General features: G+C 41.3%; 1 protein-coding gene across 1 annotated transcript; it reads left to right on the top strand.

Moving 5' to 3' along the window:
• The first annotated feature begins 29957 nt into the window (after positions 1 to 29957).
• On the top strand, positions 29958 to 70505 carry CPNE7 (copine 7). The gene is made up of 15 exons (XM_074286172.1): positions 29958 to 31014; positions 41930 to 42112; positions 43090 to 43164; positions 45657 to 45731; positions 46047 to 46130; positions 48968 to 49057; positions 49512 to 49610; positions 51188 to 51274; positions 52848 to 52907; positions 55857 to 55990; positions 56237 to 56291; positions 57350 to 57401; positions 57911 to 58044; positions 67050 to 67286; positions 67989 to 70505. The coding sequence occupies exons 1-15, from the start codon at positions 30841 to 30843 to the stop codon at positions 68124 to 68126; spliced, it is 1677 nt and encodes a 558-aa protein (XP_074142273.1). The 5' UTR covers positions 29958 to 30840; the 3' UTR covers positions 68127 to 70505.
• Positions 70506 to 72089: the final 1584 nt, after the last annotated feature.

Below are 72089 nucleotides of genomic sequence, written 5' to 3'. Positions count from 1 at the left end.
AAACATTTCCATATAAATCATGTTGCAAATGAAAACATAGATCTCCCTTTTCCCTTCCAAAAAAAAAACATTCAAGAAAAATAAAGTTAAAAAAAAGATGCTTCGATATGTATTCAGACACAGTCAGTTTTTTCTCTGAGTATGGATAGCATTTATCATAAGTTCTTCAGAGTAGTCTTGGATCATTGTATTGCAAAGTCATTCACAGTTGAGCATCCCATAGTAGTGCTATTTATAAAGTACATTTCATGGAGGACTTTCCAGATTTTTCTGAGAGCATCATATTCACCATTTCATGTAGAACAATAGAATTCCATCATAATCATATATCACAAGAAAGCAAGAAAAATAAAACCTCATACAAATACATATAGTTAAGCAAAACAAGTTTCTACATTGAGCATGTTCACAAATTATAACTTGATCTGCTCTCAGAGCCTATCAATCAACACTGTCAGGAGATAGAACCTTGTTTCATCATCAACTGTCTGGAATCATGTTTGGTCTTTGTGGTGATCAGCATTCCTAAGTCTTTTGAAATTTGTTTTGTTGTAGAAATTTTTTTCCTGACTTATAGGAACTGATGCTGAGTAAAATGAGCAGAATCAGGAGATCACTGTACATGGCAACAAGAAGATTATAAGATGATCAATTCTGATGGAAATGGCTCTGGTCAACAATGAGATGATTCAGACCAGTTCCAATGATCTTGTGATGAAAAGAGCCTCAACACCCAGAGGGAGGATTGTGGGAACTAAGTGTGGTTCACATCATAACATTCTCACTCTTTATGTTGTTTGCTCGCTTTTTGTTTTCTTTCTCAGTTTCTTTTTTCCTTCTTGATCCGATTTTTTCTTGTGCAGCAAGATAACTATATAAATATGTACACATATATTGGATTTAACATATTTAACATGTATTGGACTACATGACATCTAGGGCAGGTGGAGGGGGGAAGGAGGGGAAAATTTGGAACAGAAGGTTTTGCAATTGTCAATGCTGAAAAAATTACCTATGTATATGTTTTGTAAATAAAATAGCTTTAATAAAAAAAAAAAGGAGAGAAATTGTTCTCTTGACTCTACTCCCTTCTGTATCAGTTCATACAAGTCTTCCTAGGTTTCTCTGAAATTATCCCCTTTATCATACAGCACTGCAGTATTCCATCACAATCATATACCACAACTCTTTAGCCATTCTCCAATTGATGGAGATTCTCCAATTTCAGTTTCCAGTTCTTTGCCACCACAAAAAGAGCTGCTATAAATATTTTTTGTCCCTTTGGGTCCTTTTTCTCTTTCTTTGATCTATTTGGGATGTAGACCTAATAGCAGTTTTTCTGGGTTAAAGGGTATATGAGGTTTAATATTTTTTGGGGTATAATTCCAAATTGGCTCGCTTGAATTTGTAATTCCCAATTCTTAGCAGTGTCTAGCATATAATAAGCATTCAATTAATGTGTATAGCATTATTGTATATAGCACAGCTCCTGGCACATGGTAAATACTTAATAAATATTTATTGCCTGCCTGTCTGCCTGCCTAGCTGTTGTAAAGTACACAGAAGGGATTAAGGTGAGAAAGGTCGCATCTCCTCTCATCCTTGTTTGGGTTGCAAATTATGTCTAATATTAGTATCAGGTTAACAGATCATCCAAAGTATATTTGTGGCCCCAGACAGCATGTATTGGTAAATGGCATAGTCTCATTTTAATGATCTGCAAATGAATTAGGGTTGGGGAGGAGCAAATCACTGGTTAGGTCGAGGTTTGGCAGAGATGGGAGCAGTGGAAAGTGGCTGAGGAAAAGTACAAAGAATATAGGAAAAGCAAGGGGAGAAGGGGTAGGGAGGGAGGAAAGTGACAGCCTTGCAAACCCAAATCCATTAACCCAGGAAATTCATACAATCCCCAGAGCTACGTAAATGCTTGAAAGTGGATTTAATTCGTATGTGGTGGAGTGGGTTGCTCTGAAGTCCATCTCCTTTGTGATCCATCTTGTTGCCAGGCAACGTTAAAATTGCCAGCCTTGCTCTGGAACATGGCAGGGCTCCCTCAGCAGGACTTTAGATTTCCCTTGGTGGACTCACCCCGAAACAAGGGCGATTTCTTGGAGCAGCTATCTGCATTCAGGTCAGTCCCCTGTCCCCCGTGGTAGATGCCCCATGGAACAGCCAAGTGCCTCAGTTCTGCCCCTCCTTCCCTTCTAAAGGAAAAATGATCAGAGGCTCAGAGGGGAAAGGGATGTGAGGATGACAGGGTCAGCAAGCAGAAAGGGCTCAGGAAGGCTCACTACCAGCCCCCAAAGGGCCATTCTGAATGGGATATCCAAGGGGCACAAGGGCACAATGGAAAAGGATAAAGGGGGGATTCTAAGATTCAGGTACCCGCAGGATGCTTACAGCATCACCAAGGCAACGGGTTCCTGGAGTCAAGAACGCGCATCTGCCTGAGTTCAAATCCAGTCTCAGACACTAGCTGGGTGACTCTGGGCAAGTCACCGATCCTTATTTCCTTCTCTGTAAAATGAGCTGGAGACAAGAATTCTAAGGATGGGGGAGAGCCAGAGACAATGACAAGAGATGGAGAGTTATGTGAGAGGAGCAGGGAAGAAGCCCTGGCCTGGAGAGGACATGGGGAGGCTACAGTGGTGGGACAAGCTTAGGTTATAAAGGGCTTGGAAAGCCAAGCTGAGGATTGTTACCTGTGGCCCAGGAGGAAACAAAGACCATTAGAGATCAATGGGTTCAGGAGTTCTTCCTCTTTCTTTTGTGTCCTAGATGATTGCTTCCACAGTCTAATGGATCTCTTCTCAATTACATTTTTAAGTGCAGAAAGTAAAATACATAGGGCTATAAAGGAAGTAACATGATATTGAAATTATTAAGACATTAAAATATCAAGATCTTAAAAATTATTAAATACATGAAGATTATAAGATATTAAAATATTAAAGATGCTAAAATCATGATGATATTAAAGATTACAAGATACTAAAATCATTGAGATATTAAAGATATCAGATATTAAAGATTATAAGATATTAAAATATTAAAGATGCCAAAATCATGATGATATTAAAGATTACAAGATACTAAAATCATTGATATATTAAAGATATCAGATATTGAAGTTTATAAGATATTAAAATATTAAAGATGCTAAAAGCATGACATATTAAAGATTACAAGATATTAAAATCATTGTGATATTAAATATATTAGAAATTAAAGATTGTAAAGATGTAAGGATTATCAGATAATAAGGATTATTAAAATTAAGATATATTAAAAAACCCAAAAAACAGTTTACAGGTTAAGAACCCCCCATTTACAGATGAGAATGTTGAGGACCAGAAAGGGAAGACTTGTCCAAGACTGCAGATCTAGGAAGTGGCACAGCTGGAATTTGAAGGAAGGTCTGGGAGATTTCTGATCTAGTTTTTAAAATTAGCTTTTATTAAGAATCTGCTATTTGCAAGGAGAGCCACTAGGTGGCAGCGTAGTGCACACAGCACCTAGCCTGGAATTAGGACTCATTCTTTTACTGACTGTGGTGATCTTGAGCAAGTCACTTTACCCTGTCTGCCTCAGTTTTTTCATCTGTAAAATGGACTGGAAAAGGAAATAATGGCAAACCACTTCAATATCTTTGTAAAGATAGGGCCATAAAGGGTTGGATGTGACTGAAAAAGACTGGATGAGAGCAATAATTTGTAAGGTTTTTCCAGGACCCGGGGCTTAAGAGGTAAGGGAAAGGCAAAAAAGGGGCAAGGTCTTCTGGGAGAGGAGTCTGGGTCTGGTTCTGGTACAGATTTAAAAGTGAGGCTGATGATTTGGTTTAAAGTCTTGTGAATGATGGAGTGGGAATATTTGGAGTCAAGAAGACTCTAATCTGGGCCCTGTCATTAACATCAAAGAAAAAGTATTAATACTCTTGTCTGCAGCTTCTGGCTCATGTCTGACAGATGCGGTTTTGTTCGATTTAATAGGAATCTAATAATAGCTAACCCTTCTATAGCACGACACGATGTGCCACGCACCGTGCTGCACGCTTTACAATTACGATTATCTCTCTAGTCCTTACAACGACCATGGGAGGTGGGTGCTGTTACTGTCCCCATTTTACAGATGGGGAAACTAAGGCAGGCGGGTCAATGACTCGTGATCACACAGCTAGTAAGTGGCTGGATTTGAGTTCAGATTTTCCTGACTCCAGACCTGGTGCTCTATCCACTGTGCCAGCAATATCCACACATTTCTACCATGGTCTCCCGTGCCCTCTGACATGGCTCTTTACCCTAAGATGAACTGAGCATCCAAGCAATCTGGACTGGTTCAAGGAGTAAACAAATGTACCTTCTCCCTTTATCAGTATCTTTTTTTTTTTTTTTTTTTTTTTTTTTTGAGGCTGGGGTTAAGTGACTTGCCCAGGGTCACACAGCTAGGAGGTGTTAAGTGTCTGAGACCAGATTTGAATTCAGGTCCTCCTGACTTCAGGGCTGGTGCCCTATCCACTGCGCCACCTAGCTGCCCCCCTTTATCAGTATCTTAATTTTTTCTCTGTAGAAAGGGGGACCAATAAATCAATCGCTTCATAGGTGGGGAAGGCAAATGATGTAAATGAAATACTGGCAGCAGTATTTCTCCTCTTCTCTCTTCCGTGGCCCACAGACCGTGATGTCCAAAGCCCTTTGCTACATCCCCAAGTACTCCAAACATGTTCATCCCCACCCCAGTGTGAGAAAGTTCTGCCTCTAATCAATGTCATATAAGGGTGTATGGGGGTGTGTGTGTAGCAATCCATCCCTTCCATTTGTTTTGCTCCGGTTAAGTCCCATGGACTTCCTTTCTGGGCTTTCCCTCAAACATGCTAAATAAAAGGGCCTTCTGCTTTCACACAATCCTAGGTTTACATTTGGAAAGGCCCTTTAAAGGTGCTGAGTATAATCCTATTATTTTACTTTCACCCAGAATAGTAAAATGATTTGCCCAGACTCTTAGGGACAATAAGTGTCTGAGGAGGAATTGGAGCCGGGCCCCTCCAGGCCACAGATATCTAACTCACTGGTTTATCTAATTATCCTGAGAAGTCCCTCTAGTGCCAGCGAGAACCTTGACAGTAATCTCTGTGAAGTTTTCTATCTCTCTGACCCAGAGTTTCCTCTTTAGTAAAATGACTCTAGCTGATCAGTCCCCAAGAGTTTTTAACTCTCATCTTTATGCAGATGATTCCCGGATGTACACACCCAGCCCTAGTTTCTACCCTGAGCTGCGGTCCTTCCTCCGCCATTGCCTGTTGGACACCTCACATTCCACATGTACAAAACCTCTCCCCTCTTATGAGTTTCCCTGTTACTGTTCAGGACGCTCCCATTATCTCGGGCACCCAGGCTCATCATTGTGACCTGTCACATTTGGCTCCTCACTCACATCCTATCAGTTGCCACATTTTTTAATTTCTCTTCCTTTATTACAACTCTCACACACAAGATGACACAATGGAGGGAGCGCTAAATTTAGTGGAAGAAAGAGCGCAGTTCAAATCCTATCTCAGACACTCACTAGCTATTTGATCCTAGCTAAGTCACTCAGTCTAATTTTCCTCCTCTGTAAAATGGAGATAATAATAGCACCTGCCTCACAGAGTTGTTGTGAGAACCCCATAACATCCTAATATATGTAAAATACTTTGCAAAAGTATTTTTAGTTAATTATTATATCCCACTCTTAAGATAGATTTCTATTTAGTCTCTTTGCCTCAATCCTCCCCTGCTCCAGTCATCATCCTCCCCGTTATTGAAGTAATTGTTCCCAGTCAAAGGCCGAACACGTGACCTAATAATCAATAAACTCCAGAGGCTTACTATTTCTTTCAGAATAAAGTAGCACCTGCTCTTTGGGCATTTAAAGCTCTTTTTTAACCCCATCTTGTCTTATATTTTCAATCTTGTATTTTAATCTCTTCTAGGCCCGTTAAATGGCACAGTAGCTAGAGTGCCTGGTCTGGAATCAGGAAGTCCCAAGTTCAAAATCTGACCTCAGACATTTACTAGCTCTATGTCCTTGGTAAAATCAACTAACTCTTGTTGTTTGCTTACATTTTGCTTTTTTTTTTTTTTTTTTCTCATTTTTTTCCTTTTTGATCTGATTTTTCTTGTGCACCAAGATAATTGTATAAATATGTACACATATGTTGGATTTAACATATATTTTAACATGTTTAACATATATTGGATTACTTGCCATCTAAGAGAGTGGGTGGAGGGAAGGAGGGGAAAATTTGGAACACAAGGTCTTGCAAGGGTCAATGTCGAAAAATTAGCCATGCATAGGCTTTGAAAAGAAAAAACTTTAATAAAAAAGTGAATTAACTCTGTTTACCTCAGTTTCCTCATCTGTCAAATGAGCTGGAGAAGGAAATGGACAGTTGCTCCAGTATCTTTGTCCAGAAAACCCTTAATGGGGTCACAAGGAATCAATTAATTGGCTAATTAATAACACACATTGCACCTTCCAGCTTCATTGTCTAATTTGCTGTTTCTTGTAAAGGGCATCCATCTTCCCCGTCTAGATTTTTCCTGACTGTTCCCCATGCCCAGAATCCTTCACCTTTGCTTCCTGGTTTCTCTAGTTTCTTTCAGCCCAAATCCTACCTTCTACTGGGGGTTTTTCCCTTTCTTCCCCCATCTCTAGCTCCTAGCATCTTTCTTCTGAAAGAATTTATTCTCTACTCTGTATATTTCTTATATATATACTCTTTGTTTCCATGTTAAGTTCTCCATGAGAATAGGGGCTTTTTGAGGGCACAGGTTTTGTTTTTGCCTTTCTTTGCCCCTCCGGAGCTTAGCACAGTGCCTGAAACGTAGTATGTGTTTAATAAATGGGGTTTTGTTGATTGATCTAGGGCCACTTTCAGCTCTAGACCCTGATTCTATGATTCATCACACTAAGCCTCCTCCTAGCCCTGTACCCACACTCTATGGGGGATTCCGATGTCTCAGAAGCAGTACCTTACCCTTTAAGCTTGCCTTCTAGTCAGGTAGACAATCTGGACACCCATAACATCATTAGAGAACAGTAAGAGACAACATATGATTCAGCTTTTGATGGCTCTACTAAGATAATAAATACTGTAGGAGTTCTGAGAAGAGGATGAGAGGGAAAGTGGGTTGAGGGGGAGGAATCTGTGTGGGCTGGAGTTATCCTGAAAGACTTCAAGTAGCAGACAAGGCTGCTGGCTGAGAAATGGAGCCTGAGATGGCTTGGTTTTTGTCTGTAGTCAGGAAGACAGAGCATTTCATTCCCCTCAGGCTCCATCATTCTTTGAAAAATGGCTTCAGAGAAGATGAAGGGTGGGGTTTCAGGAGAGAAAGGGAAAAGGCTGAGGTATCGATCCATGTGGCCAAACAGTGTAGGAAAATATCAATGTTGCTTGTACCATCAATCACTAAAAAAAATCTGCACGGGCCCCAAGCCTTCCAGATAACATAACTAGGATGGGTTAATCAAGGAAGATATGGCAGCCGGGGCCCTGGAGCCCAAGTGCCCATTACAACTTATTTATCTGTCTGAAATGACTCACTCACCCTTCTTAACCTGGTTTTCCATCTGTTTCTGGTGCTGATACTAATATACCTCCTTCCGCATCCCCAAGATGCCCCCAATTCCCACCAACTCCAGGATGTTAAGATTCTCAGAGAATAGAGTTGGATTGGACTTTTTTTTTTTCAGTGCCCTAAATTTAACCAGCTAGAATTTTCTTTTAAGTAGGATAGCATCCTATTCAACCTTTTGAATTGAAGGATTTGCCCTTTAATGAAAAATGTGCATTTTGTCACAAGTAAGGAACAGAATATCCTCTACTTGGATGGCCTCCAGAAAAGCAAGGTTCCTTTTTGGTACTTTGTGCTTAGCATGAAGCTAAGGCAGAAACTGCAACATATAACAGATGGATGTGACCAGCTGGAGGCACCAAGAGACGGTCTTCAGCCTGTTGGGTAGATTTAAGGGAAAACATGGAGGACAAGTACATGCACTAGTGTTTTAGCACAGCTATCGGCACATAGAAGGTACTTAATAAATGCCTGTTGAGTGGACTCCATCAGTGGTGCAAATAGGGGATGAGGGGAAAGGGAATAAGCATTTATTAAGCACTTACTGGGTTCTAGGCACTTTGTAAGTGCTTTACAAACATCTCTTGATTTGACTCTTACAGTAATCTTATGTAGTGGATGCTGTTATGATCCCTATTTTACAGTTGAAGAAACTGAGGCAGATTTAGTCAGATTATTATGGCTAGGAAGTGTTTGAAGTCAGATTTGAGTCTTTCCATTGTGTCTCTTAGTTGCCATTGGTAGCCTCAAGGACAAAATCAAAGGCTCCTGTGACAGGTTAAACCATATAGTAGGAGAACCAGAGGAACTTGAATGTTGGAAACTATTCCTTTCTTTAATGAAATTTTAGTTTCTAGTTACTAAAAGTTAGAACAAAAAAGGCCAGAAAGCAGATAATTCTCGGGGTATTGTAAGGTGTTTAATGAAACTTATTCTGTGATGGAATACTACTGTGCTAGAAGAAATAATGAGCTAGTTGATTTTAGAAAAACATGCAAAGATTTGCATGAAGCAGTGAAAAGTAAAATGAACAGAACCAACAGAGCATCGTATTCAGCAATATTGTTGGAAGAACAACTGTGAAGGACCAAGTTATTCTGAGTATTATATATTCTGAGTACTCAACAAGACTACAAAAGACCTATGAAGGAAGATACTACTCACCTTCAGAGAAAGAACTGATTAACAGAAGTATTCATGTATGGTTTTACATATATATGCATATATGTATATATACACACATGTATTTGTATATATATATATTTGTGTCAAATATTGCCTTCTCTGGGGGGAGTGGGAAGGGAGGAAGGGAGACAGTTCGAACTTTAAATGTAGCCAAAAAAATTTAATTTAATTTAAAAATAGGAACAGATGGAAGGAAAATGATAATAATTTTTTTTTTTTGGACACAGAAGGCATGTTCTCTGGTACTTAATAATCGATTGACTCTGTGGGGAAAAGAAAACAAAAACTGAAAATGTATATTTAATGAATAACCATGTACCATTAAAAATGCTTGTTCCCTTCCTCCCCTTCTCCTACTTGCACTACTGATCAAGTTAAGTCAAGAGGCCTTTATTAACTGCCTCCTCAGTCGCACTATATTTCTTTCCTTTTGGAAGAAAGGTGGGGGACTAGTGCAGTAAAAAGTTGTATATTTTGTCTGATGGGATTCATGGATCAGATTTTTTTTCCCTAAAGTTTGTCTTTTAGTTGAGAGGAGGTATAATTAACTTCTTCAGAGTCAGAAGTCCTTCATGACAACCCCTTCATGGCTCACAAAGTGTTTTTTATACACATTTCTCTTGGACCTTCACAACAATCCTCTGAGAAAGGCAGTACATTAAAATAATTATTCCTATTTTACATATAAAGAAAGTGACTTAAAGAACACTGTGAAATGACCTAGACCAAGTTACTAATGGCAGTCATCTAATTCCAAATCCAGTGTTTGTCTCCTTTTTCTTTGAGAAATTCACCAGAGGTAACACAGAAATGGGTAGCTAAGTGGCGCGTTGGAGAGAGAGAGAGGGCTGATCCTGGAGTCAGGAAGACACACATTTATGACTTCAAATCTGGCCTCAGACACTTCCTACCTGTAAGTCACTTAACCCTGTTTGCCTCTGCTCTGAATTGGAGAAGGAAATGGCAAACCCCTCCATTGTCTCTGCCAAGAAAACCCCAAATGGTGATGAGTTGGACACAACTGAGCCAAAGAGCAAAGAATTGGAAACAAAGTGGGGAATGGAGGAAGAGACTGGCATGTGAATTGAATAGAATAATGCTGTACAATACAAAGGTTTGAATACAAGGAATCTAGAGAAACCTGGAAGACTTGTATCAACCAATGCAGAGGGAAAGAAGCAGAACCAGTACAACACACACAAAGACTGCAACAATGTTAATGAAAAGATGACATTCTTTCCTATATCTTTTGCATTGTTTCTCCTCCACCTTCCCCTGCTTTCTTCCTAGTCTAAGCAACTAAAGTGTTTTGCTTTCCCCCCTCAGGCTAATTCATGGGGATTTATGAACTTTGCTCAGAACAATAAATACTCCTGGGGTGGGGGAAGTGGGAAAGATAATGAACTATGCTTCTTCTCTTGGTAGACGGGTGGGGGACTAAGAGAAGAAGATTGTAAACATTGTTTTGCATGAATTATAATCCCAGGAGAGATTCAATTGTAGTAGCTAGTGGAAGGGAAAGGGTTGTTCTAATGATGATATTAAGGTAGTAAACAAATGATATGTCTTTTCTTTTTTTAAATAAAAATTTAGAAGGGAATGTGGGTTTAGGTCTTGAGGAGGAAGTAAGTCATCAAACAATTAAAAAAATAATTTTGACTAAAGAAAGAGTGTTATTGAGAATTCTTCCTTATGCTAGAAAAGTTTAAGGTATATCTCTGTTCATTCAATGAAAATTTGTTGAAAATCACCCAGAAAAGGGAGAAGGGGAGGTCCTTATTGTCAAAGAAAACATTCCAGTTGAGGAGACCCATGGGGGTGATTTTAGGTACAAAGAACATAAAATAATCAATGTGCATAAATGTTTTGCCATTAACTAATATTTCTGGGACTTTAGGCAAGTTTTTAACTTTTCTTGACTTCAGCTTTCCCCTCTTCAAAACCAGTATATTGAGTTAAATGAACACTTAAGACTTTTCCAGATTTAGTAACTGGTCAGACTTTGAATAATCAGTAGCTTGAGGCTCATTAGACATTGAGAAAACCAGGTGGGTCTTGGAGTCAGATATCTATTGTCTGTAGGGGATGTTTAGGGAAGACTAGCATCTGTAGTGTAGGGCCTTGCCAAGACCCTGTGGTGTCTACCTTTATACAGCTCTCATCTGTGGCTCCAAGAAATAGTAGCATTTGCAGAGATTGCACTACGGTACACTCTTATGGTGGATGAGCTAAACCAGGTTAAGGGAAGTCCATTGGTGAGTTAGGGGGATGCCTATCCCAGACGTGTGAAGATTTTCTCCAGTAAAATGGGCAGATGGGAACAATTTACTCCAACAGTCACTATGAAGACATTGAAGATGCCAGAGTCATCCCCTGCATCCCAGTCTAATGGACTTTTGTCCTGCCACTGGACTATGATGACCTTGGAAGAGAAAATAAGGCTGATGGTTTTGCTGAACTCTATCTCAAATCCAATTCACCACACCTGTGATGTCACTGGTCCTTTTGGAAGATGAGGATTGAACAGTGACTGTGTGAACCTAGGCAAATCACTTAATATTTTTGTTTCAGGTGCTTTCACCGTAAATGGGGATAATAGCACCCACCCTTCAAGGTTATGAGGATCAAATGAGATAATATGCCAGAAAAAAAAAAGATTCTTAGCACTTCGTCTTATATATGGTAGAAAGTTTATTGAGTTGGAGCCATTGTGAAATTCAGAGGATAGGAATATGTGGATAATAAGGGGAATTTAGGTGATGTAATAGAGCAAACCCAAGCTATTCTTATATAGATTTCTTAAGTCACGTGCAGAGGATAGCCAAGGAGAGAGATCTTTAATGTGGGACACAAGATGGATCAATGGTGGAAAGCAATGAGAGGAGACTGGAAAAGCATGGGCCAGGGAGTATTGGTGCTAGAGTAGAGACACCAAAGCCACTTTTGAGTGTTCTGGGTCCCTTGATTCCCAAGCTACTGGCGGGACTTTGTTATTGACAGTATCTTCCCATAGTTTAATGAAGATGCCATTTAGGGATGGTAACAAAGTAAGCACATTTCCTTCAGATTGACACTACTCAAGACATTGGCATAAATGGTGTTTGTTTAATAATACTGTGATTTATCACAGAGTCTGGGAGAGCTTGCTTGATTTCTAGAGTAAACTGAACATCAAGAACTAGAGAGAGAAAAAAAAAATGTTCCAGACAGGTTGCAGATGTTCTCAGATAAAATATTTCTTTGAGGGTAAGAAAAAAAAGTGTAAGTTTGCATCCAAGGTTAAAAAAAAAAAAAAAAAAAAAAGAAGTGTCTAGCCAGATTTATTTGTGGTGCTATTCCCATTTAAAAAGTTCTGTTTATAATCTTCTCTTTACAATTTAGAGAGCATTTTTAAAATATGATGGCTCTTTTGATCATCACAACCATCCTGGGAGGCAGGTGCGGGCAGGGGCGATTATCTCTATTTTACAGATAAGGAAACTGAGTCTCAGAGAAGTTAATAGTTTGCCCAAGGGGCAAGGGTAGAGAAGAAAAGGGAATAAATATTTATATAGCTCTTGCTATGTGCTAGACACTGTACAAAGCCCTTTATAAATATTATACCATTTGGGGCAGCTAGGTGATGCAGTGGATAGAGCACCACCCCTGAATTTAGGAGATCTGGGTTCAATTTTGACTTCAGTCATTTAATATCTCCTAACTCTGGGCAAATCACTTAATCTCAATTGCCTCAGGGAAAAAAAGTATACCATTTGATCATCACAACAACCCTGAGAGTTAGGTCCTGGATTATTTCCCACTTTACAGCTGAGGTAACTGAGGCAAATGGAAATTAAGTGCCTGGCCCAGCATCACATAGCTCTTAGGAGTCTGAGGCTGATTTGAACTCAAATCATTCTTATTCCAGGCCTGATGCTCTTACCTGTCATTTAGCAGCTTCAAGGTTACAACTTAGAGATCAACCTGGGACCTGAACTAAGGTCTTCTGACTTTGAATCGATCAATTCAAAAAAGTCTTTTTATATCTTTTTTTTGAAATCATCCATTTCTTCATTTCTTACAACATAATAATATCCCCTCACATTCATATAGTCTGACATGCAGTCATTTCCCAATTGTTGCAAATCTTTTTAGTTTCCAGTTTTTAACCATCATAAAAAAGAACAGCTATAAATATTTTTGCACATAAAGGATATTTTCCTCTTTCTTTGATCACTTTTGGGAAGAGGAATAGCACTGGTATAGGTGGGTCAAGAGTACAAACTGTTTGTTATTTTTGTGTGTGTATAATTACAAATTTCTTTCCAGGATGGTTCTATCCATTTACATGTCCACCAAGAATGGACACCATTTAAATCTTTCTTTTACTTAATTTAAAAAAGTAAACAAAAATCTACTTTCTCTCCCTTCCATCTTTTCCATCCCCCTTGAAAAAGAAATCAAAACCAATCTTCCTAATAGACATGTTCAAGCAAAATAAATTCACACATTCCCATTTTTAAAAATTCCCATCTTCAAGTTCATCATAATGGGACTCCATTCCTCCCCCCAATAGTATTCTTCTTCATTTTTTCAGTTACATGTAAAGATAGTTTTCAACATTCATTTTTGTAAGATTTTAAGTTCCAATTTTTTTCCTCCCTCCTTTAACTCCTTTCCCCAAGACAACAAACAACCTGATGTGGATTATACATCTATAATCATTTTAATCACATTTCTATATTTGTTATGTTGAGAAAGAAAAAGCAAAAAAAAAAAAAAAAAAAAAGTGAAAATAGTACGGTTCAATCCACATTCGGTCTCCATAGTTTTCCCTCTGGTGGTGGATGGAATTTTCCATATGAGACTCCATTTTTTAAAGACAGTGTGGGATGAATTAGAAGCAAAGTTTATCCCGGGCAGGGACTGTTTTTGATTTTCTTTGTATCTCCCTAGGATCAGCACTGTGCCTGGCAGACAGTAAACAATAAGTACTTCTGGACCAACTGACTGATTGACTCATTAATTTGGACTATAGTTGCCTCCATCATGGATTCACTTTTCAGGTTTATTCTCTAATAATTAAAATTTTAGAAATGGGATAAATTAAAATAATAAATTAACTCATGATAAATTAAAACTTTGATAAATTAAAATTTGACTTTCATCAAATTGACAAAGATAGTAAAGGACAATAAAGTTCAATGTTAGTGTGACTGGTAAAATAGATCTCATATTAAAAACATGTGACATAGTGAAGAAAATACTAATTCAAGAGTCAGGGGATCTGGGTTCAAAACACATCTCAAACATATTACTCCTATGACCTTAGGATAAGTCAATCATCTTCCCTAGGTTTCATTTCTTCATCTGGTAAAGGAGGTGATTGACTAGATGGTCCCTTCCAACACTAGAGCTATGATTATGTGACCAAATTCTGGCTCTGCTACTGAGTTCAGATAAGTCACTTTGAACCTCCCTGGATCTCAGTTTTCCCATCTGTAAAAAGATGTTAGACTCAGTGGTTTCTGAGATGTTTTCCAGTAGTAAGACTATAATGTGATCCTAGGAGCAGATTGGAAGAATATGCAGGGCTCATTAGCAGCAGAACGACTCCTTGCCCATGAATTCTGGTCCTGACAAACCTTATCAGTAACGGGACCAGTGACAGAACTGGGGGCAGAGTTTAGTAGGGGTCACTCAGCTCTGAGTCTGTCTATAAATATTAGGTGTTGATACTTGAAAAGTGAGTTGTCTCTCCAGAGACTAATGAGCAGACATATATTTCTGGAGGAACCATCTGATACCAATGTGGACATATTTCTCCTTATAAATGAAACCAAGAGAGAACATAAAGTTATAATCTAATGGAAAGATGATTTCCTGAATCTGTTTTTTAAAATATGTGGATAACTGAATTTCACTATAATTAGTTTCCTTTGTAATCACACGTATTTTATTTTATGAATTAAAAATATGATTCTGAGAAGTGGGAAGAAAATAAGCATTTTTTAAAGAACTTAATATATACCAGTGGGGAAAGTAGGTGGTACAGTAGGTAGGAGGTTGGGTTTGGTGTCAGGAAGATTGATCTCCCTGAGTTCAAACCTTATGAGCTGTGTGATCCTGGACAAAAACTTAACCTTATTTGCCTCAGTTTCCTCATCTGTAAAAAAAGGAAATGACAAATTATTTTAGTATTTTTGCCAAGAAAATCCCAAAGAGGGTCACAAAGAATTGGTCATGACTGAAAAAAATGACTGAACAACAATGTACCAAGCACTGTACTGAGTACTTTAAAAAATATCACCTCATTTGGTAGGAAAGTTCTACAGACTACCCCAGAAGTCCATGATACTAAAAATGCTAAGAACCCCTGGCTCACAAGTTCTCCTTAGAGAAGCAATTATTATGCATTCGATGCCAATGGGAAACATCATTTCGCAAGATATTAGACCATCTTGTATTGCAATATTTGTTATAAACCCCTGTAAAAACACCACTGGGAAGATAATTGTAGCTTAGTTACCAACTTCCATTGCAGAGGAAAAGGTAAGGGAATTCTATAGTCAGATACAGTCTTCAAATTAAATCACTGCATATTTTAAATCTCAGTGTAAAGCTAAATATAGATAAAAATAGTGAAGTTGGAAAACATAGTTTATGGATAAAAGACAAAGGAAATCAAAGATGTATAGGCTGTATAGAAGCCTCAAGCTCACCTATCAGGATTGAGATAATATTTGTAAAGGCTTCTGCAAACCTTAAAGTGCTATAGTTATTATTATTTTTTTTGTTAAAGCTTTTTATTTTTCAAAATATATGCATGGACAATTCTTCAATATTAGCCCTTGCAAAACCCTGTATTCCAATTTTCTCTCCCTTCCCTCATGCCCTGCCCTAGTAGTCCAATATATGTTAAACCTGGTAAAATATCTGTTAAATCCAATATATGTATACATATTTATACAATTATCATGCTGCAAAAGGAAAAAAGAGAAGCAAAATAAAATTTAAGGAAACCACAACAAAAATAATGAAATGCTATGTTGTAATCCACTCTCAGTTCCCATAGTCTTCTCTCTGGTTGCAGATGGGTCTCATCATCACAAGATCATTGGAACTGGCCTGAGTCATCTCATTGTTGGAAAGAGTCATGTCCATCAGAATTGATCATCATACAGTATCGTTGCTGTGTACAACGATCTCCTGGTTCTGCTCATTTCACTCAGCATCAGTTCATGTAAGTCTCTCTAAGCTTTTCTGAAATCATCCTGCTGGTCATTTCTTATAGAACAATAACATTCCATAACTTTCCATACCATAACTTATTCAGCCATTCTCCAATTGATGGGCATCCACTCAGTTTCCAGTTCCTTGCCACCACAAAGAGGGCTGCCACAAACATTCTTGCACATACAGGTCCCTTTCCCTTCTTTAAGATCTCTTTGGGATATAAGCCCAGTAGTAACACTTCTGGGTCAAAGGGTATGCACAGTTTGATAACTTTTTGAGCATAGTTCCAAATTGCTCTCCAGAATGGTTGAATCAGTTCACAACTCTACCAGCAAAGTATCAGGGTCCGGCTTTTCCCATATCCTCTCCAACATTCATCATAATCTTTTTCTTTCATCTTAGCCAATCTGACAGGCGTGTAATGGTATCTCAGAGTTGTCTTAATTTGCATTTTTCTGATCAATAGTGATTTAGCAAAGTACTATAGTTATTAAACTGAATTCTCTACCAGTGGTGGCAGAGTCACCATTTTTTAATCCTATCATCACAATCTCCAATGTGCTACATGGGGAAATGGAAATGGCACCAGAAAACAACACTGTTGGGAAGAGCAGCCCAAGGAAGCTCCTACGCTCATGAAATCACAGGTCCAGAGAAGAATTCATCCAAATATCAAATTTGTAGAGGGAACCATAAGTTAGGGAGTGATTGGTTAGGGAGGGACATTTAAGAACTTTTTAAAATCTAAGATTCAACTTGTTCTGTTTTCTCATCAGTCATATGGAACGCTTTGTACCTCTCATCTTATCTTTTGAGTGATGATGAGTATCAAATGAGATTTTGGAAAACATAAAAGCACTCCAGGGATTGTTATTTGAAAGAGAATAATTTCAAGAACTTTCATACGGTAAAGACATTGAAGGAACCAGAGGTTCCAATCTGGACTGTCAAATCCTGGATGTATTCACTATTACCTGTGTCATCTTCATTAAATCACTTTGGGCCTTAGTTTCCTCATCTGTAAAATAAAATGCAAATGGCCTCCAAGGTCTCTTCCAGCTCTAAATCTACAGTCTTTTCCAGATTGAATATCTTCTCTTTTTGAGGTTTTGAATGAAGTTGTTTAGAGTCCAAGCTTCAGTGACGTCTCTTTTCTGTGACTGAGAGACCCTTGGGCAGACAGGCTTCATCAGGGGAACTCATCAGCGCCCACATGTAGCTTCCTTTTCTGCCCCTTTCACATACAACTACTGGTCTCCAACATACCAAAATATAGTTTCTAGGTGAGCAGAATTGTTTTTGTCTCGATGCCAAATGGGAGAATTGAGGCCATGGGATTAAGTAGTTCAAGGGGAGGGGAAATGTGCTCAGAAGTTGCTTTGAGTGCAAAAATACTCCCTTCCTATCTGGGCTAGTACAGAAATGGTGAGAGATCATGTGCTATAATCAAGGGTTTGAACTCTGGGTAGAGAAAACCCTTTTGGCCATTTCTTCCCCCTCTCAACCCTTCACTGTCACTGCATCCTTGATCACTATTCTTCTTCAAGGGGAGCTCTCTCCACCTCCAAACAGCTATTTTTACTGACTTTAGGTGATTTTCTTTACTAAGTGGGGGAGGAGAAAGAAAGAGGGACAGAGGACATATTTTTAAATCATCAAATGGAAGAAGGCTTAGAGAGAATCTAGTCTAATCCTTTTGTTTTATGAAGGAAGGAGGAGATAAAGGAAGAGAAAAGGAAAGGAAGGAAAGAAATAAAGAAAAAAGAAGGAAAAGAGGAATAAAGGAAGGAAAGGAGCGAGGGAGAGAGGAAGAAAGAAAAGAGAAAGAAAGACAGGAAAGAGAAAAAAGAAAAGAAGAAGGAAGAAAAGGAAGAAAGAAAGGAAAGAAGGAAAAAGGGATGAAGGAAGGAGAGAAAAGCATTGATTATATGATTATATTAGCATTATGCTAAGAACTGGAATTAACAACATAAACTGACCCTTTCCACAACACCACTAGGCTATCTGTGATGTGGCTCTTTCTGGTTTAGGGAAGGAATTTGTCTTAGAAGGCTAAGATGAAGATTGAGTTTCTCTATGCCATTCCCTTAAGCACTTTAAGTTCTGGGGAGGCATATGTGGAATTAATGGAAAGGAAAATGGTGAGCTTGTCTCTGCCAGATCTTCAGCTCCAGATGGGAAGGTTCCAGCCCTTCCACATGCCCTTCCTTTTCATGCACTCTCCCACTACCCAGACAGCCAAGCTATACTCTCTGCCATCTTCCATCTTCTACTTTCCATCCAGAGCAAAGAATATACATAAGGTCTAAATACAAGTATTATCCTCAACTTTACAAAACAGTAAGAAATTATTGTTTAATGATCATTAATATCCACCCCTTAAATAAATGGCCATTTTGTTCTTTTCAAAGTACTTTTTGGTGTATGTATGTATGTATGTATATATATGGAAAGAGAGAAAGACAGGTAGATTTGGAGATAGGAAAACTTGAGTTCAAATATGGGCTCAAGCACTGGCCATCTGTGTGAACATGATCAAGTTTCTTCACTACTGCCTACCTCAGTTTCCTCTTCTATAAAATGGAGATGACAGTACTCAAGGGATACAGCATTTGTAAAGCATCTTGTAAACCTTAAGGAACCATAAAATGCTAGTTCTTGCTAACATTATGATTATTATAGCCTCACCAAGGGAGAATATTATATATTTTGTGCTTCAATCCTGGGCAATTCAATTAAATTCACCAAATATTAAACACATGCTATGTGTTAGGGCATGGTGCCCAGACTCTCGAGATACAGAACCAAAAATGAAACAATTCTTCTCTTCAACGACATTGTATTCTCATAGGAGGACATATGTTGATGAGGAAATACAAAATGTGGGCAAAATAATTTTTTAGGTGGAGACTCGGGGAAAAATTAAACCTGGGAGGATCAAGGGAAATCTCTTGACGGAGTTCCATGAGACAGAGATGAGAGGGCGTACCAGCGACAGCCAGCCTGGTCAAGGTCAGGGTACAGAGACAGATTATCTCCATCTTATTTCCATCAGGAAACAGGAAGTCAGGGAGTGACCAAATCCACTTTATCATTTAGCTTCTGCCTATCTGACTGTCAGCTGTGTCTGACCCTCACAAGCCACTTCACTAGGTCTAATTTCTTCAGATGGGAAATAATACCTGCCCATGTCTGTTTCCCAGGCAGAGGATCATGTGAGATAATGAACATACATAAATATGCATATATGTGTATGTATACATACACATAAACATACACATATACATACACCAAAATGCTTTGAAAAGAACAACGTGCTTGGATTATTTAAGGGGTAGCTATTTTTTATTTTTTAAAATTAATTTTATAATTATAACTTTTTTTTGACAGTACATATGCATAGGTAAATTTTTACAACATTATCCCTTGTACTCCCTTGTGTTCGGAATTTTTCCCCTCCTTCCCTCCACCCCCTCCCCTAGATGGCAGGCATTCTAAGGGGTAGCTATTAATGATCATTAAACAACAACACCTTACTGTTTTGTAAAGTTGAGGATAATAAGTTGTATTTAGCCCTTATGTGTGTTCTTTGCTCCGGATGGAAAGTAGCAGGTAGAAGATGGCAGAGGGTGACTTGACTTGGGTGACAGCAGAGGAGGCCATGGAGATTATTGCACAGATCTGAATGCTATTCCAGAAGTACTTATTCTCCTAGTTGGGGGCTTCCTAAGCAACCTTGCCCCAGAACATACCCTATAATCAGTCAATTACTGCTCTTTCTGTCCTTTAAGCTGACCCTGATGTTCCATTATCACCATATACCTAGCAGGCAATGCATGAATGAAACTACTATTCATTATATCTTTTTGGAGACATCTAGTTAGAGAGAATGTTAGGTCTGGAGACAGGAAGACCTGAATTCAAATCTTGCCCCAGACAGCCGCTACCTCTGTGTGATTCTGGGCAAGTCATATCTTCTGCCTCAATTTTCTCAACTGTATTTATTTATAACATTATTTTTTTTTAATTTTGAGTTTCTGACACTGAGTGAAATGAATAGAACCAAGAAAACATTGTAGACAACAACAAGATTATGTGATGATCACCTGTGATGGACGTGGCTCTTTTCAACAATGAGGTGATTCAGGCCAATTCCAATGGTCTTGTGATGGAGAGAGAGAGCTGTCTGTATCCAAAAAGAGGACTGTGGGAACTGAGTGTGGATCACAACATAGGAATTTTTTTTTCCCTTTGGCTGAGGCAATTGGGATTAAGTGACTTGTCCAAGGTCACACAGCTAGGAAGTGTTATATGTCTGAGACCAGATTTGAACTCAGGTCCTCCTGACTTCAGGGCTGGAACAACATAGGACTTTCACCTTTTTTGTTATCTGCTTGTTTCTTTCCCCTCATTTCCCCTCCCTCCCCCTTTTTGATCTGATTTTTCTTGCACAGCATGATTAATGTGAAAATATGTATAGAAGAATTGTAAATGTTTAACATATATTGGATTATTTGCTATCCAGGGGAGGGGGTGGGAGAAGGGAGGGAGAAAAATTTTAACACAAAGTTTTCCAAAGGTGAATGCTGAAAATGATCTTTGCAAATATATATATATATATATATATATATATATATATATATATATATATATATGTATGTGTGTGTGTGTGTGTGTAGTTCTTTTTTTAAATTAAAATCTTTTTATTTTCAAAACATATGCAAGGATAATTTTTTAACATTGACTCTTGAAAAACCTTGTGTTCCAATTTCCCCCCTCTTCTCTCCACTCCCTCCTCTAGAAGGCAAGTAACCCAATATATGTTAAACATGGTAAAATATACATGTTAAATCCATTATATGATACATATTTATACAATTATCATACTGCACAAGAAAAATCAGATCAAAAAGGAAAATAAAATGCAACGACAACAAAAAGAGTGAAATACTATGTTGTCAACCACACTCAGTTCCCACAGTCCTCTCTCTGGGTATAAATGGCTCTTCATCACAAGATCACAGGAACTAGCCTGAATCATCTCATTGTTGAGAAGAACCACATCCATCAGAATTGATTCTCACATAGTATTGTTGTTGAAGTATACAACGATCTCCTGGTTCTGCTCATTTCACTCAGCATCAGTTGATGTAAGTCTCTCCAAGCCTCTCTGTATTCCTCCTGTTGGTGATTTTTTAGAGAATAATAGTGTTCCATAGCTGGAATAACAATCAGCCATTCTCCAACTGGGCATTCACTCAGTTTCCAGGTTCTTGCCACAACAAAGAGGGCTGCCACAAACATTTTGCACATGTAGGTCCCTTTATCTCCTTTAAGATGTCTTTGGGATATAATCCCAGTAGAAACACTGCTGGGTCAAAGGATATTTTGTATATATCTTGAAAATAAAAAGCTATTATTTAAAAAGATTGGGTTCCAAATCTCTCTCTTCTTCCATTCCCCTCCTTACCCATTGGAAAGGCAAGCAATAATATCCATTATATATGTGAAGTTATGTAAAGACATATTTCTATGTAAAATGGAGATAATAATAGCACCTACCTCCCAGGATTGTTGTGAAGACTAGACTTCCTCTTCTTCAGAGATGTTGTGATTACCTATCTATTTCTTATTTGTACATAGCTGCTTGCATGTTGTCTTTCCTATTATTTTGTGGATTCCCTTCTTTTTATCTTTAGCACAGTGACTGGCACATCCTCTGCCAATTCTATGCCTCCATGCCAGCATCACTATTCAACAGCTGTTCTGCTATTAAGGAATTGATCCCTAACAAATCTCAATGGAAGATTTCATATCTTTCCCAATACTTTTCTTAGTCCTCAATATCTTATCATTTCAGAATCTTTTCTTTATAGGAAGAAGAGAGGAGAGCAATGTGACATATTGAAAAAAGTGCTGGGCTTAAATCTCACCTTTGCTCTTTCCCATGGAATGATCAAGTCAAGTCAAGTCAAGAATAATTTAGTAAGAGCCTAGGAAGTGAGAAGCTGTGAGCTAACACTGGGGATTCAAGAAGAGGCAATCTCCACTCTCACCTCTCAAGCAATCCTTGCTCTTGTCAAGGAATTCCCAATCTAATGGAGACAACAGACAAACATGTATGTAAAAACAAGATGGAGACAGGATAAACTGGAGAGAATCCCAGAATGAAGGCACTAATATTGAAGAGGACCAGAAAAGGCTTCTTGCAGAAGGTGGGATTTTGATTGGGATTTGCAGCAAGCTAGAGAAGCCAGGAGGGATGAGATGATGAACAAGAGAGTTCCAGAAATGGGGAATAGCCAGTAAAAATGCCCAATCAATCAATAAACACATATTTATTAAGTCCCTTACATGGGTTAGACATTGGGAATACAAATACAAAGAATGGAAAAAATCTCTAATCATGATTAGTCTGTGCCTCAATTTCCCCACCTACAAAAATGAAAGGGTTAGAGGATCCTCAAATCTTTTTCATTCCTGAATTTATGATCCTATCCTACTGAGCTTGGAATATAGATTGAAGCGTACTTTTCCTCTTAAATTTTTTTTTTGTTTGCAACATGGCTAATATGGACATATATTTTGCATGACCTCATATGCATAATTGATATTATGGGGCTTGTCTTCTCAGTGGGTTGGAGAGGGAATGAAGCAAAGAAGAAAAATGGAAATACAAAAATCTAAAAAATGAATGTAAAAAGCTATAAACCCATTCTTAATCTTACTCAAAATTCTCTGGATTACAGTTATAATTCTATCCTTAGGAGGATAGACAACTGTCAGTTCCTACCTTCCAACTGATCAAAAACTTGGGTCTTATAAGCCTTTCAACCCCAGTGCTCCATCAGTGTTCCAGCCCTTAGAGTTCCCCCAATAAGTGAGTGCTAGGATTCCAAACTGGCTTAGAAAAAGGGATCATGGTTCCATCCCCAGCTTGCTGTCCATCTCACAGTGCCAGAGAGCATCTCTGGACCTCCTCCTTGAAGCTTTTGGTGGCCATTTCAGCCTGGAGAACTATCAGTCTACCCTTTTCCCTTTTAAGGACACATTCCGCAGGCTGCTTGTAATTCTGGTGGACCTTCTTGTGGGGTCCACAACTGTCTCTTCTTTATGTGCTCCCTAAATACCCTCATATAATATTAAGGTTCAGGAAATGTTTGATTGATTATTATCAGTATCTACTTTTAAAACAGGAACTGAGGAAGAAAAGGTGGCCATTTTAATTCTAAGGTTTTCTTCCCAAGGGAAGGGAATAATCTCTTTCCCCTAATTCCCAGTAGAAAAAGGATGTTTTTTTAAGTCACTGTTATAAGTGTGGTAAAAATTCTGCATACTTCAGATAGTACCTCCTGATGCTACACTCCTGCAGAGAAGGGTGGGCCCCCACGTGCTCCCTCCTAAGAGCATGAGATGGATGAAAAATGCCATCCACCTCCAGAGAAGGAACCGATGAAGCCTGAATGATGATCAAAGCATACCATTTTCCACTTTCTGTATTTTTTTTTCATTCGTGTGTGCTTTTTATCTTTTGGATCTGCATCTTCTTTTATAACATGACTAATGAATTTATATGTTTTGCCTGACTGAACATGTGACATATCAAGTTACTGTCTCAGGGAAGGGAAAGAAGAGAGGGAAAATTTGAAACTCAAAATTAAAAAAAAAAAGAATGTTAAAAGTTGTCTTTACATGTAATTGGGGAAAAATAAAATATTATTTTAAAAAATAGAAGCATGAGATTAGAGCTAGAGAATTGGAAAGGACCAGAGAGATGTATTGTCAAGATCAGGGATTTGTAAAAAATATTAATTTTGATAACTATAGTTTTCTCAATAATCTTATATATTTACTTGATACCTATAAAAATATAACTCCAAGAAGGAGTTCCTGGGCTTCCCTGTACTGTCTGAAGGACACAAAAAGTGTTGTGATACTGGTGTAGTCTAATCTCTTCATTTGTACAGATAAGGAAACTGAAATATGCAGAAGTTAAATGAGTAGCCCAAGATCACACAATTAGTCCCTGGCTAGTCCAGGACTTGAACCAAAGCCATTTGCCTAGTTTTCTCCAGTATTCCATTCTGCCTCTCAATTATTAAAAAACAAAAACATAATCCTCCAAATTTGGAATGGGTCGAGGGTGCATGTGGACCTGTGTTGACCTCATTTTCATTGTACTTAGAACGTAGCAAGAGCAACAAAAGCAAGCATCCAGGCATCAGTCTCTTTTATGCCAGTGATCAGCGAAGTAAAATAATATGCTCAAACAGGAAATAGAAACTTAGTGAGTGACCTGATTCAATTCTACAGGTATGTGTGAAGGGTCTGTGATGCTGCATACGAAGGACTAAAGAAACGAATACAAATAAAAAAAAGTTCCTGCCTTCTAAGAGTCTATGTTCCACTGGGAAGATACAGTATGTTCCCAAGTAAGGAGATAAAAAGTATCGCAAATACAAATTTACACAGTCATTGCAGAAAGTGATATTAGCTAGAGAGATCAGGAGAAAGCTTGTGTAAGATGTGGCACCTGAATTACACTTTGGAGAAAGCCAGGGATTCTATGAGGCACAGGCAAGAAGGGAGTAAATACTAGGGGGGCAATATATGTAAAGATTAGGAAAAAGGGAAATTCATAAGTGCCTACTATGTGCCAGGCACTGTCCTAAGCACTTTAAAATATTATTTCTTTTGATTCTTAAAACATTTCTGGGAGATAGCTACTGTAATTATCTTATGTTGACAGCTGAGGAAACTGAGGCAAACAGGTAAAAGTGTCTTATTTAAAAATCACAGAGCTAGTAAGTGTCTGAAATTAGATTTTAATTCAGGTTTTCCTGACCCTAAGCCCAACACTTTATCCACAACTGCTCTCCTTTGAGTGACAGCTAGTAAACTGAATGGAGAATGCATGATGGGGGAATAATAAGAAATGAGATTGGAAAGGTAGGTGAGGACTGATAGCAGGGGTTTTTAATAAAGGCCAGACTAAGAAATTCATATTTTTCTCCTAGAGATAACAAGGAACCAGTGAAGACTTTTGAGTAGGAGGATAACATAATATGGGCATTAGGGAGATCAATTTGATAGTCATATGCTTGTTGTTTGTCATTTGTTCTTGAAAGAGGACTGGTAAAATAAGGGGGATGAACTGGATTTAAGTGAGGGAGGGCTGGGCAAAGGCGCCATCCTCACTTTCTCCTCCATCTGGGTGCCATCTGAGTCCAGTGGCCAGATATAGGTCAGGATGACTGGAAATGTTCTGAATGCAATGAGAAACCTTGGCCTTTTTTATGGAAGATGGATTAGAAAGAAGAAAGACTATGATAGAAAGACCAATTAGGAAGCTATTGCAATAATTCATATGATAAGAAAGGAGAATAGAAGCTGTGTGAGTGCAGAGGACATTTTCTAAGGAAGTTGTGGACACAGGCTAGACAAGACTTGGCAACTGATGGGTGAGGGATGGTGTGAGGGGAAAAAGAGTCAAGGATGTCTGACCTTATGCATTTGGGTGATTACAATGATGATAGTGTTAAAAAGAGAAATGAGGAAGTTTGGAAGATGTCTAGATGATCTGGAGAAAGAATGAAAAGAACTCCATTTTTAAAATGTTGAGTTTGAGATGTCTATGACATATGCAGACAGAGCTGTCCAGCAAGAGGACTGAAGTTCAGAAAATGGTAAATGTCATCATTTGTAGAGAAACAAATACTGAACCCATGGGAGCTGCTGGGGTCACCAAGTAAGAGGATGTAGAGAGAGAAAGGGAGTGATTCCAAGATGGAACCTTGGAGGATGCCCATACTTTGTGAGCAGAAGAAGGAGGATGATCCAGCAAAAGAAAAAAAGAAGTGGTTTTTTTTTTCTGGTTTTGACTGAAGAAAGGAATTGGTCTCATGTAATTTTAGAGTATATTTGTCATGCTGTACAAGAAAAATCAGTCCAAAATGGGAGAAAAGCTTGAGAAAGAAAAAGCAAACAAAGGTGAAAATCTATGCTTCGATCTACATTCAGTTTCCATAGTTCTTTCTCTGGATGCAGATGGCATTTTCCATCCCAACTCTATTGGAACTTCTTAAATCATCACATTGCTGAGAAGAGTCAAGTCCACAGTTGCTTATCACACAATCTTGCTTCAACAAGCATTTATTAATGCCTACTATGTGCCAGGCACTGCACTAACTTATGGAAACACAAAAAAGCAAAAAAAAAAATCCCTACTCTCAAGTCTAATAGCAGACATAACATATAACCAACCATGTGCCCCGTCCCAAATTATATTTGAATAGGATAAATTGGAAATCCTGGACTCCCTTTGGCAGTTTGCTGAAATCTAAAGATCCCTTCTCAGAATAGGCATAAAGTCATAAAGAAAACCAGTTACATTTGAATATAGTCACCAATATATCAATATATAAATTGGCCTCAATCATCTCATCTTGAGAAGAGTAATGTCTATCAGAATTGATCATCATATAATCTTGCTGTTGCTGTGTACAGTGATCTCCTGGTTCTGCTCATTTCACTTAGCATCAGTTCATGTACATCTCTCCAGGCCTCTCTGAAATCATCCTGCTGATCATTTCTTACAGAACAATAATATTCCATAACATTCATATACTACAACTTATTCAGCCATTCTCCAACTGATGGGCATCCACTCAGTTTTCAGTTCCTTGCCATGACAGAAAGGGCTGCCACAAACATTTTTGCACATTCCCCTCCTTTAAGATCTCTTTGGGATATAAGCCCAGTAGAAACACTGCTTTATAAAAAGGTATGCACAGTTTAATAACCCCTATTGCATAGTTGCAAATTGCTATCCAGAATGGTTGGATCAGTTCACAACTCAACCAATAAGGTATTAGTGTCCCAATTTTTCCACATCCCCTCCAATATTTGTTATTTTTCTGTCATCTTAGCCAATCTGAAAGGTAGGTAATAGTACCTTAGGTTTAATTTTCATTTCTCTGATCAATAGTAATTTAGAGCACCTTTTCATATGACTAGAAATGGTTTCAGTTTCTTCATCTGAAAATTATCTATTTATATCATTTGACCATTTATGAATTGGAGAATGGCTTGAATTCTTAGAAATTTGACTCAGTTCTCTCTATATTTTATTCTATTTTACTTTGTTTTTTCCTGAGGCTGGGGTTAAGTGACTTGCCCAGGAGTCACACAGCTAGGGAGTGTTGAGTGTCTGAGACCAGATTTGAACTCAGGTCCTCCTGAATTCAGGGCTGGTCCTCTATCCACTGCGCCACCTAGCTGCCCCAAAGTAACTGTTATATTTTAGACATGAAGCCTTTATCAGAACCTTTGAATGTAAAAATGTTTTCCCAATTTATTGTATTAAGCAGGACATTGAAAAGATTTGTAAAAACATATAAAACAGTGCTCTTCTTGTCACCAATTTTTTTTTTGTTTCAGGAAAATATGGTTATTTTTAATAAAAATATGTTATTTGTTAGAAATACCTAGTTTTGTTCCCCCACCAAATCAAGCATGGGCATTATGTGGGGTATTTACTTGGGATAAAGGATGATGCACTCTCCTTAAGAGAGAGGGGCAACATAGCAGAGTGAGTCAAGAAATGCCAAATGAATTAATATTTTTAAAATGTGCTTCAACTTCTAATAAGATAAATATGAATAATACAATTCAAAAATAGAAACTCTTTGGAGTCTTCAATAATTTTTAATAGTGTAAAAGGACACCACAAAGTTTGAGAACCACTGGTCTAGAGCCTAGAGGAAGGCAGCTTTGTGACCCTCAGGAGTCCATATACCAGAGCAAGATTCCAGTAGCCCAAGATGACTATAAAGTCTATAAAGTCCAGAGGGGCAGGTACTCAGAATAGGAAGTTAAGGATCACACCAGCCTTGGAAATAACTCTTCCTGGGGCTAAAATGTACTTGTTCCAAACTGGAATAGAAAATGGCAATACAGAAGGGAAAAATATGAGATCGGCTTTGAATGTCGGTCATTTCCACTCCTCACTTATTTAGCATCTAGGTTTCAAGTTCCAAGTTTCTTTCCTTTTCCTCCCACCTCCAAATCCAGTTCAAAAAATGTGATTGCATTTTAAGTGTCAAGCCTCTGCTATGAAAGCATGTGACCACTTGAGGGCTCTTGCCTTTCCTTACTTCCTGCAATTTAGACCTACCTAGCGCCCTTTGGGTCAGAGTTGGGGAATATCAAAAACTGGATGGAATAATTAATTGAGAGTTCTCTAATAGGGGCATATCTATTCTCAGGGGACAAGGACACTAGATATAACAAGCTTGCAAACTTTTATCTATGATGACCTTTACTTTGCTACATTGTTACAGGTGTAGGAATCATCTTAGTCTCCCACTTCCACTTGGGTCACAGACTCTTCTTCTAGGGGCCCAATAAACAACTGCTGAGTCACTAAGATGCCTTTGACTTTCCCCCTTTTTTTTTTTCTTTCCTTCTCTCCTCATCTCAACCCACAAGCACCTTAGTTTGCCGTTGGCTCCTGCTTCAGGTTTTCCCCTATTTTCCTCCCTTCCTGAGGTGACATGGCTCCTGTCCCTGTCTATGTTCTATTTTTAGTTGAAATAGTCAAGGAAAAATGAACCGGGAGGTGATTTCCCGCCTCCTCCTTCTTGCTCCTTTTGGGAGCATTCTCTGTTGGGGATGGTGTGAAACTACTCTGTGCTCAGAGAATTACCTTCCCCAGGGAGATTGCCACCTCTCCCTTGGCAACAAAATCAGATTCTGCTCCTTCCTGGCTGCAGGGGAGGGGCTTTGAAGGACATTAAAGGCCCCGGGCTGGGAAGTGGATCTTAGGCCTGTGGTCTTCCAACTCAAATGCGACAGGAGTTCCTGAGTTCTCACTCTGTGCCTCTTTCTTTTTGAGCCCAGGAGTTGAAAGCGTCCAGGATACAGGGGGAAACAGGAGGCCGAGCCAGAGGAAGGAGGCTCAGCCTCTTCCCACATACCTCCACCCCTTCGGCCTCTAAGAACTTCAGAAACATGACCTCTCTCTCTAGGATGCATCTAAGCGCCTAGGGGTGTAGCGAGGGACAAGGCCGCTCTTTCTTCATATTAAAAGTCGTCCCCAAGCATTTGATTTTGAGGCGCCCGTTAGACACAGACTGCTTTGCTTTCTGCCCGGATCGGAGTCAGGGAGTGAGAGAAAGGAGTCCCGTACCTCCCAGCCGCTCTGTGTGCCTTTGCAGACCCGGACAGGGCGCTGCCACCAGTTTACTTCGGTGGTTGTCCCTGCTGAAGAACAGGTGCCTCAGAGGGAGGGACATGGGCCTTCACTGGGCTGGCACTAGTTCCGGTAGACCTACTTCAGACAGGCCCTGCTACAGGGCAGTCGTGGAGACAAGAGGCGCTCGCTCAGAGGGCATCTAGAAAGGAGGCTGCCTTTCCCCCCATCCCTGACGCCCCCTCCCACCCTTTGCGGGGCTCCTCGGACTAAGCCCGCCCGGGAGGCACCAAGAAAGGAGCACAAGCTACCTGTGGGAATGTCAGCCTCACCACGACCCAGCAGAATGAGCTCTGCGCCCTGGGCCAAAGGAGTCCTTGCCCCCTAAGCTGGGCGCGGGGGAGGTGGGGTGGGGCTGTTTTTCTGGCCCTCGGAGTCGGGGGCGCGGGTCCTCCCTGAGCGGAAAGAGGCTGACCAACCAGGCGGAGGCTGCAGCGACCTCTTTCCCGCAATCCGGGCGGCAGCGGCGGCACCGGCGGAGGGGGAGGGAGAAGAGGAAGAGACAGAGAGGGAGAGACGGAGAGAGGGAGAGAGGGAAAGAGGGAGAGAGGAGGGGCCCTGCCCGCCAGCCAATGCGCCGGGCGCTGCTGCCCGTCGAGCCACGTGTGCCTGCCGCCCCGGGTGGGTATGAATGGGAAGCCGGGGCCGCGCCTAGGGACTGGCCACCATTTCCCCCGGCGCAGAGGCAGAGAGAAGGGGGAGCAGCTCCGAGTCCCTCATCCCTCCTTCAGTCCCTCCGGAGAATTGTCCTCCCCATCCTCCACGTCCTCCTCCCACCCCTGCCCTGCCTCGCCTTCCGCCAGCCCCGGCCCCTTCGGGCCCCCTGTGTCCAGCTGCGCCCCGCCGGCTGGGAGCAGGCGCCTCCCTCAGCGGCGCGTCCGGGGAGCTGCGGGCCAACGGCTGCGGGCCGGCTAGCTGCGTGCCCTCCATCCCACCTGCCCGGAGTGGCCCGGGCACTGCGTGCTGCTGCTCCCGCTGCCAACTTCGCGCCCGACCGGGGCCCGAGCCGGCGAGGAGGTTGGGTTCTCCTGCAGCTTTCTCTGCCACTTTGAAGATCCGCGCTGGGGGGGGGGGGTGTCTTCTTTTAGTCCCTACTCCGAGCCCTTAGCAGCTGGGGCGCCGGCTCCGCGCCCCAAGGGAGGGGACAGAGAGGACTCAAAGGAGAGCCAGCCAGCGAAGCCGACTCTGGACTCCCCAGGGCACCGCTTCATTTCCCAAAGAACCATCTTCCCCAGACCCTCTCTTTTTCCCAGGAGAAATCTAGTCCCCACCACCCACTCCCTTCCTGGGGCTTCAGAGAACGGCCCTATCCCAGCCTCCAGCCGCGGAGCTGGAAGGGTCTTGGGGGGCGGGATATACGGAAAGGACAAAGAGGTGGCGAGCTTTTTTTAGGGGGAGCGATACCCAGCCTGAACCTGCAGGACCCAGGGAAGCCGTCGAAATCTCCAATTGCTCCAAACGTTCTTTGCTTGAGCCTCCCTCCCACCCCCACCCCTCATTCGGTGCCCCCTCATTTCCTTTAAGCCAGTCTACTTGCGAACTCCCGGGGAGAGCCAGGTACCGGCCAGAGCGAAGATGAACCCCGGCTCGGAGCAGGGAGCGCCGGCCGCTCTGGGGGTGGTCACCGCCACCTGCGTCTCCAAGGTGGAGCTCCGACTCAGCTGCCGGCATATGCTGGACCGCGACCCGCTCAACAAGTCAGACCCCAGCGTGGTGTTGCTAATGCAGTCCCAGGGCCAGTGGGTGGAGGTAGGAGGCGGCGGCGGCGGCGGCGGCTGCGGGGAGAGACAGATTGGGAGAAGGAGAGGGAGCGGTGCGCCAGGCGGGGGACTCGGGGTGGGCTCGGGCTGGGAGTGGGAAACGTGGCCCAGCTCAGGACGAACCTGGGGGTGGGCAGCGCCGGGCAGGGAGTTAGGGGACGCTCAGCGGTCCCCTAGAATGCAGACTCTTTTAGGGCTCTTTTAGGGACGACTGAGGAACCCTTCCCCGGAGGGGTCAGGTCCACTCCTTTCGCTGCGAGGAGGCCGGCGGAGGAGTCCCTGCACACTCCCCACTCCTGGGCCCCTCGGCTCGGGCACAGTAACAGGTTGCTTGCTAGGGGACTGTTTGGTTCCCCCGAGGTACCCTGGTGGGAATGCTGAGCCCCTCCTCCCCATTCTGCCAGTGATGCTGCACCCAGCTTAGAAGCTAGAGGAGGGACTGAAATCCGAGTGTGTGTTTGGGGGGGGGGGTGAAGAAGAAGGGACACACCTCCATTCTTGTTTACGGCGCCGGGAGGTGGCGGAGTGCCCCCGGGGGCCCTGGGCCCGCTCTATTAGAGAATTAATTATTGATGTGGGGGTGGAGAGTCGGTGCGCCTTAGGGAGGCTGCTCTGGTGGTCTGGGGATGAGGGTGTGTGTGGGGGGGATGAGTCTGCCCCGGGATGGAGGAGGATGCTCAGCTTTTCCTGCTTGGAGAGCCACCTTCCTCCTTTCGCTCCCAGTCTCGGAGCTCTGGTGACTTTTTCAATTTCCCAGTTGCTCGATTTTCCGCCAGCTCGGAGCTGCTGGTTCAGAGCGGATGCGCACAGCCACGAGCCCTTTCCAGCGCTTGCACCCATCCAGGGTGTGGCCAATGTCCGGGTCCTCCTCCTGGTGGACTCTGTGTCCACACTGTCCAAGGAGGCTCCTGGCTCAGCTTCTAAGCAGTGTAGCCACGGCCGTGGCGCCAGTAATTGGTCTTGTGGCCAAGGAAGCGGGCCCCAGGACTGCTCGGATGCCTGGGACAGAACTGATCCTTGGCAGATGACAGCAGTGGGGTCCCTGTGCCGCACTGATCTCAGGACGATATTTTCTTGACCTTCCCGAGGCTAGGGGCACCACATTGAAACTAGACCGGAGGCTTTAGGCCCTTGAAAATCCCTTTCCTGAAGGGCCAGGATGAGGGTTCATTTAATGAAATTTCCATTCTGTTGCTTTAGAAATCTGGGCTCTGGAGAATATAAATTTTTTTTTTAAAGGAGGGAATCAAACCTGCCTGGGACAGAGTGATGTGTTTGGGGCAGCCTGGCTTTGGGCATGAGAAATTCTTGGTGGGGTTGCCAAAAGTCCGTGTGGAAATGGTCACTCTCCGGGACTCCTCGCTCTAGCCTCCGTTTAGGCAACCAGGACGAAGACTCATTTCTTCTCGATAGAGGGGATGAGGGAAAAGGAGGGTGGCCAGCTTGGCTTTTTCACTGGCTATTGGATGCGGAGAAAGAAGAGGAAGCAAGAAGAAGTAAAAGCAGAGTTTAAATTGGGGTCTGGGGAAGAGGGCAAAGATCTTTTAGAACCAGCTCAGTTTAGGGCAAGTGATATTTCCTAAACTACCTGAATCAGCTATGACTTGACTGCCCCAACCACAGGAGCCTGCAGCCCTACAGTTACTTTCTGTTCCTGGCTGAGGGGGAAACAGGAGGCTGTGAGGTTGTAAGGCAAAGTGGTCCTGTGGAAAGACCACCTCAGGGTGGATTCCAATCTCAATTTGTCCATGTGTAATCTGGAGGAAATCTAAAGTTGCTTTTCCTCTTTAAGACTTTGATTGCCTTGTAAATAAAAGGAGGGAATTCAATCTGATGACCTCTCACTTCCAGCTCTAACATTCTAAGTTTAATTAGACTCCTCTGGGTTGGGCTGCTCAGCATTGTCTCTGTTAAACTGCAGTGTTTAGGAGACCCAAATTGTGCTGCTCTATTTGTGGGAGCTCTAGTTGTAGCTGGGGTGGGGAGGAATGATGAAGGGAAAGTTGGGGTGAAAGACAGGCAGTACCGGGGAGAGCATGATGGAATGCACCTACTGGGCCCTTCTTCCCTCTCCAGAGCCTGAATGCCCAAATGCTCAAGTCCCTGAGGCACTCAATTTCCTTGACCTTCCACTGTCCAGAAGCGAACGAGTGCCTTTGGGGCATGTGGCTCTTTCTCCTGAGCCCCTCCCTGGGCTGTGGGCTGCACTGCAGGCTTTGTGGACCTTGGGGATCTGCCCCCAGACGAGGGGTGCCTGGGCCAAAAGCCCAGGAGCCGCCAGTCAGGTCCGCTAATGGCTTGGCCACGCTAATGGGCTGCGGTTTACCTAACTATTCCTCTCCTTCCATCCATCCATCCACTGCCTCCTTTCTCATCCCCTCCTGTGACTGGCTGGGGCGGGATCTCGAGGGCTGAAACAGAGTTGGGTAGAAGCTGTGGAAAAGAAAAGGACTGATTAGAAGAACCGCCTCCAAGCAGGATAAAGGAAGCTTGGGCAGGAGAGTTGCTGGGGAGACACGGGCGGGCCTGAGAGCATCAGTACTAGGCGTGGGCATGAATCTGGAAAGGATGGGGGCAGCCTAGACCCAGCAGTCCCGAGGAAAGGTGCCTCCATCTATCCCAGGCCACTGTCTCTGGAGCCCCGACAGTGACGTCTGTTTGTTCTGTATAGCTTCGACAGCCCCTGGGAGTTGCTGTCTGTGCATAGAGAAGGACCAAAAAGAAAACCCAGCAGAAACTTAATGAGGCAAAGGGGAGTGTAGGGAATGGGAAAGGGAAGTACGCAAAGATGACTGAACCTCACCTCCCGATTGGCCCCCAGGAGCTCTCCAGAGTGACCAAAGTGCCCCAAGGGGAGCTTGTGCCTTTTAAGTCTTAGAAAACGAGAGGGGTCTCCAAAGGCTGTCGGGATTTTAGATGACTGAAGCAAGGCTGGGGAACATAGCTGATTCTTCAGTACAGTAGGGCAGGGATAGCTCCAGATGTTTGGAATCACTCCTGGCTCATGGATGAGGCTTCTCTCCTACCCTTATGCCTCATCATTAAGAAACAGCCTTCATTCATTAATTGATCTGCACCTCTATTTAGGTGAGAACTTTCCTGTGAATCAGGGAACTAGTGTTCTCCATCCTCTTTCTGAGCTTAGGTGGAGTAAATCTAGGTCTTCCTCAAGGTGGAACCAGCCAAGAGAGTAGTAGGTCACCTTTTCAGAGGGATGTGCTGGCCCCAGGGAGGCCTTTCTCCACCAATATCTACCTGCCATACACCTGCCTTTGATTTCCTTAATTAAAATTTATGATGTACTGTTTTCACTAGGGAGGGCTGCACCCAGTTTCTGATGTCAATTCTGCCATTAACTGACCTTAGTGAATCAGTATAAGCCTCTGGGACTATTTTCCTCATCTGTAAAATGGGAAGTTTGAACTGTGTGTGTGTATGCTCACACACATACACACACACACGTATGTATGTATAGCTCTTTCCAGTATTCATATAGTTCTTTCCAGTTCTGTTTTTTATAATTTATCTCTTTAAGTTAAATATCACTTTCCCCTTTAAATAGTGAACCCCTTCTGAAGGTTGCCACATTCTGTCCAGATGAGCCAAGGGTGATGGAGTTTATCAGTTATCTTGGCTCCAGGGGATCTGGTGATAGCAGAGCTTGCAAGCCTGAGTGGCTGAGATGGGAACAAAGGGACCCAAGTAGGATGAACCTTGGTGGGGAGGTTTGGCAGCTGCTCCACTTTGCCTGGCTGGCTGGGAGCCCGTTGTGGGAGAAAAGGGCTGATGTGGTGCAGCAGAAAGCTCACTCATTCAATACATTGGTTATCAGAGAACCTGGGTTTGAATCCCAGTTCTATCAGTTTTGGCAAGTCTGTTCCCTCTTAAGGCCTTAATTTATTCCTCTGAAAAAATGGCTAGGTTAGGCTAGATCAGGGATTCTTCACCTGGAATCCATATAACGCCTGCAGGTCTATTTGGATAGAAGGTTTCCCTTCTATCCCAGCCTTGTGAATTTGGATGGGAAAAAGAATGTCTTTATTTCAATATAATTATCTCCTTTGTATCTTATGTATTTTATTTTATGTGATTGTTATTATAAGAAGGTATCACTAGGCTTCATTGAATGTCAGAAGGTCCAGGATTCTAAAAATAACCCCTATTGTTGAGTCAGGATTTATGTTGTCAGTAGAGAAAAGGAAACTGAGCTGGGGTTCTTCCATACTAAAGCCCTGGTACCTTCAGATGCCTTTTACTCCACTTGGGTCCCCTGCCACTGGAAGTCAGCATCCTCACCTAGAGTGATTTATTTAGGATTATAGATAACAGAACTGAAAAGGCCCTTAGAAATAATCAAGATCAATCCTTTCATCTTACAGATGAAGAAACTGAGGCACAGAAGTAGGGGAAGGGTTTGGGGAAACCCCACTGCATTGGATTAGAATCTTAGCTACCTATGTTTCTGGGTACACTATTCTTTCTTTTTGGATGGTTAAAAAATACATCTTTATTTTCACTAATCTCAAATTGAAGTTTGTCATTTCCTTTGATTATTTAAAAATTATATATATATAAAGAGGAAGGAGAGAGACAGTGACAAAGAGACAAAGCAAAAGAGGGAGAAAGAGGGATGAAGAAGGGAGAGTGGGAGATGGAAAGGAAGAGGTAAAGGGAGAAAGAGACAGAGATAGAGGGAAAGAAGGGAAAAGGAAATCATAGAGAAAGAGACAGAGACAGAAATGTAGAGGAGAACAAAGACAGGGGGGGGGCAGAGGGAGGAAGAAAGGGGACAAGAGAGGGGGAGCAGAAAGAGGGAGGGAAAGAGACAGAGAAGAGACCATGACAGATAGACAAAAAATTAAGATCCTCCTGGATTAAGTCATCTTTAAGGTTCTAGTTGGTTCTATATCCTAGAATTTATCCAACATCACCCAAGGGAGTTAGTGACATCTAGAGAACTTAGATGTAGGTATCTTGTCAGGTCAGTAGCCTTCCTGTAGCATTATGCTGCTTAAAGGAAAAATACCTGATGTTCAGAGGAAAGATCTAAGACCCCTTCTCCAGGTCTCCCTAACTACTCACGTCAGCCTTTACTGCTCAGAGGAAAGCAAACTTATTACTATCTCTATATTCTGCGTGGTGGGGAGGATTATGATGTTGTTGTAGTTCAGTTGTTTCAGTTATTTCTCACTCTTTGTGATCCAATTTGACAAAGATACTGAAGTGATCTGCCATTTCCTTCTCTAGCTCATTTGACAGATGAGGAAACTGGGGCAAACAGGGTGAAATGACTTGCCAGCATCACAGAGCTAGTGAGAATCTGAGACAGGATTTGAACTCACCAACATGAGTCTTCCTGATTCGTAGGCAGGTACTCTACCTGCAGTGATTATGATGTACTTAACCTCAAACCTGCATCAGAAGAATTTGAATTGCCCTTAAAGTTACCATTTTCTTGCTGAGACTGATTCCTAGTACTTGAACCCTACTCTCACCTCTAGAGGTCAGGAACCCCTAAGCCTGGAATCACTTAGAGGAGGTTCAAATTCCCCCTTTCTTCTTTCCCTTGCCCAATTCCACCCATCTTGAATTTAAGCAAAGATAATGATCTTCAAGGACAAAAATTTAATTTCAGAAGTAATATACAGGAGATTACAGTAATTAAAAATGGGACTAAAGAAATCTACCAGGATCTATTGCAAATTAACTTAGCTCCATTTAGCTCCATGCAGTCCCTGCCCATATCCAGGCAGTCCAGATCTGCCAAGAGCCTTAACTCCGAACTATCTACCTTAGTACAAGGCTGGCCTCCTACCTGTCTCTCCTTTTCTATTTCTGTTCAGCTAGAAAATGGGGCAGGAAGGCTGGCTTCCACCCTCTGGGGAAGTGACAAGGAGCAGCCTTCTTTTCACCCTTATTTTTCAAGCTGTAGCACGATAGGTCTAAAAGTGTTTTCTATATTTCAAGTTCTTGGGAATGCTTGGGGTGAAACCATTTATTCCAGAAGAATCCACTAAAATGAGTCTTCAACCTCCTTCCCTCCTTCTTTCTTTCCCTCCCTCCTTTTCTCCTCCTCCTCCTGCTTCTCTCTCTCTCTCTCTCTCTCTCTCTCTCTCTCTCTCTCTCTCTCTCTCTCTCTCTCTCTGTCTCTCTCTCTCTGTCTCTGTCTCTGTCTCTCTCTCTCTGTCTCTCTGTCTCTCTCTCTTTCTCTCTCTCTGTCTCTGTCTCTGTCTCTCTGTCTCTGTCTCTGTCTCTTCTCTCTCTCTCTCTCTCTCTCTCTCTCTCTCTCTCTGTCTCTCTGTCTCTGTCTCTGTCTCTCTCTCTGTCTCTGTCTCTCTCTGTCTCTGTCTCTCTCTCTCTCTGTCTCTGTCTTTCTCTCTCTCTCTCTGTCTGTCTGTCTCTCTTTCTCTCTCTCTCTCTCTGAGTCTCTCTTTTTCTCTCTCTCTGTCTCTGTCTCTCTCTCTGTCTCTCTGTCTCTCTCTCTGTCTTTCTCTCCCTCTTCTCTCTAAGGAGAGCTTAATGCTCCTGATGCTGGTTCTATTTACATATGTGAAAAGGGTTGGACCACAGTACAATCATTCTTAGAACTTGGGATAGTTCTCATGGTTAGCATTTCTTGGGACAATACAGGTGTTCTTGGGTCCTATGGGAACATCCATTGTCTCAAGTTTTTTGGGGAGATTGTGGCCACCTGCAGAACCAGAGGGGAACAGTATTTGTCAGTGACTTGTGAACATGCGATGGATAAGAGGACCTAAATTTCTCAGTGAATATTTGGTGCTAGTCCAAGCAATCCATTTTGCCTGAGGGTGATAAATCCTGAGCAAAAGATTATTGTTATACCAAGCATAGCCTGCTTGCTAGATGTCAGCTCTGGGAAACAGGGTAACTCCAAAATGTTTTGACAATAAATGTATCTTCCACCCCCTGCACACACACACACACACACACACACACACACACACACACATACACACAATTCCTTGAGGACAAGAATTGTTGGTTTTTATCTTTGAACTCCCAGGGCTAGCAAAAAAATAATCAAATGAGATAATTTGTAAAGTACTTAGCAGTGTCTGTTACAGGATGGGAACCTAAATATTTATGCCATACTGTTCTTAGAAGTGTTGAACAGGGGCAACTAAGGGGTGCAGTGGATAGAGCACCAGCCCTGAATTCAGGAGGATCTGAGTTCAAATTTGACCTTAGACACTTAACACTTCCTAGCTGTGTAACCCTAGGGCAAGCCACTTAACCCCAATTGCCTCTGGAAAAAAAAAAAAGTGTTGAACAAATGTAAGACTGAATTGACAAGGGGGATTTAACATGAATTTGGTGTTAGGGACTTTTACCAATAAGTTATAATTTGTGTTATGAGATGCTGAGGCAGGAAGTGTGGTCACATGCTTGTTGATTATTATATATACACACAAATATTCAGAATTTAAGGGCAAATATGATAAGGGGAATAAGAGAAATCTAGACAAAGTGCTCTAGGAAGAATTGAGTAAGAAAATCCTTTTTTTTGGTGGTGGTGGAGGAGCCAATCTGTCTCAGAGATTAGCATAACTGAGTTCCAGTTCCATCCCTCACACATAGGACTGTGTAATCCTGGTCAAGTCACTGAAGTTTCCAATGTTCTATTCAAGTCTTCAGAGGTCTTCATTACAGAGAAGATGCTAATTTACCTTGGTGGAGGTATCTCCCTAATTCAGGAATATCCTGTACTCTTGAAATCACGGGTCCAGGACCCAGGTAGGATCTGAACTGGATCTTGAAGAAATAGAAGGGAGTCAGGGGGCAGAAGGGAGACGGAGTATGATTCAGCTGGACTTGCCTCCTGTTTGGGAGATGTAGACTAAATAATGATCTGTTTGGCTGAAACAGAGATGTACAGGACAGGAGTAATGTGAAACAAGGCTGGAGAGATGAATGGAGATGGATTTTCTGAACCAGCTTTCTTCTGAAATCCAGGATAAAGACTGGCAACAGAGAGCCAGTGAAGGCTGTTAATCAAGGGAACAAAATGATTAGATCTTCACATTAGGAGATGTATTTGACAGCTGTTTAAGAAGTTTAGGGAAGGGAAACTAATACAATAAGTAGTCCAGGCCAGAGATGTTCTGGTCCTGACTGTCTCAGCCAGGTTGGTAGCCAGGTCCCTCTATGAGTGAATTTGGTGTCTTTAAGTCAATCCCTCTTAATTAGGTTCCTTAGAGTGAACTGTTCAATTGAGAAAGGGTCCTCTTCAGGATCCCCAGAGTGGACTCTCCTCTGCTTCTTCCTTTCTTTCTCATCTCTCAAACTCTGGATTCCATTTAGGAGCAAATTTATTGGACTTTCTCTTGGAGGCAAGCTGTCCAGAGTGGAGACCCAGGTTTGTGGTTTATTAGCAGCTACTCCTTCCTGAAAAATATGAAGCTTTAGAGAGATTTACATCAGGTTGCTTTTTTCCCATGTTTTCCAGAAGTAGCCAAATGAAAGTGGATGATTTGAGGCCATATCCAGTGCCAAGCTCTAGTGGCTGCTCTGCCAGGGTCGGGGGGGGGTAGAGTTGCTACCCTTGTAGATACTGCTAGAAATGGCTGAAGTTGCAAGATTTTGAGCTGAAAGGTCCCTTGAAGGTCAAGGTTAGCACCTTCAGGTGTGTAGAGGTTGGCTTGGGCCCAGGCTGTGGTCCTTAAAAGCTTTTGCTTCAGGAGTCATCCCTATAATAATGTGATACAAGAGTCTAAGTTCTTCTTGTGCCCACCGCTCTGCCTCCAATGGTTTCACTCAACTGGCATCTCTTAAGCCCTGGCCCAGTGCCTGATTGTCTCAGGCTCTAAAAATACAAGTAAAACAAATAAGTCTCCCATTCCCCTCAAAACTAACCAAGCCACAAACAAACCAAAACCCTGAAACAGTCCCTGCCCTCTAGCAGTTTATATTCTAATTCCACCTTATGCTGAGCATGAAAGCTTAGTGCTAGGGCATCATTAGGGAAGGGAGTAGCAGGAAGAGATGAGTGAGAGGTCCCAATTTAATTCCCAGGGCTTGTGCTGAAGTGGTGGCAACTAGAACTGGGGAAGTCTTTCATCTTCGCAGACAGAGCAGGAGAAGGAAGGATACTGGCCCAGAGTTGAGGGCTGCCAATGGAGAGTTTAATGCTCACTCCTGTTGACCCTAAAGGCTGGGGTTTGGGAGGGACAGGCTTGGGGAGCTCAAAAGTGGGGAGGGAAGGAGGGAAAGAGAGGGATGGGTGGCTTTGTCTTACTCCTCATCTGTGGAAAGCCTTCTCAAATATAATGACTTCATTTTATCTCCTTAACAACCCTGTGAAATAAACCCAAATTATCTTGATATTGGACAAGTCAGGGAGATTAATTAATAATTAAATCATGACCTTATTTGGGGTTCCTTTGGCAAAGATACTGGAGTGGTTTGCCATTTCCTTCTCTAGCTTATTTTAAGGATGATAAAACTAAGACCAAGGGGGTTAAGTGACTTGCCCAGGGCCACACAGCTTGTAAGTGTTTGACTTAAACTTCAATTCAGGCCCTTCTTCTTCTTCTTCTTCTTTTTTATTATAGCTTTTTATTTACCAGCTATATGCATGGGTAATTTTACAGCACTGACAATTGCCAAGCCTTTTGTTCCACTTTTCCCCCTCCTTCCCCCCACCCCCTTCCCCCAGATGGCAGGTTGACCAATACATATTATATATGTTAAAGTATAAATTAAATACAATATATGTATACATGACCAAACAGTTGTTTTGCTGTACAAAAAGAATCAGACTTTGAAATAGTGTACAATTTGTCTGTGGAAGAAATAAAAAATGCAGGCGGACAAAAATAGAGGGATTGGGAATTCTATGTAGAGGTTCATAGTCATCTCCCAGAGTTCTTTCACTGGGTGTAGCTGGTTCAGTTCATTACTGCTCTGTTGGAACTGATCTGGTTCATCTCATTGTTGGAGAGGGCCACGTCCATTAGAATTGATCATTGTACAGTATTATTGTTGAAGTATATAATGATCTCCTGGTCCTGCCCATTTCACTCAGCATCAGTTCATGTAAGTCTCTCCAGGCCTTTCTGAAATCCTCCTGTTGGTCATTTCTTACAGAACAATAATATTCTATAATTGAATTCAGGCCCTTCTAATGCCAGGGCCGGTCCTGTCTTTACTGAGCCCCTAAGCTGCCTTTTAAATATGTTAGCCAAGTGCAGCTAACAACTATAATAGGTAGCTTTTCTATTATACTTTAAGGTTTGCAAGTCATTTTACATGTTTTATCTCATTTGGTCTTCACAATGTTAGAAGTAAGTTGTATGATCATTCCCATTTTACATTAAGAAATTGAGGCTGCCCAGCTTTATACATCAAGAAAGTGTCCAAGGTGAGATTTGAACTCGTGTTCTTCAGACTCCAAGGTTCAACATTATTCCCATTGTCTAGCTAGTAAATTAAGTATCAAAGTTAGGACTGTGAGAAGCAGAGTGTTGTAAGGGGAAAGACCTTGTTTTGGCCAGATTTCTTGGGTTCATCTGGATTCTGGGCCCCTGTGACCTTCGATGATCCCTTTTCTTTGGACCTTGATTTGTCCATCTGTAAAATCTGCAAAATCTCTAAAGTTCTTTCCTGTTCTGAATCCTGTGAGCCTGTGAGAATTCTTATGAGCCTAGGTGGAGTAACTTCTCTCTTCCCTTTATGAGTAGCCCCTGTTAATACTTCTCTTTTCTCCAACTTAGAAGGTACTGAGTCTGCTCATGTTCCTCCAGAAAAGAAATGATGGTCAAGGAAGAGAAAAACCTGGTCTAGCCATTAGGAGGCTCCTTTGGGGGACTGCCTGCCTTTGGAGGGGGGTTTCAGGACTTGCAGGAAAAGGCTGGCCCTGCTCCAATGTGTTTTGCTGCTTCTAGGTGGACAGGACGGAGGTTATCAAGAGCAGCCTACATCCAGTGTTCTCCAAGGTCTTCACCCTGGACTACTACTTCGAGGAAGTGCAGAAGCTTCGCTTTGAGGCCTACGACATTCATGGACATTGCAGCATTGGTTCCCAGGATGATGACTTCCTGGGAGGCTTGGAGTGCACTTTGGGGCAGGTAGCCACCTCCCGTCCCTAGATTCTGGGTGCAGACTAGGGGTGGAACAGTAGGCAGTGCGGAATAAAGGGAAAGAAAGGGCCACCTCAGGATCACCAAAGGGATGGTGGAAACATTCCCGCTCTAATCAAAGGGCAGAGGGATGCTCAAGAGGCAGAAGAGAGGTCCTGTGGAGAGCCAAGTCTCATTTCTGTTGCCCCAGATGGAAAAGTTGTATCTTGTCCTGCCTGGGATGACTGGATTGGAGGGACTCCTTACCTCTTGGCTTGGAAGCCATATCCCCAAGGCTTATGCCTTGGCCTCATCAGCTACCTCTGCTGGAAATTTTCTCCTTTGGGTTATCTGGCTAGGAAGTGCCAGGGAAACGTAAAATTCCTGTTTTGGAGAGATAACTCCTTGAGGTCCTTTATCACCTCCACACCCCCAGGGTAAAGCTACAAGTGTGGATGGATCAGCCCTAGGGGTGGTGGATGAAATCAGCATAAAACTAAGTCTCTACTCTAGAGGCACTTACAGCCTAATTGGAGAGAGAAGTACAACAGTAAACCCAATAGAATTAGATTCACATGTCAGCTGTTTTCAAGAATTTAAAGGGTTCTTATATGGAAGGGGGATTTGATTTGTTCTGCTTGGCTCCAGAGGGGAGCAATGGGGGAGCGGAAATTGTGCAAGGAAGATTTCAGTTGGATTGGTTGGCTTCTTAACCATTGGAGCTGTCCAAAAGCCTATGAGCTGTTTGAGATGGGCTCCCTATCACAAGAGTCTTAGGCAGAGACCAGATGCTTGGTTGCTTCTCTGGGGGATGCTGTAAGAGATGTGGATTGGATGACATGACCCAGAAGGCTCTATTCATCTCTGAGATTCTGTGAGATCCTGATATTATAAAATTGTAAGTTATAGAGACAAGAGAATTAGAAAGTAGAGCAGGGTAACCTGGTTTCTCTCTACCAATGGGACTCTTCCTCTTTTCTCTGTAGATTGTGGCCCAAAAGAAGATGACCAGAGCCTTGCTCCTTAAAAATGGCAAGCATGCTGGCAAATCCACTATCACGGTATGGGTACCCTATGCTCTCTTGCCCTTTTTTGCATTTTCTTTCTCTACTCACCGTCTGCTTCTCCACAAAGATCCCGAGGTTGAAGCATCCTCTCTGGGAGTTGCCAGCTCCATCTATCACCCATCTTTCCTTGAGACCTTTGTTTGCAGGCCCAGGAGATTGTACCCAATAGAAACATGCCCTTATTTATTATTATTACTATTATTAATTATGCTACTTCAGGAGATGCATTGTGCCTAATGGATAGAGCCTCTTGTACCTCTTTCTTCCCCACTCCTCTTAGCTGAGAACTTTGCCTCATTTTTTCCAGGACAAATTAAAGCCATTCATTGATGATCCTTCTCTCCTCTTTCACATCTCCCAACACTCAAATGTTTTCTGCCACTTTTTCTTTCACCCTTGTCTCACATAATGGAGTGCTGGTTCTTCTTACCAAGGCTAACCCCTCTACATGTTCAAGAAATCCCATTCCATCCCATTTCCCCAATCACTGTCCCTTCTGTCGTCCTCACTCTGTCAAACTTTCCATCTATCTCTACTGGCTCATTTCCCACTGCCTATAAATATGCCTAAGTCTCCCCCCTCTTGGAAAAACCGACCCTTCTCTACTCAATTAGTTTATTACTTAATTAGTATTCTATATCTCTCCTGCCTTTTGTGGCTGAACTCCTTAAAAAGGCTGACTACAATAGATAACTTTTTTTCTAAGGGTTTTCAGGACACTACTCTCTCATTGTCTTCTCACTGCTGCTTCTCATTCTCCTTTGCTAGATCCTCATCCAGGTAATGCCCACTAAATGTGGGTGTCCCACAGGGTTCTGTCTTGATCTCTCCTACACACTCTTCTCTACCCATACTACTTCTCTTAGTGATCTCACCAGCTTTAACTATTGTCTCTAGGCTGACAATTCTCATATCTACCTATTCTGCCCCAGCTTCACTGCTGACCTGAACAGCTTCAACTGCCTTTCAGATATTTTGAAAAGGATGTCCAGTACACAGCTTAAACTCAACATCTAGAACCAAATTTGGTTTTTTTAAAAAAGCTTTTTATTTTCAAAACATATGCATGGATAATTTTTCTACATTGACCCTTGCAAAACCTTGTGTTGCAAATTTTCCTCTCCTCCCTGCCCCCTCCTCTAGATGGCAAGCAATCCAATATATATTATACATGTTTAAATATATGTTAAATCCATTATGCCTAAACATATTTATGCAATTCTCTTGCTGCACAAGAAAAATCAGATCAAAAATGAAAGAAAATGAGTAAGAAAACAAAATGCAAGCAAATGACAACAAAAAGAGTGAGAATGTTATGTTGTGATCCACACTTAGTAGAATCAAATTTGTAATCTTTTCTTTTAAACCTTTCCCTTTCCCCCTTACTGTAGAAGGCGACATCATCTTCCCAGCCCTTCCTGCTCACAATCTGGATGTCATCTTTGATTCTTCAATATTTTTCACCTTGGCCCCCCACCCCATTCAGTTTGTTGCCAAGAACTCTGCAACATCCCTCTTCTCCATAACTAATGCACACCTTTATCCCCTCATTTCTAGACTATTTCCATTGCCTTTTGGTGAATTTAACTGTCTATCTCAAGTCTCTTTCCACTCCAGTCCATCCTCCATTCAGTCACCAAAGTGATTTTTCTAAGTTTAGGTCCAACTTTGTCATCCCGGTGATAGACATCCAGCTTTGTGAGATGTACCCAAAGCCTTTGAGAGAGCAGATCATCTTCATTCTGAGATGAGGCAATGAATAAGATCTAACATCACTGGAATGTGATTCATTAATAATTAATAATCATCATGAGGACAACCCATTGCATTAATAATAATTACATTTATATAAAGCTTTAAGGATTACAAAGCACTTTAAATACATTACCTCATTTGATCTTCCCAACAGCTGAGCTAGGTACAACAGTAATTTTCATTTTACAGCGGAAAAAAAAAATGGGAGTTTAGAATTGCTTGACTTTCCCATGATCACATGATTCAAAAATGTTAAGGGGGAATCTCCAAATCCAGGCTTTCTCCATTTGTTCTCAATGTGTATTTGCATAGATAATTACACTCCATAATGCACTTTTAAAGAAACATTCTCACTTGACTCTTACAATATTCTTCAAATTAAATGGAGTAGACATTGTGATCTCCATTTAACATATGATAAAAATAGGGTCAGAGAGATGAAGAAGCTTCCCTATAGTCATACAGCTATTTATCGACAGAGCTGGTCTGACTCCCAATGAACACTATCCCCTCTACCATCCTAGCCAATGTCTGGAGGCTTCTCCCAATAATGCACCACTTGCTTTTTTATGGTTGTGGGACTCAGTTGGCTTGGCTGAGCTTTGTGGAAATTCTACTCCTATTAGTTCTCTAAAGACAAATCCATAAAAATAGGGAAAATCAATGAGAAGATCTGAAATTCCTCTTTTAGTACAGAGCCTTATAATCTAGAACATTCTCATCTTCCCCAGGTGATAGCAGAGGAAATCTCTGGGAACAATGGCTATGTGGAACTCTCCTTCAGGGCCAAGAAACTTGATGACAAGGTAAGTGAAAAGGAGCAGAAATTCCTTCAGGGCTGGCTCTCAAGGAGCTTAAGAAGGACTAAGAGTTCAATCATAGATCCCTTTCAAAAGTTACTGTTTTTAATTTTTTCCCCTGAGCTGCTGCTTTTTAATTTAATTTTCTTTTAAGCCACCAGTTTTAAAAATAGAAAACCTAGTCTTATTCTTTTTGAGTTTCCCAGATAGGACAATTTGAAGCCCACAAAGATTAAATGAATTGTCTCCTGAATATTTCCACTGCAAACATCTTCTTCCAAAACTGGGGAATTAAATGTATCTTTCTTCTGCTATTATCAGGATCTCTTTAGTAAATCAGATCCTTTCCTGGAGATCTACCGGATCAACGATGATCAGAGTGAGCAGCTGGTGTACAGGACAGAGGTGAGCTGTATGGAATCATTGTCAACAATAATGGTGATGAAATATTTGGGGGACACTTGGGGTAGAGGAAATATATGTCCACAGATACCAGATACATGTAATTTTATTTCCCTGGAACATGAACATGTCAACTCATGGATGAAGGATATAAACAGAAATGAAATTTGTAAAGGTGGTTTGGGTCTAAATATTTATAAGGTGCCTACTAAGTGGCAAGTACTATGGTAAATACTTTTAATAAATATTATCTCATTTAATCACCACAATTCTTTGAAGTTGGAGCTATTTTTAAGCTGTCCTATTTGACAGTTGAGGAAACTGAGGCAAACAGATTTGCACAAGTTCACACAGCTAGTATCTGAGGGTCAGTGATGGGTCACTGGCTGCCTCTTGGGGAATGAGAATTGTAAAGGGGCTGGAGTAGCTGTCAATATTTTTTTTTTGTGAGAAGACACTCGAGGCTTATTAGAAGAAATAATATTCCACAGTTATATTGTTCATTTGCATATACAGAGCATAAAGGTTTACAAAGGCATTGTTTCCTTCCAACAATGCTTGCTGAGATAGGGTCAGTGCAAATAGCATTATTTTCTAATTTATAGAGCAACTGCAGAGAGGCTAGGTAATCGATTGGTCACCTAGTATCTCCATGGCCATCCATTCAAATGTCCAACCAAAATAGGAATTTCTTCAAGAAGAAATATTGGCTTATTAGTGGCCATTTTGCTTCTATGGAGCAACTTCCAGTGATAAGGAACTCATTTCATCATGAAGCAGCCCATTGGACAGTTCTAATTGTTGGGAAGTTTTTTTTTACATCACATTTAAACATAATGTTTATAATTTTGCTGGAGAATGCAACCATGAGGTAGTAGATGGTACCGGAAAGACTTGGATTGGTGTCCCAAAAGTCTTAGTGCAAGTTTTAAGCTTGAATAACTTAAAAATAACAAGTAACTCAAGTTTAATAGCCTAAAATGGAATTAAGATTTTTGGGGATAATATGCGTTTATATGTGTGTGTGTGTGCGTGTGTGTGTGTGTGTGTGTGTGTGTATGTGTGTATAGGGCCAGCTAGATAGCACAGTATATAGAGTAACAGGCCTAAGGTCAGGAATATTCATCTTCCTGAGTTTAATGGCTTCAGGGACATATAAGCTGTATGAAAATGAGCATATCATTTAACCTTGTTTGCCTCAGTTTCCTCATCTGTCAAATGAGCTGGAGAAGGAAATGTCAAACCATCCAGTATCTTTGCCAAAGAAAACCCCAAAGGGGTCACAAAGAGCTAGATGTGACTGAAATGATGGAACAAAAAAATGCATCTGTGCACATATGAATGTGCAAGTATACACACAGCACTTAGCATAGTTTCTGGCATATAGTAGGTGCTTAACAAATGCTTCTTGACTTGATGTCCACATTCACACAATTTGAACCTGCACATTATAGTAATTATGGCACAGGATGGTACAATATAATGCAAAAAGAGATTCTAGTGTTAATAATTGATAAGATGGAATTGATATAAGTATATATTTTTATTATAAATTGATTACACATACACATAAAAGAAAATGATGGTATACTCACTCTAATAGATTATAAAATGAAGCAATAATTTAAAAAAGTAATATGGGTTTTACTTTTTTTTAGTTTCCAGGATGTGGACCACATATTTCATCTTCTATTCTCTTGGATTAAGATTGGTCATTATAATTAGTTTGGATCCAATTGCCTTTTTATGTTATTTCTAGTACATGCATTGTTCTCCTGATTCTATTTGCTAAACTCTAAGAGCTAAATTGATAAGACATAGATTTAGTGCCAGATGAAGTGAAATGATTTTTGCTGGGTTAATACACAGTATCACTCACAGGGAATCACCTCCTTTTTTGCCCAGGCATTTACTTGGGCTTGGATCCAAATTTACCCCTTAACCCCAGGTGGGATGAAAAAAAGTCCTGATTGGCAGAGAAAGGCAAAGAGATAGGTCTAGGAGCAAGGTCAAGGTCTGGGAGGAGGAGGAGCCAAGCTTAGTACAGGACACTGAGGACTCAGTGCTCAGATATCAGAACCTGTATTTTATCTTCCATCCTTTGAACTTGAAATCCAGACCTGAAAAGTGATCTTCTAGCACTCACTGAAGATCTCCAGTAATGTGGGACCTGACACAACTCCTTGTATCTGGGGACAGCTGTTATTATCAAGAAGATCTTCGTTTTTGTTATTGTTGAGAAAATTCATTTCCCTGCCCCCTTTTTTTTGCAGAAGTGAACCCAGGGGTATTCTGGGATTGAAACATAGCTTATGCTGAGATACTTGATGTATTCATTGTTTTTGTTTTTTACTGATTTCTTTCTCTTTAAAAAGAGATGGGGGATGGCTTGATGTGTAGGGTAGGGATATGTTTGGAAATGAAGGTGATATGAAAACAAAAGCTATCAAAAACATTTCCCCCTTCTCTTCCTTTCCCTTTTGTCAAAGTTCTGATTAATATCCTGGTTCTGGCACTTATTAGTTCCATGACCTTAGACAAGTAATTTTCCTCTCTGGGTCTCCTTTTGTTCCTCTGTCAAATAGATTAGACTAGATAATCTAGGAAGTTCTTTAGTACTCTGACAAGATGAGGCTGAAATCTCAACTCTAAGGGAAAGATCAGGGTTATTCCCAGAAGAGATTCTTCTGGGAATAACAGATGTTATGTCTCAGGGTTGGGAGTAGGGATCTTGTTGAGGTGAAAGAGAAAAGTAATTCAATAACTGCTCTTACCTGAAGATGAATGTGTCAGCACCATTGATCAGGCTCTTGACTATAGGTTCTGTTTGGTTTCCACAGGTTGTGAAGAATAACCTGAACCCCGTGTGGGAGACATTCAAAGTTTCTCTGAATTCACTTTGTAGCTGTGAAGAGAAGAGGCCTCTTAAGGTACTAGGGCTTGGGATCTGAAGAATGGGGCTGGTAAAGAATCCCTCTCTCTTGTGAAGGGATCTGGGAGAAGGAATTCATCTCCCCTCTTGCCCCAGCCTCTACTGAGTTCGGGGATTGGAATTTAGCCCTTAGCCACAGGTAGGAAGGGAGAAAAGTCCTGAGTGGTGAAGGGAGAAGAACTTGGTTTAAGAGCAAGGTTATTGGGTTCGGGGGTTCAGGGGTGTGGACCAGGGAATGATAACAGGAGTTATAAAGCCTTCAAACCTTGTGAGGTAGGTAGCACAGAATGAACAGTTCTGGCTCTGGTTAAGGGATAGGTTGGGATCAGGGAGAAATTGATATTGAGAAGAAAGATGAAAAGGATGGGCAGGCCACATGGTCCAAGAACTGATTTGGGTCTCCTAGGATGCCCTTGGAGGCTGGGCTAACGTTTGCTCTTGTTTTGTGCCAGTGTCTGGTTTGGGACTACGATTCTAGAGGGAAACATGACTTCATCGGCGAGTTCTCCACCACTTTTGAGGAAATGCAGAAGGCGCTTGAAGAGGATAAGGTACATGGGATGAGGTGGAGCTAGAGCAAGAAGTCTATGGTTAGGAGCTGAAGGGCTGCCCCGTGAATGTAGCAGGGGCAACTGGCAGCAGGAGTGAGCCAGGTGGAACAGGGCTGGACCCTCTTCCCTTTGCTCATCTCCACATATGGGCAACACCAGGGAGCAGGGGAATGAGCTGTCTTCTCTCCCCATTCCCAAACCATATAGTTGGAGTCCTTGGGTTCAGAGTGAAACAATTAGGATTTTGCTATGTTCCATGGTCTCTCAAATTTTCCCTTGATCAATTTGTACTTAGGAAGTGAAGATAGTCATGAATGTAAGGGAGAGAGAAGGGAAAACTATGAGTGAGGGCTTGCAATGGGGTTGGACATTGGAAGGTTTGGACTGATGCTAGATTAATGGATGGTTCCCCAAAAGGGGTCACAAAAATAACTTAAAGAAACAAAAAAGATGTGAGCAATTGGAAAAGAAGTGTTCCACACACTACACTCCCCCCCCAACTCTCCCTCTTAATCTCCAGGTGTTTTCCAGTTTAAGCTAATTTATAAAAATAATAGCATAAAAGGAGGAGGTGGGATGCTCAGCCGGGCAGTAAAGATACCTGAGTTTTATTCCTAGCTCACCATCTAATACCATTGGGGATATATGACATAGGTCTCTGTCTTTGCTAATCTTTATGTAGGGGAGAATCAAAGAGGAGTCTATGGTATCCTATTGAGGAAAGGCCTCAAAAATGATGGGATCTAAAGAAATCCAAGACCATGCTGTTGTTTCCATAAGAGACCGAATGAGAGTTCAGTGCACTGTATCTAAAGGAGGAGGTTTACATGAGAATTAGGACTCTTGGTGTGTGTGGGCGGCCATGGCAAAGCTTCCAAATTGCACGGGCACCATCTCTCTGGGAAAGTGTATCTTATCTTAGAGAGTCCAGGAAAGCCATATGCATGGGATAGATACACCGTGTGCAGGGATACTCTGTATCTGTTAGTGAAAGCTCAGATTCTTTGCATGGAGCTTGTTAAATACAGATTTCTTTCCACTTTACAGAAATTCAATAGTTGAAGAACCAGATTGATACCAAAATATAAATTAGGGATTTACATTTACTTTACAAGATTATCATTACTTTTACAGGGGAATTGTCCTTTATATCACTCACTTCTCTGAACATGTGAGTGATTTATTTTGTAATAATTTGATTTCAACCTTTTTCCAGGTCACATTGTAGAAAGTGAGACACATGCATGTTTGCATTTTGCAGAAACTGATTCCTCCTTATTATGCCCTCCATCTATTCAATAGGCATTTATTAAACATCTACTTTGTACTAGACAATAGTTAGGCAAAGATAAAAATGAAACACTCCCTTCCCTCAAGGAACTTATATTCTGAGAAGGAAAATAAGCCCACCTCATTAGATTTCCCACATGAAATGCCTATAATAGTCTCTACCCTTAATACTGCAAGCTATGTATGGATTAGAAAATGTATGATTTATGTTGTCTGGGTAATCTAGGGTCTGTCGCACAGGTATCTGTATTATAGACACCAGTTCTTTGTCCTGTGCTCTTTATTAGGTTCAATGGGACTGTGTGAACCCCAAGTACAAAGCGAAGAAACGGAACTATAAGAACTCAGGGGTGGTCATCCTATCAGACCTGAAGGTAAGGCTAGAAGGGATTCACAATTCCGCTTCTTTTTTAAAATATCATTTGTTATTATTTTTTTAACATTCATTTATAAAAAAAAATTGAGTTCCAAATTTTCTTCCCATCTCCATTCCTTTCCTTATCTATTGAGAAGATAAGCAACATACTATTAATTATACACCTGAAGTCATACAAAACATATTTCCATAAAATTTGCAAAAAAGCAAGAAAGAAAAATGAAGAAAGTGAGAAAATTATTCTTGAGTTTACCCTTAGAGTTCATCAGTTTCCTCATTAGAGGTAAATAACATTTTTCATCCTAAGTACGTTGGACTTATCTTAAATCATTTTATTGATCAGAGAAGCTAAGTCTTTCACAGTTGATCATTGTTACAGTATTGTTACTCTGTATACTGTTTCTCCTGGTTCTGCTTACTTCACTTTGCATTAGTTCATATAAATCTTCCTAGTTTTTCTTTCTGAAACCATCTTGCTCATCATTTCTTTCTAGTTAAATAGTATTTCATTACAACAATATACCACAATTTATTCAGCCATTCTTTAATTGGATGGGGATCCCCCTCAATTTTCTGCTCTTTGCCAACACACACACACACACACACATACACACACACACACAAAGCTGTTATAAATATTTTTTGTTTATGTAGACTCCTTTTCTTTTCTTTTGATCTTTTTAAAGATAGGCTTAGTAGCAGTATTTGCTGTATCAAAGAGTATATACAATTTTCTAGCCCTTTGGACATAGTTCCAACTTGTTCTCTAGAATGTTTGGACCAGTTTACAGATCCAATAGTGTATTAGTATCGCCTATTTTTCTACATCCCCTCTAGCATGTCACTTTCCTTTTCTGTCATGTTAGTCAATCTGATAGGTCTAAAGCGATACCTCAGAGTTGTTTTAACAATTGTGTTTTTCTGAGGTCAGGAACTCAGATATCCCGTATGTGACCCTCTCTTCTTTTATATAGATTGGCTGCTCAACACTCTTTATGGGGGGAAGCGGACAATAACCCTCGGGTTACCCCCTTCCTTTTTCTTGAATCTAGTTTTAATAGAGGAGAGGAAGACATGTCCTACTCCATCTTCAGACATCAGGCTCTCCCTGAATTTTGCTGAGATGGGTTAGGATAGGTGGAATGTCAGAAAGTCTTCCCAGTTTTAGAATCATTGACCCTCTGAACTCCTCACCAGTTTATTCATGAATCACGGAGTGGCAGTGGTGGACACCCTAGGGGCAAGAGATGGGAGGACTGAGGATTTATAGGGAATGAGTGAGTGAGGGTTGCAGATGGACAGGTGTTTAGATGAATCGATGGTTAGATATGGGCAAATGAAAGGGAGACATTCTGTCCTTCCCCCATTCTCTGGTTGTTTGCCAGCCTGAAACATTTCATTTTTTCTTTTTGATTTATGTCTTCCCTTCCCTTTTGGCCACTTTCCTCTTCACTGTCTCAGAGGTCCCCCTCTGGAGTCCCAGGTCTGGTGGAGGGAGGAGGGAGGTGAGTGCAAAGGGAAGTGCCCAGTAAAGCCATCAATGAGCCCCATTAATGCTGTTTGTTTGGAAGATTCACAGGGTCTACTCCTTCCTGGATTACATTATGGGTGGATGCCAGATTCACTTCACTGTAAGTAACACTTTCTTTGTCACCTCCTCAGTGATGCTGGGAATGCTGCCAAGAGCAGAGCCGCCCACTATATTGTGCTGGAAACAGCTTGAAAGGGAATTTCAGGGCTAGGCTGAGGGAGGTAGGCGCTTCCTGGGCAGGACCTTGGGGGTCAGCAGGGGCAGTGAGAACCTCTGTGCTGGCTTTCCATTTGGGAAGTAAACTCCTTTGTAAATGATCTCTGGCCAGGATAATTTTCTGCCATCATCCAGCAGATTTCTGGGTTTCTTCTCTCCTCTGCCCAGAGGGTGTACTCAGGGAAGGTAAACTAATTTTAACATTAGATCAAGCAAAACATAATGTGGAGATTAGCCCAAGCAAAACATAATGTGGAGATGAGTGTGCTGTGAAAGGCAAGCCATAGATTGAGCTTGGGGGTGTTCAAAAAATGATAGACTTTGGGATTATCCATAGCTAATTGCACATCATTACCCAAAATAACAGAGGGGACTTTTAATGTTATTTAATTGGGGACATGGTCCTCTTGAGTCATCAGGATGTAGTTTCTTAAATTGTGGGTCCACATGGGATTGTGTAACAGAATAGCTGGGGGGAGGTCGTGAAATGATTTATTATCAGTACATGTTTTATTTGTATATCTACAAATAAATTTGTAGGGATTACCTAAAAATATCTCGGGGAGGAGGGGAAAGAGGTCAGGAGTGAGAAAAGTTTAAGAAGCCTGAGCAGTAGAAAGAGTGCTGGGTTCCAAGTCTGGGAGACAAGAGTTCAAGTCCTGACTTAGACAATTGCTCCTTCAGGCACTGTTCTAAGTGCTTTATAATTAGTATGTCATTTGATAATTAATACCCACATTTTGCAGATGAAAAAACTGAGGCTGATAGAAATTAAATGACTTTCCCTGTTTACATATGTTGGTTGTATCTGAGCCTTAGAGTGGATCAAATAATCACACACTTGGGAAGGGGGGGATCCTGTTCACATCCAGTTGTTCCCTCTGATCTCTGAGGTCCTTCCCAACTGTGTGATTATTTGATCCACTCTAAGGCTCAGATACAACCAACATAGAAATTCTGCCCTTCCCTCACATTCCACTATCATCAAAGCAACCTGAGGGAGGTGAGGAGGGAGGCTGACAGGCAGCTGCCATAAGAATACATAGACCCTTGGGATCCTATTCTGGGACATCTTTAGTGCATCTAGGTAGCTTGAGAAATAGAGCACTGAACTTGAAGAGAGGAAAAAGACCTGAGTTCAAATATTGCCTCAGACAAAATTTATCAACTATGTAAACAGGGAAAGTCATTTAATTTCTATCAGCCTCAGTTTTTTCATCTGCAAAATGTGGGTATTAATTATCAAATGACATACTAATTATAAAGCACTTAGAACAGTGCCTGAAGGAGCAATTGTCTAAGTCAGGACTTGAACTCTTGTCTCCCAGACTTGGAACCCAGCACTCTTTCTACTGCTCAGGCTTCTTAAACTTTTCTCACTCCTGACCTCTTTCCCCTCCTCCCCGAGATATTTTTAGGTAATCCCTACAAATTTATTTGTAGATATACAAATAAAACATGTACTGATAATAAATCATTTCACGACCTCCCCCCAGCTATTCTGTTACACAATCCCATGTGGACCCACAATTTAAGAAACTACATCCTGATGACTCAAGAGGACCACGTCCCCACCGTCTCCTGAGAGAACCCATTCTACTTTATATCAGTTTTAGGAAACCTTGAATTACTTACTTCTAACTTACAGCTGCCTCTCTGAAACTTCCCCTGTTGCTTTTAGTTCTGTCAGGACAAACAAATTAAATCCTATTCCTTTTTCACATGAAGATGGGAAGGAAACAATTATTAAGTACCTACTATATGCCAAGCACATGGTAAATACTTTACAAATATTATCTCATTTGATCTTCATAAGAAACCAAGAGGTAACTCCTGTTACTTCCCCAAAGTGGGTCATGAAGATTGGACATGATTGAAATGATGGAACACCAATATGTATACATACATACATACATACATACATACATATATTTACACAAATATATATACAGCAATAAATGCTCAGGTACAAATGTCTATATCTGTGTATATGTGTATGTATGTGTCCATATATAGGTATGTATATATATATATATGTATATATATATGTTTGTACACATAGATATGTGTAAATAGGTATGTATGTTTATATACATAGGTATGTGTATATATGTGTATATGGTTGTATATATAGATATGTGTGTATATATGCATGTTTATATATGTGTATATATGTATGTATGTTTGTATTTTATATATGTGTGAATGTCTATATTTCCTTTGTAATCTTGAACAACAACTTTCTGACTCCAGGCTCAGCACTCTAGCCATCGCACCTATCTACCCTTCAGTTATGTGAAAACAGCCTTTGTTTTCCTTTGAGTCTTCTCTTCTTGAGGCAAACCATCCCCTGTTCCTTCTTACCCCCATTTACGAGACTTTGCATTTGCCAGGGGTTTCCCCCCATCTTCCAGTGTTCATTTTAGTCATTGTCCAGCTCCAACTCCCTGGTCCACAAAGTAGCCTGGCATTCTCTGACTCAGAAGAGGCAAAGCTATCATCCCAATTCTGCCCACTGAGCCATAGCACTAACGTCGATTGGCATGAGCTCCCTGGCCCTACCCTTACCCACTGCACTTTGACCCCATCTTCTTGTACAGGCTGTGCCATTGGTGAATTGTGTGGTCTCAGGAAGTTGGTTTCTCTGAATTTAGTTTCTTTATCTGTCAAATGATAATAATAGGATAATACTTGCCTCTCAAGATTATTGTGAGGAGATAAGAAATAGGAAAGCTCTTAGAATATCTATGAAACACTTCGTGGGGGAATTGTCAAGTAGTTTTTATTATCATTTAGGGATATCCTGATTCAGTGTTGCTTTCCTGCTCCCCAGGTGGCCATTGACTTCACAGCTTCCAATGGAGACCCCCGCAATAGTTGCTCTCTCCATTATATCAACCCCTATCAGCCCAATGAGTACCTGAAGGCACTCATTGCAGTAGGAGAAATCTGCCAGGACTATGACAGGTGAGATGTCCACTTTTTCCACTACTTTTGTCCAGCCTTCCCCTATCCCAACCTTGTTTCACCTCCTCCTCTCTCTTTCTCCCTCTGCCCTGACTCTTCATCATCTGGTCCTTTTTCCTGAGAATTCTGTGGGAGGGGGAGTCAGCAAGACAAGATGGGAACATGGGAGTCAGAAAGGCATGATGGGAGCCTGGGATTCAGCAAGGTAGGATGGGAGTGCTGAACCTGACATTTACTTTCTTCCAGTGACAAGAAATTTTCCGCTTTGGGATTTGGTGCCCGGATTCCTCCCAAGTATGAGGTCAGAGCTTCTGAACAAATCTATAAAGCTATGATCCCCAACCTTGGTTCTATAACACTCACCTGAGATTTGTTTCTCTGATGTAATGTTCTTTGCCTCTTGTATTCTGGGACTATCTTTTGGTAGTCTAGTGAAGCCTGTGAACCTTTTCAGATTAATTTTAATTTAATTTTATTTTATTTTTGCAAGGCAGTTAAGTGAGTTGTCTAAGGTCCCATGGTTAGGACGTGTTAAGTGTCTGAGGTCGAATTTGAGCTGAGGTTCTCCTGATACCAGTGCTGGTGTTCCATCCATTGTGCCATCTAGTTGCCCCCCAAAATAATGTTTTTAAAGGCATAAAATAAAATCAAAGGATAGAAACCAATTATATTAGAATCCAATTATCAAAGTAGTTAAAAAAAAACAACATCCCAGAATCAAAAGTTAAGTACCCAGACACCAGGTTAAGAACTCTTGATTTAATGGTTAGAACAATATTGATTCATTATCCATTCCATATTCATTGATTTCATTCTATTCATTCAATTAGCATTTACTAAGGATCCCCTATGGCCAGCTAGGCAGTGCAGTAGTTAGAGTGCTGGATCTTGAACCTTTAGATACTTAATAGCTATGTGACTTTGGGCAAGTCACTCAACCCAGTTTGTCTCAGTTTTCTTATCTGTAAAATAAGCTGTAGAAGGAAATGGTGAACTACTTCAGTATCTCTAACAAGAAAACCTCAAATAAAGTCATGGAGAATTAATTATGATTGAAGCAACTAAACCATGTGCCAAGTTTTGTGAATGTTGTTGACTCTAAGGAAGCAGTTTCAATACCACTCCAAAGTGAGGTGAGCAAATCCATAAATACCCATAATTCTAAGGGGGCTTCACTGGATGTCTTCTCAAATCTTGCAACTTTCTGAGCAAAAGCATTTTTCCCGCCCTAGGTACTGAGGAGTGGAATATCTGAGCTGGAATTTGAGGGAAGGGAGTAGCACAAACTTTAATCCCTTTCTCTCACTGAAAAAAATGACTTCATTGGCAAACTACTCCTATTCTTATTTTTCATTTCAGGTCTCCCATGACTTTGCCATTAATTTCAACCCAGATGATGACGAATGTGAAGGTAAGAGGCAGGGGTCCTTGGGGTGGAGAGGACCAGATTATTGCTTGTATTAGGACATTGCCTTGAGTTGAGGTTCCTTCTCTCACCTCAGAGGAACGAAGGTTTACTATTTCCAATACCCCTGCAGCCCTGGCATGTTAACTATATCATAAATTTAGAGCTGGAAGGTCATTTATTAAAATCCTCTTATTTTATGGATGGAAAGTCAGGCCCAGAGAGTTTCATGATTTGCCCAGACCACACTTGGCTGAGTCTGGTCCTTAGATTCCAAATATAGATCTTTTCCTGCTGTGCTAAACTATCTCTACGGAGCAAGGAGAAGCTATTCTTCCCAGACTCTAGGATGCTAGGAGCATGGCCTGGGCTCTGATGACAATTACCTGCCTTTTGTTGCATTGGGGTCTTTGGGGGTAGCTTAGGAAGGAACCCGTCCTGAAGGGAGGGAGGTGGGAGGAAGATGGGCAGTGCATTAGATCCTTTCCTCCTCTACTCCCTCTCATTTTCAACAGGAATCCAGGGAGTGGTGGAATCATACCAGAATTGTCTACCCAAGATCCAACTCTATGGCCCTACCAATGTGGCACCCATCATTGCCAAGGTGGCCAGAATGGCAGCAGCTGAGGAGAGAACTGGGGAGGCCTCTGTATGTACCCAGAGTGTACCTGTTATTACAGGAAAAGGGCAACTTAGAGTGGTATATGGTTGATATTAGGGACCTTACTTTTTCTTTCTTTTCTTTTTTTTTTTTTTTTTTTTTTTTTTTTGGAGACAGTTGGGGTTGTGACTTATTCAAGTTCACATAGCTAGTAAGAGTTAGGGCATTGCTCTCTTTAAAAAAAGTTTTATGGATGTCTGGTTTCTATATCATAGTCATTTCTGAAAATATTTGCCTTTTTCTTCCTTCTTCCTCTCTTCCTTCCCCTCTCCTTGCCCTCCAAATTGAACTCTTTAATATAACAAAGAAAAACAATTAAACAAAACACCCACTATCGTCACTTGTCAGCAAATGTATCCAGCCCTCTAAACTCAAACTCTTCTCTGTTTAATGGAGGGAGGCTTGTTCCATTATTAATTGCTCAATTATACAGTTCAATGTCTTCATTTAAATTATTGTAGTCACTCTGTATATTGTCTTTTCAGTTTTGCTGCTTTCATTCTGCATCAGTTCATATAAATTTCCTCATGTTTTTCTGCATTTCCCATATCCATCATTTCTTACAGCACCATGACAATTCTATTATACTCATATAAGAGTTTATTTGACTGTCCTCCAAATAATGTTTCTCCAAGGCTTTCCCAGAAGACCACTCACTAAGCCAGCCCTTTATCAAGCATAAAGCATCAAACATATGTGAATTATGATGAAAACATCAAAATGATAATATCATATAATTGAATCTGAATTATATTATCTTCCTATTATATACTATTAAAATATGGCTGACTGGGAAGGAACTAGAAGGCAGCCCTGTGGCTGTCTGATAGATGGAGGGTAGAATCAGTTCTGCCCCCGGGGCTTGGCAAATTTTGCGATTTCAGACAACTGAATACAATTTGTCTAAAGGGAGCATCAGCGGCACTGCCCATTGCTGGAAATTTCCTGTCTAGATTTACTTGGAGGCATAATAATAATTGACATTTATATTGGGTTTTAAAATTTGTGAAGCCTTTTGCATATGTTACCTTATTTGAACCTCACAATAACCTGAAGAGGTAATTGCTATAGGTAGTTTTTTTTACAGATGAGGAAACTGAGGCTCAGGGAGATTAAGGGACCTATCTGTGTGATTACATAGCTTATGTCAGAGGTTGAATTGAAACTCAAATCTTTTTGCCTATAAATAGCACTTGGGGATGGTGACTTTCCCTATTTGGAGGGGGACATTTCCCCCATGGGATTCAAAGGGAAGAGATGGGGAAGAGAGGAGTTTCTGCTTAAAGGCTCCTAGACTTAGCAATAGAAAGAACCTCAGAATACCAGTAAGTCCAACCTTCTCATCTTAAAGAAACAAGAGGCACAGAGAAGTAAGGGATCTACCTAAGGTCACATAGCTGGTTAGAATTTGAACATGGATCTTCTTGATTCTAGATTCACTGTTGATATCTATTATACCCACTGCCTTTTTAAATTAGAGAGCTGGAAAAACTCTGATGCCCCTTTTAATTAGAGGCAGCTAGTGGGTGCAGGAGCCAGAAGTTCAAATTGGGTTTCATACACTTACTAGCTATGTGACTCTGGAAAAGTCTCTTAATCCCCTCTCTGCCTCAGTTTCCTCATCCATAAAATAGGGATATTAATAGCATCTTTGAATTATGAGAGTCAAGTGAGATAAGATTTATAAAGGGCTTTGCAAACTTTAAAGTATAAATGCTATTTTTCTAATTCTGAATTTCTGGGAAAGAACAGTTCTTTGTTGCCTGCTCCTCATCTACCATCCTCTAACTTTAGTCAACTCAGGTACAGGTGGGCTTGATAAGAGTAGCGTGATTCACCTAGATAGCCAAAGAAAGTGGAAATGTTGAATACAAAGAAGACATCTGACAGCCATCTTCAAGTATTTGAAGGGCTGTCCATGGAAAAAGATCAATTTGTTTTGCTTGGTCCCAGGGGACAGTGATGTCTCAGTAGGAGTGACAGTTGGAAGTAGCATGGAGACAGATTTAGACTTGACACTAAGAGTCATCCAGAAGTGGAATGGATGGCATTGGGGAGGTAGTGGGTTCCTCTTGCTGACTATCGACTGTCAAAGGTTGGGTGACCAGCTCTTTTCTTTTCTTTTTTCTTGGTTACATAGGTTTTATTTATACAAGAAATTTTAAATTTTAAATAATCAAAATTGTCCTTTTTATACTTCAACAATGCTTATAATATAGCTTAAATAATATATAATAATATGGTTTCTGCATTCTTTTTTTTTTAATAGCTTTTTATTGACAAAGCATATGCATGGGTAATTTTTCAACATTGACCCTTGCAGATAAGAATTCATTATTTGATAAAAACTGCTGGGAAAACTGTATATTAGTATGGCAGAAACTAGGCATGGACCTACATTTAACACCACAGACTAAGATAAGATCAAAATGGGTCCAAGATTTAGGCATAAAGAACGAAATCATAAATAACTTAGAGGAACATAGGATAGTTTACCTCTCAGACTTGTGGAGGAGGAAGGAATTTGTGTCTAAAGGAGAACTAGAAATCATTATTGATCACAAAATAGAAAATTTTGATTACATCAAATTAAAAAGGTTTTGCACAAACAAAACTAATGCAAACAAGATTAGAAGGGAAGTAACAAATCGGGAAAACATTTTTACAGTTAAAGATTCTGATAAAGGCTGCATCTCCAAAATATACAGAGAATTGACTTTAATTTATAAGAAATCAAGCCATTCTCCAATTGATAAATGGTCAAAGGATATGGACAGACAATTTTCAGATGATGAAATTAAAACTATTTCCACTCATATGAAAAAGTGTTCCAAATCACTATTGATCAGAGAAATGCAAATTAAGACAACTCTGAGATAACACTGAACACCTGTCACATTGACTAAGATGACAGGAACAAATAATGATGAATGTTGGAGGGGATGTGGAAAAACTGGGACGCTGATGCATTGTTAGTGGAGTTGTGAAAGAATCCAACCATTCTGGAGAGCAATCTGGAACTATGCCCAAAAAGTTATCAAACTGTGCTACTACTGGGCTTATATCCCAAGGAAATACTAAAGAAGGGAAAGGGACCTGTATGTGCCAAAATATTTGTGGCAGCCCTTTTTGTAGTGGCTAGAAATTGGAAAATGAATGGATGTCCATCAATTGGAGAATGGTTGGGTAAATTATGGTATATGAATGTTATGGAATATTATTGTTCTGTAAGAAATGACCAACAGGAGGAATACAGAGAGGCTTGGAGAGACTTACATCAACTGATACTGAGTAAAATGAGCAGAACCAGAAGATCACTATACACTTCAACAATGATACTGTATGAGGATATATTCTGATGGCAGTGGATATCTTCAGCATGGAGAGGAGCTAATCCCATTCCAATTGATCAATGATGGACAGAATCAGCTACACCCAGAAAAGGAACACTGGGAAATGAGTGTGAACTGTTTGCATTTTTTTGGTTTGTTTTTCTTCCTAGATTATTTTTGCCTTCCGAATACAATTCTTCCTTTACAACAACAACAACAACAACAAAATTCGGTTCTTCACATATATATTGTACCTAGGATATATTATAAGATATTTAATATGTATGGGAATGCCTACCATCTAGGGGAGGGGGTGGAGGGAAGTAGGGGAAAATTCGGAACAGAAGGGAGTACAAGGGATAATGTTGTAAAAAAAATTATCTATGCATATGTACTGTCAAAAAAAAATTATAAAATTAATTTTAAAAAACCACAAAAACATTGACCCTTGCAAAAACTTCTGTTCCAACTTTTCCCCTCCTTCCCTCTACCTCCTCCCCTAGATGGTATATGGTCCTATACATGTTGAATATGTTAAAGTATATGTTAAATACAATATATGTGTGTGTATATATATATGCAGTTGTCTTGCTACACAAGAAAAATCGGATTTAGAAAGAAGGTAAAAATAACCTGGGAAGAAAAACAAAAATGCAAGCCAACAATAACAGAAAGAGTGAAAATGCTATGTTGTGGTCCACACTCATTTCCCAGTGTTCTCTCACTGGGTGTAGCTGGTTCTCTTTATTACTGATCAATTGGAACTGATTTGCTTCATCTCATTGTTGGAGAGGGCCACGTCCATCAGAATTGACCATCATACAGTATTGTTGTTGAAGTGTATAATGATCTTCTGATTCTGCTCATTTCACTCAGAATCAGTTCATATAAGTCTCTCCAGGCCTTTTTGTATTCCTCCTGCTGGTCATTTCTTACAGAACAATAATATTCCATAACATTCATATACCATAATTTACCCAACCTTTCTCCAATTGATGGGCATCCATTCAGTTTTCAGTTTCTAGCCACTACAGAAAGAGCTGCCACAAACATTTTTGTGGGTCTCTTTCCCTTCTTTAAGATCTCTTTGGGAGATAAGCCCAGTAGTAGCACAGTTTGACAGCTTTTTGAGCATAATTCCAAATTGCTCTCCAGAATGGTTGGATCTGTTCACAACTCCACCAACAATTTATCAGTGTGGATGACCAACTCTTTTCAACCAACAGTTATTAAACCTCTATAATGTACGAGACATTATGGTAGACATTGGCGATACAAAGCCAGTGACAAAAATGATCATGTTGTGACAGGGGTTCTTGTTCTTGAAAGAACAGCAGAGACTACCTCAGAAAACAAGCACAACTTAGTGATTGGGATGACTTTAGCAATAACCCAAAATATTGAGGGTCAAGGGAAGGAAGAGGTATGAAATGAGCTTGGTTGATATTACAAACACAAGTGTTCTGGTTCTGGAATATTTGAGGATTGTATCTAAAGCATAATTGAAAAATTATTGGGCTTGCGGTCAAAAGGCTGGCATTCTTGTGCTGCCTTTGTCACTTACTGGTTGTGTGAGTTTGAGTAAGTTCTTCTCTGTGCTTCAGCTCCCTTATTTGTGAAATGGAGTTATAGCCTACCTTCCCCTCCCTCAGAGGTTAGCTATGAGCAGTCACCCTAGCACTTATTTACAGCTCTATGTGCCAGATAGTATGTTAAGTGCTGGGAATAGAAAGAAAGGCAAAAACATGGGTCCTCCTCTCTAGGGACCCACAGTCTAATGGGAAAGACAATAAGTAAATAACTAGATAAATACATGATAAAGACAGAAGAGATGAAAAGTAAGCTCAAGCAGGAAGGCACTGGAAGCTAGGGACACTGGGAAAAACCCGCATAGGAGGATACGTATACACACATACATATTTAAAATAATAGTTATTTTCCCCCAGGTAACATGTAAAGTCAATTTTTAATATTCATTAAAAAAACTTTTGAGTTCCATATTCTCTCTCTCCTATCCTCCCTGGGATAATAAGCAATTTGTTATAGGTTATATGTGTTCAGTCATGCAAAATATTATAAGGTGAGATAGAGTATTGAAGGCAGTCTGAGAAACTAGGAGGCAGAGTACAGAGGAGAGAGAACCTTTTAGATCTCTGGGACAGATAGTATAAAGGCAGGGAGTTGGGAATTGGCATGATATTTTCAAGAAATAGCAAATAGACCCTTATTTCTAGAGTGTCAAGTTTATGGAGGGGAGTAAAGTATAAGAATTAATGTTTATTAATTGGTTGAAAAAGACTGGAGAGGTCAGAAGGGGCTAGATTGTGAAGGCTTTATCAGATTTTATATTTGATCCTGGGAATAATAGGGAGCCACTGGAGTTTATTGAGTTTGAGGGGTGACATAGTCAGGTATTTGGTTTAGAAATTACCTTGGCAGCTGAGTGGAGAATGAATTGGAGTGGACAGAGACTTGGGAAGAGACAAACTAGAAGGCTTGCTGCAGTAGCCTTGGCAAGAGTGCTTTCTTAGCTTTTATACTTTGGAATTAGTATCACATGGCAAAGCACTTTACATATTTCATATAAATGAAAATTGCTTAAACTTAAACTGGAAAAGCTTGGGAAGGAGAGGGATCAGCTTCTAAGGGAAGGTCTTCCTTCCTAGCCCACAGTGGGATGGTCTAAAGGATGCTTTTTAAAAAAAATTCTCTGAGCATCCCCCCTTTACCCAACTTTGTCCATGCTGAGGCAGAATGAAGGCTGGTGGTAATCGGGGCATTGGGTGGGCACTTAGGAGCACCCCCCATCAGACTTTGTGGAGCGGGCTTCCTGCTGCCAGCTCCCCAGTCTCTCTGCTGCCCTTTAGCAACATTTAGCAGCTGCTAATCGCCACCAGAAACCTCTTCTGTTAATACATCACTCCTGCCAAGTCAACAGGCAGCAGCTGGTGAGATGTGATCGGTGAGAAGGGGAAGGAAAGGTCAGGAATTACCCAGGGGTTGGCAAGCATCTGTGTAATTCATATGCAGCATCACGGATTGACTTGGCAACCTCATTGCCATCCTTGTCCAGTTCAGAGTCTCCTTTAGCAAGAGATATTCGATCTCATGTGGAGGGCCAATGACAACCAATGGTGGTCAGCCTTGGAACAGGGAGTCCAAAACTTATTTAGTTTGCAGTTTTTGTCTTTTTCTTGAAATGAGTGCTCCTGATGTTCTGGGGATTTATTAGGATGGAAATAATGAAATTTCAAGGGGAGGAGCTGATTGAAGAAATATTGGAAAAATCAGTCAGGTTCTCTACTTCCCCTTGCCCCTCCAGCTCCCTGCTTTCTATTCCATGCTGGGAATGGATAGCATCACCTTTCAGACTGATGGAAAATGGCCAAGGATGACCTTTTCTTATATCTCCTAAGCGTCCCATTTTTCTGACTAATACTTTCTTTCAAGGTTGAAAGAGAGATATTTTGGTTTAAAAGGCTTTACTTTCAACCTTCTGCTGGATTCTAGTCTGTTGATAGAGGACTTAGTTAATCAGTCAGTCAGTCAGTCAGAAAAGCATATTAATTAAGCACTTAATGTGTGCCAGGCAATTGCTAAGAGCTGGAGATACAAAGAGTTCCTGCTTACAAGGAGCTCATGTTCTAATGGCTGGGGGGGGGGGGGGGGCGCAGAGGAAGCATACATAAACCAGTCAGTATTTATAAAGCACTTACTGTGTATTAGGGATTGTACCAAGCGCTTTATAATTATTATCTTATTTTATCTGCACAATAACCTTTTGAGGTAGGTGCAATTATTATTTCCATTTTACAGATGGGGAAACTGAGGCAAACAGGAATTAAAGTGATTTGTCCAGGTCATACAGCCAATAAGAGTCTGAGGCCAGATTTAAACTAACAGAGATGAACCTTCTGATATTCTATTCACTATGGCTTCCCTTAGCAAATAACTATATACATACAGAACAAGTAGCCTGTGCAATTGAAGTTGGAAATCCCTCTCAGTATAGGACATTCTGGTTATTATAGATATTAACATCCTGACCTACCCCTTCTCCTTACTTGGAGATCATCTCTTATTTCTATTTAAAAGATGATGGAACTGTGGAAGAAGAGTCAGACTTCCCAAATCTCTGGAGATTAGAACCCAGAGTCTCTCCTGGGAAGAGAGAAGTTCTTCCTACTCTCTCCAAGTAAGTGACTCAGTGAGGATCAGAGAAAACTATAGACTGAGGATGTGACACAAGGATTATGAACCAAATTTCCCAGGGAGAACAGGCAAGAAATAGACCATCTTCCTCACAGCAGAGAGGCAGGATCCTACCATTGCCAAATGTCACTGAATTGAATATTTATTTGTTTTTCTTTGTCACGAGGCACATTTCACTCTGGAGGGCTTGGAACAACTGCTATTTATAAGGAAAGAGTATCGGTAAAATATACTAAAAAAATCTTCCAGGGTTAAGTGTGTTTCCTAAAGGATTATGGAATATTATAAACTATATGACGAACTATATATAAATGGAGATGGGACTGAGGTCCATATGTTGATTCTTTTCTCTGAAATCAGATTTGTTTGAGGGGAAGATAATCTCCACCACTAGTCTCATTTTATCACCTGAATAAAGGGTAATTATGAGTAAAGAAGAGTTCTGGAATATACCATTTTCCAACCAGACCTTTAAGAGTGATGGTGGTTCTGACCATAAGAATAAGATGCTCAAAGAGATTTAGGGGAGGCAGGAAAAGGAGAGCTAATATTGTGGGCTTTTGTGTCTACAGCTGAGCCTGGGACAGAAGGTAGAAGAACTAAGAGGAGATGAGCTCTGAGATCAAAGTTTCTAAACTCATGGAAAAGCTTGGATGGGGAAACAGACTTGCTCATCAAACTCGTGCATGTTAGGATAAAGGGATCCTCTCACAGTTAGAAGGCATGAGCTTAAGATGCTCCCCCTAAAGGAACATTATACTATTTCATAAAAAAGAAACAAAACTTACAGATTCAAGGCTGAAGATACAAGTTAGATAGTCACAGTGGGCCATGAAAGTGTAACATGTTGATGTTACAGATGGCCTGGGTTCAGTCCTGGAGACCTACCAGTACTAAAACTTTTTATATGGCATCCCCATCCTAACAGTCCCCATAGGGACTGTTTTTGCTTTTTTCTAATAGCCCAAGGGCTCAATACAGTGCCCGCCTTGTTGTTTTCCTAAAATATGCCCTTTAGTCTCGAGGTAAGAACCAAAACGCCAGGCCAGGAGGACCATAGACTCTCTCCTTCATTGGGTTCTCCGGTGACAAAAGAATAAGGAGTGTCTTAGTTTGGCCAATGTTTCCATTTGGGTCACGTGGGGTCCAACAGTTAACTACAGTGAATTAGTTGACTTTGGGTTCAAACGGGTAAGTGAGAGCAAAATGGGGTAGTGGAAGCTGGGAAAGAGAAAGGGGAAAACTTTGGAAGCACCAGAAAGCAAAGGTCTGTGCTTTGGAGATTTTTTCGGGAGATCATAGGAAGGGAAAGGAGCAGTTGTAGCCTTTTCCTTCTCACAGAAAGGCAACTCTCCCCCTATCTTGGTTCTTCCTCTCTAATCCCTGAGGAGGTAGCAGGAAGACCATCAGGCTTCTCTCCAGTGTCCTGCCTCTTTTCTCTCTACCCAGCAATACTATATTCTCCTGATCCTGACCGATGGTGTGGTGACTGACATGGCGGACACAAGGGAGGCCATCGTCCGCGCCTCTTACCTGCCCATGTCCATCATTATAGTTGGTGTGGGCAATGCTGACTTCACAGACATGCAGATTCTGGATGGGGATGACGGGGTCCTGCGTTCCCCCAAGGGAGAGCCCGTCCTCCGGGACATCGTACAGTTTGTCCCCTTCCGAGAATTCAAGAATGTGAGTGCCTTGGGGTGAGAATCAGTTTGTTTCAGGACAATGAACACTGGATCTTACTGGTGGGGTAGATGGAGGGGACGTTGGCAGGTGGTGTTAGAATGGGATGCATGGGATGGAAATAAATGTTCTGGAAATAAATACCATGATATTTCTATCTATAAAATAAATTTGGTTTGCCAAGGGTCTATCAGTGGTCTCAAATCTCATCCAAGAGTATTTAAATACCAAAGTGCATGAGGAGGCCATTATAAATCTGTGTGTCTGAATGAATTACAAAGATTTCCAGGACTTGGGGATTGTATACCTTACATTTATGTGATACTATGTACTTTTCAAATGTACTTTCACGTACATGAACTCATTTGATCCTTATAACAATGCCCTGAAGTAGAACTACTAGACACTGTTACGAGAATCAAATGAGTTAGTAGGGCAATTAGTATTGTCCCCATTTTATAGATGAGGAAATAGAGGCACTGAAAAAATACAGGCTTTCTTTCCTTTTTTTTTTTTTCTGAAGGCAATTGGGGCAAAATGATTTGCCCAGGGTCACACAGCTAGGAAGTATTGTCTGAGGTCAAATTTGAACTCAGGTCCTCCTGACTTCAGGCCAGTGCTCTGTGCACAAGAACCCATCGAGTCTTGAGGAGGATAGGTTGGTCACAAGCATAAAATGCTTCTCTTTTTCCTTTTCTTCTCTAGGCTTCTGCAACAGCTCTGGCCAAGTGTGTCCTAGCTGAAGTGCCCAAGCAGGTGGTTGAATACTACAGCCACAAAGAGCTTCCTCCTCGCTGCCCTAATATGGACTCTCCGGATGCCAGCCCTGGTCCTCCACAGTGAGGAGGTGCCATCAGCCTCCAGCCAGTCACTACCCTTCATATTTCTTTCCAATGCTGAGTCTGGAGATAGGAAGGGAGACAAAATGGGTCAGGGAGGTGGTAGAGGGGGAAGGTATTTGTTTCCTCTGCCTCTGTTTCAGCACCTCCCAGGGCCTCTCAGATAGCCCACCCCTTCCCCCAGTGTTCACATCAGACTTTCCCCCTTTCTCTTGGTCTCCCCCTACATCTTGTGTTTCCATGGTGACTTATTCCAGAGAGGTCTGGACCGGGGGACCATGGCCTGTGTGTAATGAAAGGCTAACAAGGAAGGGAAAATCCTGGCTTCTTCGGATCTAGTCCCAGTGACAGTCAATGTCCAAGCAATAAAAGCTTGGCGTCCCTGTCTCCAGAAAGGCACAAAGTGTGGGAGAGGACAGCAAGTGGGGAAGAAGGGGGGTTTGGAGCCCCAGGGAGCAGACAGTGCGCCTCTCTTCCCTTTTCTACCTCCTAGCCCCAGGTTCCTATTTTGAATTCCTTCCCTTTGTGGTAATGGTGAGAGAGTGGATACCAAGTTCCAGTGTGATACTTCTTCCTCACAGCTTCTAGGGAGGTCAGATTGACCTGGTTGGTCTTCCTAGGCTTAGCTCACCTGACTTGTTCTTCCCATCCCTCATCACTGAGTTCGGGAATGGAAGGGGCTAGGGAGAAAAATTAATTTGTGAGTCTGGGGGATGATTCTAGACTGAAGGAGTTAGGTAAAACAATGACTTTACACTCTATTTTTTTGCTGTCCAGAAAAGACAGTTATCTTTTTGCTCCCATCCCTAAGTAAATTCCCCCAAAGAGTGGACATAAGGAAAGACTTTGGGATTTATCTTCCTTCCATTCCAAGAAGACAGGTCTCTCAGATGCTCAAATGTCATCTCTCTCTCTCTCTCTCTCTCTCTCTCTCTCTCTCTCTCTCTCTCTCTCTCTCTCTCTCTCTCTCTCCTTCTCTCTTATTGTCTCTGTTGTCTCTCTCTATCTTTTTGTTTCTGTCTGTCTCTGTCTTTTTCTGTTTCTGTCTCTCAGTCTCTCTGTCTTTCTATCTCTTTGTCTCCTTATCTCTGTCTCTCTGTCTTTGTCTCTGACTTTCTGTCTTTTTCTGTCTCTGTCTCTCTTTTCTCTTCTGTCTCTGTCTCTATCTGTCTCCCAAATCTGTAATTGGCAATTTTTTTGCACGTGGGACAAGTAGCATAGGGTTATGGCCATGGGGAAGAGGAAGAACTCCTGAGATGTCACAAGGTTTCCATATTATTAAAAGAAGAAGTATCCCCTTGGAGGAGGATTGCTAGGAATGGGTCACTCAGGTGAAGATTTCCTCCAGCTCTCCCTTCACCCCCTCCTCCACTTTTTGCAAAGCCCCTGACTGCTAGGGATGAGAAGGTTGACAGGAACTATTCTGGGCTGGTGCTGGTGGCTATGGGAAGGGAGTTTGCCGGATAAAGGAGCAGTTAGCACATTTAAATTTCCTATCCTGGGGGCAAAGCCTAATGACCTCCCTCCTTAATTATGGCTCTTATCTCTGCTCTTTCTCTTTTCCTTAATCTTTTTGCCAAGGATCATTTCTCCAGCTTTGGCTACTTTCAAACCCCAAGGGTCTTAAAGTGAAAATGGTCACATTGGAGGCAAATCGCTCCAGGGCCTACCTTCACTCCCTCCCTATTTTCCCTACAGGCTTCTACACAGTAAAGTTCCCTCCCCATTTAGGCACCTGCTGCTCTCTAAGACCCTTGTCACTATTGATGGATCCAAGGACCAGTTAGAGGTGAAGGAAGGAGGTGGAATGTAACGGGATAGAGCTATTGCCTCATCTAGAGATGCAGCCCAATCCCGTCAACTCATTCGTGCAGAAGTCCCCGCCCACCCCCTCCAGCTCCCCAAACCCCTAGGGCTGTCAGGACAATGGTTAGGAAGTGAGGCTCAATAATCCCATGCATGAAGAAAAAACTCCCATAAACTGGGAAATTCCCCCAGGTCTGTTGTCTGTTTACTTTTCAATCTAGTAAATCTTCATGTTCTTGCAGCTCCCCTCTGCCTCCTCCATGTGGTGTCTGCTTGTGTCTGTTCTCAGCGGTGTCCTCTCCAGGGCTGTAGGAGGCAGAAACGGGGAGGATGTGAAAGAAGAGAGTAACCCAATAAATGGTTTTCTTTCCCTGCTGCAGCCTGGTCCCTTTTACTTCTGCACCTTTTCTCTGCTACACTTAGTTCTATTTGTGGGGTTCTCTCAGTGAGAAGTCTGGAGCAGCATTATGAAGTCAGTGAAACCTGCCTTTTTTCTCCCTCTCTGTTCTTACACTGGGATGTTTATTTGGAAAGTTTCATTGCTGCCTTTTCCTTAAAAAAAAAAAAAAAAAAAAAAAAACAAACCAAAAACCACCCCCCCCTTATGCCTTCTCTTGTAACAAAATAATAAAAAGCATCTGAAAATTTATTCAACATTCTACACCCATGATTCTTCACTTCTCCAATCCAAGGAGAGTGTTTTATTTCTGCCTTTCTTCTTCAGGGTCAGTTTTCATTTTTTGTTTTTGTTTTTGTTTTTGTTTTTTGGTGGATCTAGAACTATGAGTTTATCAAAGCAAAAAACTCCAACAGGGATATTTGAAAAAGGGGATCATAATGGTAAAGAGTCCTAAGTGGTTGAGAATAGGGTTAGGTAGAGGCTGGGATTAAATCCCAGACATCAGAATTTCTGGGTTGAGTGTCTGAAAGGGTACATCTTACTTTTTTTTTTTTTTTTTTTTTTAAACTCTTTTATCTTGCCCATGCTAGAAGAGCAGCAGTTACCCACTGGCCAGTGCTACCCATTGCTGGCTGGAATGACAGATTTGACCTACTTTGTTCCTAACCTTCTTAGGCATCGTGGTAGCTCCTTCTCCCACCCCTCCCTGGAGCTCATCATATTGGTACCACATTTAGAACAGACCCTGGAGGGTCTTTAGCTTTATTGCAGCTTTGAGTTCCTGAGTTCAAGTGATCTGCCAGCTTCAGCCTCAGTAGCAGGGGGTTACAGGATTATACCTTAGAGCTAGTTTTTTTGGTCTATGGGCAGTGGAGGGAAGGGGTGGGAATGGAGGTTCAGAGTGCCCTGGAACCATGGAGAGCTCCCTTAAAAACAAAAACAAAACAAAACAAACAACAAGAAAAACCATTAGCTTAGGTTGGAGGTGACTGGAGGCTCTGGCTTCAGACACTTAGTAATTCAGACTCAGAGCAGGTCTTAACTTCTGCTTGCTTCAGTTTCTTCATCTGTAAAATGGGGATAATACTTACTCTCTTATCCAGCTAGATGGTGCTGCGTTTAAACCTGAATTCAAATACAGCTTCAGAGACTAGTTGCGTGATTGTGCATAAATCACTTTGTCCTGTGTGCCTCAGTTTCCTCCACTGTGGAATGAGCTGGAGAAGAAAATGAGAAATTATTTCAGTGTCTTTATCAAGAAAACCCCAACTGGGGTCACGAAGAATCTGACATGACTAACTGACTAAACAACAAGGCTGTAGTTGTTTGAGGATTGAATGAGATAATAAGCATCAAACACTTAGCACTGTGTTTGGTACATAGGTGCTTAGTAAATAAATAAATGAACAAAAAAATAGAGGCACTTCCACCGGTGGGACTCTAATAGCACCATACACAGAAGTTTTGCTGGATTATAAACACAGAGGACCTGCATTTAAACCTATCTTCATCACTTATTACCTGTGTGATTTTGGACTGTGTGACTTTCTAGACTGTGGTTCCCTCAACTACAAAATGACATTTTTGGACCTTCCAGCTCTATATCTCTGACCCTCTAGCCTGGAGCTTTGTCCCTTTTTTCCTCTCTCTCTCTTTTTCTCTCTCCCCTCTGCTGGGAGGAGATCCAGGGCTAACATCTGGATGTTGCCTAAAGGAGCATCTTCAAGCACAGCTGCTCATCCCCCAGCCCCAAGCAGGGCA

This window comes from Sminthopsis crassicaudata, chromosome 2 (genome assembly GCF_048593235.1).
Source record: "Sminthopsis crassicaudata isolate SCR6 chromosome 2, ASM4859323v1, whole genome shotgun sequence".
In the NCBI taxonomy this organism is placed as follows: Eukaryota; Metazoa; Chordata; class Mammalia; order Dasyuromorphia; family Dasyuridae; genus Sminthopsis; species Sminthopsis crassicaudata.
The sequence above is the reverse complement of the archived record's forward strand: the minus strand, read 5'-3'. Positions and strand labels throughout refer to the sequence as shown.

Bases quoted from the DNA above. Each gene is read 5' to 3' on its own strand.
- CPNE7 (XM_074286172.1), top strand. From the start codon at position 30,841: ATGAACCCCGGCTCGGAGCAGGGAGCGCCGGCCGCTCTGGGGGTGGTC. The intron at 51,275-52,847 runs GTAAGGCTAGAA...TTTGTTTGGAAG, and splicing joins TCATCCTATCAGACCTGAAG to ATTCACAGGGTCTACTCCTT. The intron at 67,287-67,988 runs GTGAGTGCCTTG...TTTCTTCTCTAG, and splicing joins CCTTCCGAGAATTCAAGAAT to GCTTCTGCAACAGCTCTGGC.